The sequence below is a fragment of the Pipistrellus kuhlii genome, unplaced genomic scaffold (genome assembly GCF_014108245.1).
Source record: "Pipistrellus kuhlii isolate mPipKuh1 unplaced genomic scaffold, mPipKuh1.p scaffold_m20_p_8, whole genome shotgun sequence".
Classification (NCBI taxonomy): Eukaryota; Metazoa; Chordata; class Mammalia; order Chiroptera; family Vespertilionidae; genus Pipistrellus; species Pipistrellus kuhlii.
The window spans coordinates 9391448-9463536 of NW_023425584.1; positions in this window are offsets into that span (position 1 = coordinate 9391448).

Consider the following 72089-nt stretch of genomic DNA (forward strand, 5'->3'; position numbering starts at 1 on the left):
TTTCCTGTCATGGATTTGTAGCAATTTGTAGCCATCTGGTAAGAATTTCATAGTAGCACTAAAATGTTTATGAAATGTTCTACCTTATTGTGTTTTAAACATTCCAGTAATTAGATTTGTCTGATTCATGGTACATGGCTTCTCTGTTCACATTGGTAACCATGCCTCTAACCTCTTACCACTAAAAAGTGTTAAAATAGAGTCTCCAATTTATGTGCTACTGACCCTTTATTTAAATGTAATCTGGATCTAATCATTATAAACATGATTTACCAAACCATATGCTAATTCATCTGTTCTTTATTGTATTAATGTGTTCCCTAAAGAACTCTAAAATGAATGTATAGTAGACATGTGTCCTAATAACTGATAGCTAAGATATTCTTGATTTATTTTAGATAAAAATAATAAAGTAAAAATAAATAATGAAGTTATAAAAATAAAACAGAGTATATACTTTATAATGTAATAAAATACCATTTATGACAAAAAATAAAAATCATGATGTATTAAAGAGTAGTCAGGTAATTTAGTATGTTTACAAAAATAGTGAATGTGAAAATAAACATTAAGCAATCATGCTTTTTTATTGCTATATACAATTATGATTTTTTTTAATGCTGGAGAGATTTGAAGAATGAAGCATAAATAATAACATTTACTTAAAGCATTAATAACAGAGTCTAGTGCTGTATATAATCTTGAATAGGTTGACTTGACTGTAATCTATCAATTTAGCTAAATAAAACGCAAATCCTTTAAATTGATTCACTCTAGAACCAGCTTCAGTATAGACTCAAAAATTAGCTTTCAGCCGAGCTGGTGTTGCACAGTGGTTGAGCATCAGCCTAGGAGCCAGGAAGTCAAGGTTCAATTCCTGTTCAGAGCACATGCTTGGGTTACAGCTTAATCCCTAGTTAGGGACATGCAAGAGGTAGCTGATTAATGATTTTCTCTCATCATTGATGTTTCTTTCTCTACCTCTCCCTCTTGTCTAAAAATAATAAAAATATATTTTAAAAACATTTTAATTGACTTTCAGATAGCTTCAAAATTACTCTAGACCCAATGCACTGTTCTAGAAAGTAATTGGTTTTTCACTTATTATCAAATAATTCATGTACCAGGTGGCCTGAATATAGCAGGGTGGGATAAAAATAGATTTACAGTTTCTTGTATGGAAAATAAAACAATAATCTATAATAATAAAAGTTTAATATGCTAATTAAACTGGGTGACCTGCTGGACCACCTTCCAGACTAAGCTGTGGCTGTGAGGGCCAAGGCAGCCAGTGTGGCTGTGAGAGCTGAAACCCTTGCACAAATTTTGTGCATCAGGCCTCTAGTTAATAAATAATAATACAAGCATAAATTCTGTGTTTCACATATACCTATAGGCCTACTTTTGCCCCCACATTGTATTTTCTATGATTCTTCCATGCACTGAAAGCCTTGTTTTTCAGAGAATACTTAGGTAAAACAATGGGTCTCATAAATACATGGTCGTAAAAATAAAGCAAAATCTACCTGACCATCAGAATGTTTTCTTACTAATAATACCTGCGGACCTTGACTCAGAGCTCTGCATGAATTGAAATTATTTTTTAATGGGGACTTTTTTTTCAGAAGGTAATACAAATTATAACACTTCTTAACTTTTTAAATCTGCATTTCCTTTCACTGTGCAGTCTTGGGTTATTAACCTTAAAATGATAGCAGGTGGCCAACATAAGAGAATGAACAGATTCTTCATTTTTCAAGATGCTAACATCCTGCCTACTACAATGGATGACACCACCTATGATGTACTGTATCATCTTATGGCTAGTGATAACCTAATGATATGAAACAGACAAGGACAAAAAGTATGAAACTTTTTATCCATAGCCTAGGTCAGAAGATTTTTGTTTGTTTTAAAAAAATGGTTGAATGAAAAAATTTAAGTGGATTCCATTATAAAGAGGCAATTAATTTCATTGTACTACACATAGTGTTTTATTTTACCATCATTTTACTTGATGTGCATATTCATGAGATACAGTGCACATATGGAGAACAATTACAAGCTAGTTCAAGTAAGCATACTGGAAAGCCAGTTGATAACAAAATACTAGCAAATTTGCAGATTTCCAAACTCTCATCTTACTCAAATTTGACCTAAGGCAAATTATTCCATATGGCACACAACAATGTTCTACAGAGAATATAGATACAGACATGTGAGTATTCTCATTACACAGAGGGATATCAGAAATCATGATCCAGGTATGTCAACAATCATCAGGTTTCTGTATGTATGTTATTTGTTTATATTGAAATGTATGCTTCATCACTTTATATCAGGGTGATATAGAGAATAATATATAGTGGACAATATGTAGTCAAGATTTCCAATTACATTTGTGCACTGTGGTAGGTACTATAGTTTTCACCCTCAAAACGCTTAGCCTTATTCCTCACTTGTATTTTTCTACTACCAAGACTAGGGAGAAAGTATCATTTTCCACCTCTCTTAGGAGTTAAGGGGAGCTATTTGACCTGTTTTATAGCCAATGAGATTTAAATTTACTGGAAAAAAAGGACTGTTCCTGAATAAAAAGGTAAAAATTTCATGGAGTAATCTTTCCACTCTTTTCCTTCTTTACTTAAGGTCATGACATCTTGAAATGAAATAGCTCAAAGTCATTAATCATCTGAGAGATGCTAATCAAAACAACAATGAAGTACCATCTCACACCAATCAGAATGGCTGTCATCAACAAATCAACAAATGACAAGTTCTAGAGAGGATATAGAGGAAAAGGAACCCTCTTGTACTGCTGGTGGAAATGCAGACTTGTGCAGCCACTGTGGAGAACAGTATGGTGCTTCCTCAAAAAATAAAAAGTGGAACTTCCATTTGACCCAGTAATCCCACTTCTAGGAATATATCCCAAGAAAACATAAATAACAATCAGAAAGAATATATGCACTCCTATGTTCATAGCAGCATAATTTACAAGAGCTAAGATTTGAAAACAGCCTACCTGTCCATCAGCAGAGGAGTGGGTTAGAAAACTGTGGTACATTTACACAATGGAATACTACACTGCTGTAAAAAAAGAAGGAATTCTTATCATTTGCAACAGCATGGATGGACCTAGAGGGCATTATGCTAAGCAAAATAAGCCAGTCAGAGAAAGATACTAGTAAATATTACATGATCTCACTCATTTGTGGAATGTAATGAACAAAATAAACTGATGAACAAAAATAGAACCAGAGTCATAGAAGCATCAAGCAGACTTGTCCAACCTATGAGGGAAGGCAGGGTTGAGGAGATAAGAGATCATAACCAATGGACACAAAGGGGGAGTGGTGAGGGCATGTGCTGGGCGAATGGGAGTGGCCAGGGAGAGGTCAAGGGGGGAAAGGAGGCTTATGTAATATTTTAAACAATAAAGAATTTAAATAAAAAAATACACATAAAAACAAAAATGAAGTGTCTTGGATATTTGTTGGGCTCTATGATGTTGATGCAAGTCAAGCTTATTTAGATTTCCTCCTTTTCCCTAACTTTTCTATGCAGATCAAGGGCTATATCCTTAGAGTGCTACAAGTGGAAAGGATTTCTTAGAAAAGCAATACAGATTTTGAGGGGGAATTATACAAAAGAAGAAAGGGTTTTCAGCATTAGCCTCAGCATGCCCTTTGAACACATGAAATTGCATTAGGCCTGAGTTATTTTATTTCATTTTGTCTTGTGTTTTGGCTCTGGTTCATAGAAGGTATGTTTTCCTTTACTATGTTCTCTATGAGTCATTAAAGCACTATGAGTCCCATGATGCAGAGGCTTCAAATACTTCTCCCTATTTGTTCTAGCCTTTACAAGCTTCTAGAGTGTTTTCAGTGTAATAACCCTTGTTTTGTGGTGAAGGCCTGGATGTTGGGTGCAAGATGGAAGGGTCAATGGAGAAAAGGGGGATATATGTAATACATTCAACAATATAGTTGAAAAAGCAAACAAACACCCAGAACTTAAGAGCTCAAGTTCTGGATCATATTGAAACACTTTCCAGTTCATCTTCCTTTCTCACCTGGGAAAAGTCTCATCTGTTTGGGGCTAACAGGAAGTCTAAACATAGAAAACAATGATAGGAAGATTCATATAGTTTATGTGAAAGATGAATTTAGAGCATATATCTTTTAAAAAATAATTAAAGATCGAAACATATGATGTTTTCTCAAAATAAGTAGCAGGCTAAAGGTCACAGTAAAGGCACTATATTTTTTTTATTTTAAAGATAAAAAGTTAACTGATGTTTTTAATAGTCTAACAAATAATGTTAATTACAGTAAGGGAAGGTAATGGTCTCACTCCCATTTTCAGAGACGAATAACCTTAGGCACAGAGAGAAGGAGTTATTTAATCAAAGTCTCCTCATAGTACATCTGAAAGAAGGAAAGAAGATAAAAATTTTAACACAGCCAGAAGGGAGAAAAATAAATATTATGATCAAAGGAGCAACGGAATGACAGTTGCCTGCTTGACGAAAAAATAAAATCCAGAGGACTTGGATTGATATCTCTAGTGTGTTGAAGGAAAATATCTGCCAAACTAACAAATATACTCGGCAAAGTATCCTTCAAGTATGCATGATTGGAAGGAGATGAGGGCTGCTTTAGGTGTTGACAATATTCTTTTTTGACAGGACAGTTGCCACATGGGTATCACTTCAGGATAATGTGTTAGTGTGTACTATGTATGCTTGCTCCTTAGGCAGACTTATCTAGTGTGATGCTTTTAGATATAATTGATATGCCAATGACTTCCAAATTACATCTGGCTTGGATATTTTATGAACGTCAGAACATATATCACACTCCCTATTTTACACCTTCACTTGGGTGTAAATAATAATCTCAAACTTAAAATCCACAAAACTGAGCATCTGGTAACCCTCTCCCCTCCATCAAATTATCATTCCAACAAATAGTAAGTCTATGCTTCCTGGTTTAGAAATGTGGCACCTTCCTTGACTCCCTTCTCATACTCTACATACAATCTGTTAGAAAGTCCATTTAATTTTTTCTTCTAAGTAATCTGACTTCTTACCACTCCTACTGACAATCTCCTGCCCAAGTCATCAAGGTCTCTTTCATCTCAATGACAACTTCTAGAGAGGTTGTTATGGCTTCCTAATTCTCCCTGCTTTTGCCCTTCAACTCCTATAGTACACTCTCAGTAGAATAGCCAAGGTACTTCTGTTAAAACATCAGTCAATTGTTCCAGATGATTCCCAACTCCAGGCGTTACCTTCAAGGCTCCATTGATCCTCCTTTCATTTCCCATTTTCCCTCTGACTTCATATTTTACTTTTCCTTCAGTTCATTATACCCCAGTGATAGCAATCTCTATTCTAATCCTTGATCTTGCTCTTCACATAGGGTCTTTGTACTTTCTGTTCTTCTGTCTGGAATACTTTTCCTCCAGATATCCTCATAGCTAGCTTTTAGTTCATATTCAAACACTCTCAGCATGCTTGGTCTCTCTGTCTCTTCGCATCTCCCACAGATACACAACATCAACATATTATGTCAGCCTTAACTGCATTAGTTTTTTCTCTCTCATCACTTATCTCTACCTCATGTAAAATTATAGCATATTATTTACATTTGATTCTCCACACTAATATATTAAGTCCTATGAGAATAGAGATGTTTGTCCATTTAGTACTGTATCCCCAATGTCCAGAAGACTGCCTACCATCATAGTAGGTGCATTACAAATACTTGTAGAATGAATTTTGAATAAATAAAGAAAAAAGCAACTTCCTTCTATTTATACCTGTTAATATTTTTAAAGTGGTTCAATAATGTGCATACTACCAATTAAAACAAGACAAACTAAATAAAAAAAATAACTTGAAGCATTATCAGAATACTCCTTTGAGTTATTTTGGTAGATTACCTGCCCTTCATAAAGGTAGGTTATCTAAAGAATTAATTATTATATATTTAATACCTTAACATAAATTTAACCACACCTAGGTATAAAAATAACATAGTGATTTAAAATATAGTATATTAATATATTATTTAAGGTATAGTTAGGCCAACAGATAAGGAGACAATTACAATTAAGAGAATTTATTACTCACAGTTCCCTAGAGGAGTGGGCATGCTATGGCTTTGGGGTTAGAGGGGGTAATAGGTAAGCACCAGGGTCCATCATGAGGCAGAGGGAGAATTAGGAACTGTGGGCAAGAACCTTTAGTGTTAGCAGGATTAGAATGGCCTAGTTTGAATAACTAGCTGTCCCTAGTTGTTTGGTACTATACTCTGCAGCAATTAAAGCAAACATATAGTAGCCTGATTATGAGACCCAAATAAAGTAGACTCTGGATTGGTTAGTTTCTATTTCAAAACTCCAACCCCAGAAGTAGGAATTCTGTGGGGGGTTGGAAAGCAAGGGAGACAGGAGGCCAAGGCAAGATGACTCAAGCATATTATTGGGTTGTCCAGATCGAAGCATGACCAGTATGTTCATACAGCATGGATATGATCGCACCAAGTTTACAGAAGCTAAAAACATGATTAATGCCTCACACCATACACTATGTAATCAGCATGTAGGGTCTAGAGTACATGTGCTATCTTCATTTTCATGGAGGGAGGAACTGAGGCTCAGAAAGGTTTTTCCTGTGCCCAGGGTTATAGGCTGGACGTTACTACAAGCATGTCTGCTACCCAAAGCCAAGGATTTATGAGCTTCATCATCAATCTCTTTGGCTAAAAATTGTAATGTAGTATTTTAAAAATAAGTGAATAAAGATTTCCTATTTAGAAACTTGTGTAACTTTAGCAGTTAACCACCCCTGCCTTTAATCATCAAAAAACATGTTTTATACTTTCTGTCTGTTACTCCTTTATGTGGAAAAGTACCTGAATAACATTCAGAAGACTGGAAAAAGATCTATAGTTATATGATAGGACTTATCCCATAGGGAGTTAAATTCACATCCTAATGCACTCCCATGCAGAGAATCAGAGCTAATATTTCAGCTCCCTGGAATCCTGCCTGCTGATATAAGTTATGGCTGTCACTTTACATAGTACCTCCTGGTATCCTTATTATCACACACCAATGCTTTAGTATTCCCTGATATTTTTGTAATTGTTATTGTTAAAATAAATTGGGCATTCAAAGGAAAACATATTGTCTTATTTGATAAACTGTTTCATAATCTCATATCCCTTCTCTCTTGCTCTTTTTTTCCCCATCAGTTGAATCAATATGGGCATTTGAGTTACACAGACTGTGTCAATGTGATTTGGGGATCAGAAGTATCCACATCCTTATCTGTGCATGATATGAAAAATGGATGTTCTCCAAACCAAATGAGAAAGAGAGAGAGAGAGAGAGAAAGAGAGAGAGAGAGAGAGAGAGAGAGAGAGAGAGAGAGAGAGAGAGAGAGAGAGATATCTGACTTTTTCTTCATCTATAATAAACATCCTAAATTCCAAGAGAGAGAGTTTAAGTATTCTGATCTGAACAACTCCAGCAGGTTAAACATCTCCACCAGGTTCAGTATACTGATTGAAATGTCTGGTCGCAATTGCCAGTCCCACCCTGGTGCCTTCTCCAGATGACATAAGGAAACCTCTTTTTCTGACAAGAGATGAAACATTTCTGCCAGCCGAGGTGACATTGTGTTCACTCAATAATGATACAAGGCCCTGAGGTCCTTCAGCAAGAAAGATTACAAAGAAATCCTCATTAGCTAACTGAAGAAGAATGAAGCTCATCCCACAGAGAGAAGAGCAGGCTTGCATGTCACCTAGAACATTTGTTCTTCATTAATTCTGTAAGCCCAGGCTGGCCTATCATCTAAGAGCACTTCAATCCTCTGTCCTTGGTCAGAAACAATGGTGAGGCTGCTTGTTTCCTCTGTAATGCCCTTAACAGGCATTTTATGATTATTTGCTTTCACACCAATGAATTAAAATAATGTTTTAGAATGTAATAGAATTAAGTTTCATAAGAATAATAACTGTTTTGGATTTCTCAGATGAAATAAATGGGGGCTACAGTCATCTATTCTAAAGAGCTCATTATACAAATTCATAACCTACTGCGATTCTTAGTGATGATACTGTGCAAAGTACAGGTTTACTTATGGCCTTGTATTTAAAAAGTGCTTATTTACAGGGAGAGACTTCTAAGTCATTTATTCTACAAAAATTCCTTGATAGCGAAACCTAATTAATTGAATTAGTCATTTAATCTACAAAAATTTCTTTGATAGTGAAACCTAATTAATTGAATTAGTCCATTTGTTATATGGTTGGCATATATTTCCTCCTTGCTACTACTAAAGTACTGAATTTTTCTTATTATTGGATAGTAAACAGCAAGTATGAATTTATACTCTTAAAAACGTTGCAAAAAACAATATATATTCTTTCTCCTGTCAGGCTTATTTGGTAATTTATCTTATGATATGTTATGATACCTATACATCATTTCTATACACTGGGATGATATTATCTCTGACAATTGTACAAAGTTCTTAAGATTTTATTAAGATAGGAAATTTCTTCAATAAAAGTGAAAAGATTATTAAATAGAAGTTTCTCTTCACATAGAAACATCTATTTAATAATTGCTTTTAGCGATTTTCAAGTACTCTTAATTATGGTGCCAGATTGGTCTTGGTGTCTGTTTTTGTGCTGTAACTGTATCAACTTAATGATAAGTGCTGCAAAAGTCATGCTCTTTAAAGGAAAATAACTATGATAATACCGTGTATAATAAGAAATGTGTGTGTTCAAGTAATAAAAAAATTATGTCATTAATCTGCATTAAAAATTTTAAAAGTGAAGACAAGGGACAATTATAATAAAACCTGATATCCAAGTATAGTACTAAGGTCAGCATTTTATCATCTTGTAGAATCATTTAATTATTTCAGCTTTCTTTCTTCTATTTTTTAGAGAAACACAATAGGGCCAATAGATAGATAAGGACATAAACATATCAGCTTTAGGGATTAAATTATGTCAACTTTTCTGAATAAAATACTTGACAGCAATATCTCCAAATGGGTCTTTAAAAATGTATGTGAATATTAAATTGTACTACATTAATTTAAGATGGTGAAACATAAAAATTATGTGAAACTAATTGCATGTACAAAACCCAAAATAGTGTGAACTATGTCAGTTATCACTTAATTTTAAATTGTAAAATGTGTTGTTACTAATAGAAATCTCTCAATTGTCAACATCTATCTGTTTTCATGCAAGATGTGAATAATAAAATTCCCCCCGGAGCAGCATATTCCCATTAAAAATATAAGTAAAAAGTCAGTACCTAGGATTAAAGATAGATAATACTTACCTATAGGAAAAAACTCCCTCCTAAACATACAAACATATGTAATTGCTTAATGCTATTATTTTATGACAAGATTGATAATTACATATCAATCATTTCACTGAAGATGAATTTTTATCCTTCTGAAACATTGTCAGTCATTTTCAGGAATGTAACTTTGAACATGTTATCTTTCCCTATATAGTCTATTTGTTTTGTGAACAATATGTTAGGGAAAAATTAACATACCCCTGTTTTTTTAAGCATTTTTCTGAAACAAAGCTACTGAATCCTCTTTCTCACTAGTTCAGCAGAAGGACAAGGCCAAACCCTGGGGCACAGATTCTCACTCATATATCAGGCTGCATGTTTGATGAAAGTCAATGAGAAAGGGTCTATTTGCTGTAGTTTTCTTTTGAATTCCACTTGCCTATGATGCTATTTGCAAGTCAATTGCAAAGCCAGACTCATTTCCCTTTTCTGTGTCATATATTGTGTGATAGATGATAGAGGCAGGCCATATTTATTAAAGCCATTCCTTTGCATTTATACATTTCTTATTTTATGTTGTGTTACTGTTGTTATTTGGAATTTCATTCAAAAACTGATGAGTCTCAACCACCTATGTAATTGCTTAATCCTATTATTTTATGACAAGAATGTAAAGTAATAGGATAATTCAAAACTTTGTAAAGTATATGTCTGTATAACCAATATGCTGTTCACTTGAAACTAATATAAAATATTATTGAATGAAAACTGTAACTGTAAAATAAAATTTAAAAAATTGCACTAGAGCTTTTCTTTATCCTTATTACCACCTAACTAATCATAAAAAGTTAATTTTGTGGCTATTTGACAAATGTTTTAATGAAAATTACATGTTTACATACTCATTACCTTCATAACTAATATTGTTCATTCAAAGGAGTAATATTAATACTATAACAAAATTTAACTTTGTGTTTTGACTTGTGATCTAGCTCAAAAGAGGAGCTATTTTATGCCATTAAATACTGAAAAACACTAATCCAGACTAAATCCATTAGTTCACAAGTACAGGTGGGATAGTGAAACAATAGTACACTCTGGCATGTGCCTATCTGTGCTTCTAGACTTGGCAAGTATGCTGCAAATGCTAATAAACATGAGTTAAGTTTTCTATGGCAAATGTACCACTTCTGAACATAGATACTGAATGGATGATTTTGTTTAGAGAAGATGATTGACACTGCACAATTAAGAAGTATCAATTATGGGGCAAGCACTGTATTAGATTGCTATTGGGATTAATTTATAACAGGTAGGGTCTCTGTCGTTACTAATCAGCAGATTTAGTGAGGATAACATGCAATAGATTAACTGATAATCACCATACTGTATGTTATTGTACTAGTGGCTGCTGGGGGAATAGGGGGTGGGACTAGCTTGGGTGCACAAAGAATGATGATTGGATAGAGAATCAGCAACATATTGTGCACACACAGGATCAGAGAAGGCTTCCTGGAGGAAGTGATTACTAAGCCAAGACCTGAAAGAGGAAAAGGAGGTAAACTTGGAAAAAGACCACACAATGGATGTTCCAGGCATATATGTATGCTCATGGGAACATGTGGACCAGCTTCACGTGATCATCATGAAGTGATGAAAACTGAAAAGTCGTAAGGGACATTTAGTTTTACTGTGATACAGGGCCAATCAGAATAGTTATTAGTAATACTTATGCATTACAAATATTCATCTCTGTCAAAGTTGCAGAGATACAAAAAAGAAACTTTTCATTAAACTAAGTTCTCCAAATAGATTTACAACTGTTAACATGTCTTTGTCTTGTATGAAATTCAGTTCAGATGTAGGAAGCAGGGAAGTCATGGGGACCAGGGCAAAAATCAGAGCTCTTCCTGTCAGTGGAGGGATGGTATGCATCTTTGGGGAGATTACTCCTCCATTCTTTGATAGAGGTAAAGTAGCATTTTAGGGAAGTTGCTATGCAAAGTGATTTTAACTTCCTTTAAAATATCCCTTTGCTTGTGACCTCAACTTTGTTCCTTACATATAAAACACAGTAGCTGAATTTCTGTGATGCTATAAAGACATACTCATAACATCTGTCATGAAATTTAAAATGTAAATCAATGTTTCCTCTAATTTACATGATGTATTTCTTGAATAGTGGACACTTGTGTTTTTTAATCACTATTCTTTAATTCACATGTGTCAAACACAAGGCCCGCAGGCCAAATCCATCCCGCCAGGCCTTGCAATGTGGCCCGCACTGCGCTGTCATCACTGCACTCCGCTGCATTTCCATCACAATGACAGCTCCCCCTTTTTATTGGATTTACTGTGGTAACACTGGTTAACAAAATTATACAGGCTTCAGGTGCACAACACATCACCTGTACACTGTATTGTGTGTTCACCACCTCAAGTCAAGTCTCCCTCCATCACCATTCATTCCCCTTACACCCTCCTCAGCCTCCTCTTCTCCTTCTCCGTATCATCGTTCTTTCCATGCCCGTTTCTTATTCCCTTGATTGTATCCTTCTTTGCCAACATCTAACAGCCAGTGGAAATTGATCAAATGAAAAGAGAAAGACTTTCCTTGGAGATAAAGTTTCAGATTTATTTCATTTCAAAGTTCAAAATGTCTTCAATTTTTGAAGTGCAAATTAACGGCTGTTTCAAACTTTTAGCGTGTTATCATCTCCTGAAACTTTCACAAACTTGAAAGACAATGTCTATTGGCAAAGCTATGCAAGTTATCTGTTATTATGTGTTATCTTCCTATATAAATATCCAGTTATTTTAAGTTAATGAATTAATGAGCTGCTCCTTGAAATATGATAATTAACCACAATTTGACTGATAGAAGATACAAATTCTCTGGTGGGAAAATGAGAAGCTTTCAAGAATTTTAATCCCTTTTGCAAAGCATATTTGAGGCAAATATCACTACCCTGTACACTTTCCCTTGTTAGAGAAAACTGTTTTCATTTCCATCAATCTCAGTCTATTTATTTAGAAATTACTGTGTTATTAGAGATGCTGTCTGGTCTCTTGTGTTTAATTTTCGCTCGGCATCACATTTAGAAATCCTAGCTGCTGACAAAGTGCTGTGTGGCTCCATTTCTGCATTTTCCGATGCAAGAAAATGAATCTTGCTGTGAAAAATGAAGATTAATGGGCTTCATAATGATTCTCCCCTGCTAATTCCAATCTGAATAAGGAAGAGAGAAAGTGTATGTGTGTCTGTGTCTGTGTGTGCATGGTGCATGGTGCAGGTGATGTGAAGAGAGTGAGACTCAGAAACACACACACACACACACACACACACACACACACACACACAACCAGTATGGATTCCTTTGGATAAAAATAACCCACGAGGGTCTGATAGTTCCTCAAAAATTAAATATGGAATTCCCATATGCTCCAGCAATGCTGCTTCTGAGTAAACAAATAAAAACAATTGAAAGCAGGGACTAAAACAAATATTTACATGTGGTTCACAGCAGCATTATTCAGAATAGCATCCAAGCATCCATCAACAGATAAATGGACAAACAAATGTAATATATGTGCAATGGAATATTTGCACCTTTGAAAGATAGGGGATTCTAACAAATGCTACCATGTGGATTAGCCATGAAAAATATTATGCTAGGTGAAATAAGCCAGCCACAAAGCAAGTATTATATAGTTCTACTTATATGAAACACCTAAAGTAGTTCAAAATAAGAGAAAGAATGGTGGTTGCCAGGACTGGGAGCCGGGGGTGAGGTAGGGGGTGAGGGTAGGAATATGAAGTTACTGTTAACTCGTGGTAACAGAGTTACTTTTAGGAGATAGAAGAGTTATGGAGATGGACAGTGATGATTATTGCAAAGAAATGTAAATGTACTTAACCTCACAGAACTGTACACAAAAAATGTTATGTATATTTTACCACAATAAACAAACAAATAAAAAATAAGACATGAGCCTTATTATCAGCCCATGAAACAAGTAACTACGGCAAGTACAGTTATCCCTTCAACAACACAAGTTTGAACTGTGCATGTCTTCTTATATGAAGGATTTTTTAATAAATAGTGTAAATGTATTTTCTGTTCCTTATGACTTTTTATTTCTATAGCTTACTTTATTATAAGAATACACTATATACTACATATGACATACAAAATGTGTGTCGAGTAACTATTTATGTTATAGGTAAGGCTTCCGGTAAATAGTAGGTGATTAATAGTTAAATTTGAGGGAGTAAAAAGTTATACACAGATTTTACTGTGTAGGGGATCAGTGCCCCTAATCCCTACATTGTGTTAGGGTCACCTGTATGCCATTTCAAAATATAAGGAGGCGTCATTCCAAACGTGTTGCCCTCTTTTTAAAAATATTGCTAGTTCCTCAGAGGCTTCCAAACAGATCTTAGTCATCAAAGGATTTGACCCACTCTCTCAGTGAATACGGACTCTGGACACCCCCAACCCCTCATATACATTAGCTGTCCCAAGACTGGACAGCCCTGATCCTTCAACTGAAAGCAATGTCACAGGCTGCTGGTTTCTCTGAAAACAAACTGATGACAATTTAAGGCTTTGGAAAGGAAAGAATTTGTTAAGTGACAGGTGTAGCCCAAAGAGTTGATGAATAGGATGTGGTTTGTGAACTTGTAGATTTTCAATCACTTTCATTCCTTCATTGTTAACTACAGCAAACTTCAATACTCAGTTTCTTTTGCAAATGTCAACCTCAACTGGACCCCCTGGGGTGTCCTGAAAGCAAGGCTTCTATGAATGGTGGCAATTCACCAGATCCAGGTCAAGTACTTGTCTCTTTAGTTATGCACAGGGCATTTGTTATGAATCCACAAATATCTGTGCTCAATTTTCTAATTAATTTAATTAAAACATTAATCTAATTAATCTGGGCATCAGATTCACACCAGAGTATTTGAGGGAAATCCTGATGCTTCTGGACTTCTGCTTTTTAAAGTATAAAAATTTAATAAAATGTAGAAGACATAGCAACTTTGTGACTATCAAAATGTGTGGCATTTTAATTTTGTCTATATATTGATAAGATCACTGCATATTCCTAATCATTATATACTGAATGAATATTAAATGATTATAATTAAGCATAATTTCTAAGGAGCATCCATTGTATCAAGCAGCATGCTTCTAAACTCTATTCTCTTAAATATTAAGAATGCCCACTTCTCAACAAAACTGGTTTGGCTCAGTGGATAGAGTGTCAGCCTGCGGACTCAAGGGTCCTAGGTTTGATTCTGGTCAAGGGCATGTACCTTGGTTGCAGGCACATCCCCAATAGGGGGTGTGCAGAAGTCAGCTGATCAATGTCTCTCTCTCTCTCATCGATGTTTCTAACTCTCTATCCCGCTCTCCTTACTCTCTGTAAAAATATCAATTTTATATATATATATATATATATATATATATATATATATATATATATGTATATAAAATATATATATATATATGCCCACTTCTCAAATAGGAATAAGAATGCTCACAAGCAAGTTGCCAAAAGTCAAATTTCCTTTCCGCTTCTTTCACTTTGCAGAAATTTTTACACGCCATTACTCTCTACTTAACAATGTGACATCTCAGGCAAGCTTAGCTCTGACTGAGGATGGTGGGCATTGATCCAGTGGCTTCTGCCTCCTTAGTGACTCAAACTCAACAGAGCCCCTCTTTTCCTACTCTCTTTTCAATTTACTTTAATACTCTCCAGAAATTTCCAGTGCCTTTCTTTGTCAGAAATCTTATAAATTTCAACGTGTGCGGTAATGGACAGGAATTACTTAAAAAGGGTGACATTCTCAATTAACTAGAACTCTAGGGGCGTGGATCCTATTTGATTGTATTTCATTGGAGCAAGGTAGTTTTATTTACTGTTGTTTTAGAAAGTGTAGGATGTTTATAACGCTATCTGATGTTTTATTGAATACATGAGATGTGCCAGGCACTGAGCTAAGCATTTGATAAGCCTTTCAAGCACAGCACCCAATATAGTTTTACAAGTCACGCAGGCAAACGCTATTAAGCTAAGTAGAATAACATTAAGAAAAAGTGAGTCCCTTTTTAATGCTCTTTCAATCCTGATTAAATTGAGATGAAAGTAATAATTTGGTGTTACTCTGCCTGTAAGGCCCCTCTTATTACTGGTAAGCTTCCTCTTCAACACAGATAAAGAACCTTAGGGACAGCCCATGACGATGTTTAGTTGGATTACAAAAATACTGTGCTGTATTTGCTTTGACTGTATTTGTGAATACCAATATAGGTATTCAATCAATACTGGAGACAGCAAGTCTCCTATGTAAATAAATGAGTTAGAGACAAAGTAGTTAATGTAAACAGAAATAATTAAAGAATAATTCTGGCGTATTCAGGTTTGATGAAATCAAGTGATATAAGGATGACTAGAGTAAGTGAAACATTTTATTAGAAAATAGGGTGCATATGCCGAAACCGGTTTGGCTCAGTGGTAGAGCGTCGGTCTGCGGACTGAAAGGTCCCAGGTTCGATTCCGGTCAAGGGCATGTACCTTGGTTGCGGGCACAACCCCAGTTGGGGGTGTGCAAGAGGCAGCTAGTCGATGTTTCTTTCTCATTGACATTTCTAGCTCTTTATCTCTCTCCCTTCCTCTCTGCAAAATATCAATAAAATATATATATATATATATAAAAGAAAATAGGGTGCATAAAGATCTAAGATCATCAGGGTTGATTAAAATCTTTTTCAAAAATGAAGTGGGCATTTATTTGTGTATTAAATCATATTACTGAGGACACCATTTACGTGGGCACTGTGTCCAATGCTGAGTATGGGGAATATGATATTTGTAATCTCTGACTCAGTGAAGCTTATCATTTGTCAGGGAAGAAGAACATTAACAATCAAGCATAATATTTTTTTCTATTTATAAAAACATTAATAAACAAATGAAAAAACTAAAAACAGTTCATATGGCCTGGAGTACTCAGGAAATACACAAACAAAAACATGGATTGTCTTAAGAAGAACATAAAATTCAATAAAAACAATAGCAGCCAAGTATTTATTTGGTTATTAATTTAATCAATAAGGTTCATTTCCTACTTGACTTTCAGACCTCTCTGAGTCAGCTCCATCATCATTAGAGTTGTTCTTTTTTTAAAATTTTAACACATTTTTTATTGTTTGATGAGAGAGAGAAAGAGAGAGAGAGAGAGAGAGAGAGAGAGAGAGAGAGAGAGAGAGAGAGATACTCCACTTATTTATGCATTCATTGGTTGACTCTTTTATATGCCCTGACCAGGATCAAATCCACAACCTTGGAAGATGTCCTATATGGAAGATGTCCTATATGGAAGATGCTCTAACCAACTGAGCTGTCCAGCCAGGGCACATTAGGGTTGATTTTAGGATTAAAGAAAGTGGGGCTTGTACAATGCTTAGCCCACTGCCTGGCATATCTCATACATTAAATACATAATTATTTTATTCATGTGAATCTATAATTTGACAGTGACTGTCAGGTCATTGGTATCAAAGTTACTGGGTTTCTGTATAGTAAAGAAAAAATGGAAGACAATCCCAAGTAGAAGAAGGATCTATGAGACCAGTAAAGCCACAGTGACTTATAAGGCACAATTGGGACATGAGAGATAAATGGTGGGATATTAAATTAGAATGGTAAAATAGAAACTATGTGTAGTTAAATAAGGAATTTTAACTTGATTCTACATTTCAGTATTTTTATGCTTTTTTTACAAACTCCCCAAAATTAGCATTATTATTACTACCATACAACATAAAATATTACAGATTTCAATCAAGAATTAAAAATAAAAAATTTTTACTTGATATATGTTCTTTAATATTTGTGATAAGACAAATATTGAATAAGAGAGTTCAATGACCTAGTTTCATATTTTGGGTTTGCCCGAAACACTGGGTCACTAACCTATCATACACTGATGATAGCATGGAGAATCTCTGCTTAGAGTTTCCATTGTGGCTGATGTTTGCGTACTGCCAAAAGTTCTTTCAGCTTTGCTACCAACAAAGCCAATGACTAGAGTTATCAGGAAATGTGTTATGGCTCATCATTTCCAATTGTTATTAATTCAGTTCTACATACAAAACTCTAATATGCAAATAGACCAAACTGCAGAACAACCGGTCACTATTACATGTGCTGACTACCAGGACAAGCGTGCAGAACATGGTGGGTGTTGGCCACCGTGGGATGGTGGAGCCGGTGATCAGGAGTGCCAGACCAAGATTAAGAGTTGCCTATTAGTAATTAAGTTTTAGGAGTGTCAAAAATTCACATGCAGAGGTTGGTGCCCTCACCCCTAAACCCCTAAGTTGTTTAAGGGTCAAATGTATATGTAAGAACAATATACTAGTACCAATTGTTTATTCCCCTCTCTCACAAGATATGACACCTTATTTTATATATTAAAAATATTAACTATGCAATTTCTGTCTTATGACATTTAAAAAATGGGGAAGAAAATAAGTAACATCCCCCTTCCCCTCCCTCCCCCAGTATAATGATCTTCTAAGTGTGACAATTTATTTGAAATACGGTAAGAATAGTTTTTTTAACTACAAAAAGAAATATTACATTTTAAATTGAATTGGTTATAGCAGTCAAAACTTAATGTGCCAAAGGGAGTTTATAATAGTATTATACCACCTTCCTATTTAATGAAATTTTAATTTTCTACTTAAGCCATGTTGCTATTATTATAAAATTTTATACAGTAGAGCTTTACAATTATCTAATTTCAGAAAACCTGAATTCCATTTTCTCTTTTGTTTAAATCATTTTTAAATGCACACTAGGAGTATCGCTTATAATGTTTTCCAATTGTTAGGGTTATTGTTGGGAATGTTAAACTGTCTTTGTACCTAAAAATATTTGATCCCAGAAGAAAAGTGGAGAAGCACATAATACAGACAGTTTTAAGGATGGCCATTGTATGTATTTTCAGTGACTGATTTTTCTAATAATTTCCTTTGTCTTATAATTTATCTTTTTCATCCCTTGATTTACTTTTCTGTCTCTCAGTTTTTTATCTCCTTCATGGGGAGTCCAGGTTCAGTTTATTCTTAAATCCAGTGTATACTAGAACTTTGGTGAAAAGATGGGAGGTGGGCTAATGATGAAGCTTTGATGAAAGCCGCTGCCTGACAAATAAATCTTTCTTTTCCCTGTCTCTCCATAACATTTGTGCACCTTTTCTAGTCATTAAGTGCAAGAGTTTTACAAACCAATTCATATTTTGGTTTGCTAGTTAGGTGATCTTGTGACAATCATTTAATATTCTTTCAGAGCTTCTTTATCTAAATGTAGAGAACAAAATCCATATTGCCACTACCTCACATAATTATGGTGTGGATTAGATCACACAGACTGACGGTACTCAAAACTGAAGTTTTCCTTTTAAAAAGAAACATATCTCATCTGGCTGGTGTGGCTCAATAACTGAGTGTCAATCTACCCATGAACCAGAAGGTCTCGGTTCGAATCACAATCAAGGCACATGGCTGGGTCAGGGCTCAATCCTGCTATCAGTGATTCTCTCTCATCACTGGTGTTTCTATCTTTCTCTATCTCTCCCTTCTGTCTGTTTTTTTTTTTAAGAAACATATCTAGTATTTACTAAACATAGTATTTATTAATTTGATAGTTTAAGTTTATATTTAATATGAGGCTATGTATGTATAGGACAATTGTCCATTTATGTCATCAAAGCATTTACAAAGTAAATACAAACAAAGTAATATCAATGTTACTTAAATCAATGACACTAATTTCTTATTACAGATAATGTTATTTTTTCTATAACTCAATCACCACTTAGAATGTGACCTTACAGATGACTGTAATGACCCTTTTGAGTTCAGTTCACTGATGTCCCTGGATGTAGCCAGAAGGTCTGTTTCCTTCATGATTTTTTATATACTATTTACTGTACAGCATATGGCTTTGACTTTCCATGAGCAGCATTGTGTTACTATAGTTTAAGTCCATTTCTGCGCTTTTCATCAATGTCTGGAAGAAATACATTAGTGTGCCTCCATAATCATAAACAAAAGCAAGCTCAGATTTTTAAATGATGAATTAGAAGAATTATTGTTGAGAAGATAGTAAAATCACATTATGATCCAATGTCTGTATTGACAGGGTGGCATTTGAGAACTTGCTCACATTTCAGACAGGATAACATAAGGTGGTCCTTAGGGGGTGACTGGTGAGGAGTGGCAGTGGATGGAGCAGGGCACTGTGGGCTGAGGAACAGGCTGAAATGACTGAGAATGTCTGTGACAGTGACACTGAGCATGTGTTGGGGCCATTGCTGGAATCATTCATCCCCAAGAGGTTTTGATTCCAGACGAGAGGAGAAACATGGAGATAAGCAAGCCTTTCTTAGCCTAGAAAGTGAAGCAGAAGGCAGGAGTGGGTTGCCCTGCTTCCTACAAATGTAAACATGGAATTAACTGCACATAGATGTCAGTCACTGGACCAAATCAGTGCCCAGCCAGAGCTGGTGTCTGTGTCCTGCCACTCTCTGGATGTGCTGTGGCACTATTGGCTGGGGGGTGGGGAGAGAGTATCCAAAGCCATGCCCCAAAGCACACTAGTCTAGGAAGGTAAGGGCAGAGGGGCAGGAAGCCAGTAGCTGGAAGTAGCTGAACCTCAGCAGTGAGTCCCTGTGATCCCGTGGCGTTTCAGCCAGGCCAGACGGGGCCTGGTGAGTCCTTTTCCTCCTAGAGCTGTTCTTCCCAGGATGGCAGCATCGGCTGTTCCTGCCCCCGACCCCAATTTATTTATTTATTTATTTATTTATTTATTTATTTATTTTATTTAAAACATATATTTTGATTTTTTTTTACAAAGAGGAAGGGAAAAGGATAGAGAATTAGAAACATCGATGAGAGAGAAGCATTGATCAGCTGCCACCTGCACACATCTCACTGGGGATGTGCCCGCAACCAAGGTGCATGCCCTTGATGGAAATTGAACCAGGACCCTGCAGTTTCTAGGCCGATGCTCTATCCACTTAGCCAAATCGGTAGGTCAGGCTCCAATTTATTTTTTATTGGAAAACAAGCTGTGGGCCTGCGGTGCCTGGGATCTCTGGGCCATAGCATATACCTCCAAGCCTAACTGAGTCCCCTCCCCATCCTCCTGGGTTGAGCATCTGGATCCTAGTGGTCATTATGGTCATTATACCCTTAAGGCTTTTATCATATAGGATAGAAAAGAAACTATAAAGATAAAACTGGCCTTACAAACTGGACATACATTTTTAAGGGCGATAAATAAAATGGGATGATTAGGACTATCTCCTCTGGGCTTCTGGAATTAAAGTTCAAAATCAGACAATGGCAAGAGGTCAGATTCCCTGGGGCTATGGGGATTAAAATTGCTTCCATAAAATAGAAATATAGAGCTATACCTAAAGTTTAAAACAGAAAATGGGGCCGAAACCGGTTTGGCTCAGTGGATAGAGCATTGGCCTGCGGACTAAAAGGTCCCAGGTTTGATTCCGGTCAAGGGCATGCACCTTGGTTGCGGGCACATCCTCAGTATGGGTTGTGTAAGAGGCAGCTGATCAATGTATCTTCTCTCTCATCGATGTTTCTAGCTTTTTATCCCTCTCTCTTCCTCTCTGTAAAAACTCAATAAAATATATTTTTAAAAAACAGAAAATGGGTGTTGGGACTTCTATCCCTTATTAAAGGATCCTAAAAAATCTGTTACACTTATGTGGAGTGGTGATATGAAAGCAGGGGGACACATCTTCATGAAGGAAATAAATCAAGTTCCCTATTTGCTTGTTGGCTTTTTATGTTACTTGCCTCCAAGTCAGAGCACCCAGCTGTTAATATAAGGCCTGGGACCTGAATAAGCACTGGAGGGCAAATGGAGGCAACCACCCAACTGATTAATATAAAATGAAAAACATACAGAAGAAAAACAGGAGGAAAAAAACAAAGAACTTCCCACTCAAAACAAGCCTGGCAGCCAAAGATACAAAACAGATGAAGAAACATAATACACAAGAAAAATAGTTCTCAACATCAACAATGAAATACACCAAATGAAACACTTATATTAATCAGACTGTAAGACACATTAATAACAGTTTATATTCCTCTAAGACACAATGGCAATTATATCTAATTTTTGAAAATGAAAGTAACAATAAAGCAAGTACTTAGGAAATAAGCCCATAAGAAATCTTAATAAAGAAGTATTTATCATTAAAATAACATTTTAAAATACTCAATAAAAAGACCAACCCCTAGATATATCTAACATAGTTGGGAAGCGACTCACTGAATCTGAAAAAGAAACTGAGGAATTTACTTGGAACACAGCCTTAAAACACAGTAGACAAATATTATTTAAAAATTACAATATATAAAATAGAGTCTCCAGCATATATAATACGTAAGTGTCTTAGTAGAATAAAATAGAGAAAATGGGCTAGAAGCCATGTTTGGGGGGGAAATGGTGATAATTTCCAGAATTAAGGAATGGTGAAGACTCCATTAAGAAAATTATTTGTCGAAACCGGTTTGGCTCAGTGTATAGAGCGTCGGCCTGCGGACTGAAATGTCCCAGGTTCAATTCCAGTCAAGGGCGCATGTACCTTGGTTGTGGGCACATCCCCAGCAGGGGTTGTGCAAGAGGCAGCTGATGGATGTTTCTCTCTCATCGATGTTTCTAACTCTCTATCCCTCTCTCTTCCTATCTGTAAAAAAATCAATAAAATATATTTGAAAAAGAAAAAAGAAAATTATCTAATGTGACCCCCGAGAAGGAATTTATTGATTGAGGTGGACTCAGACTCCCAATGGTTAAAAAGCCTAGATTTGAATTCAGAGTCAAATGTCCATTCATGGACACGGGCCTCTTCTCTTTTGACCAGCAAGAACACAGCTGACCTCTCCATTTCCCATACCTGGACCGGCCTGTTTATGCTGTCTGAGTCAACCCTGCAGGGAAGATTTTTGTTCCCTCACTGACATGCTATTGCCCAGTCAATAGACTGTGACCTGCTGACCTGCCCTGACCAATGAAACTGTACAAAGTGTGTCTTTCTTTGCATTTATAGCAACCAATCCAACCTGTGCAATATGGAAAACACATTTACATGAAATAGGCTGATGTGGGAACTATGGATAGGAAGTTTTCTATAAAATACCAGCCCCTCCATTGTCTCCACAAAGCACAATTTCAGTTTCTACAGCAGGCTGCATCTTCCTGGTTTGCAAACTGTTATCTGAATAAAGTCTCTCCTTTTCCGCTCCAGTGCCTTTGTTGCATTTTGTTTACAATGGCATGGATCTTCAGATTCAGAAGGCACTCCGAGTACTGAACAGGATAAACAACTAAAAATGCCCACCTAAACATGATAAAGAAACTGCACATGTCTCTGATAAACTGAAAATCTTAAAAACCAGAGAAAGATGACATTTAACTGGGAAAGAAAAAGAATTGAGCCAAAGGACAATTTCCTTATCAATAGAAATAAATGAAAGAAATGCCTTCACAATATTTACAAAAAAATAACTGTTAGCCTACCCTAAACTATTCATACAAAGATTAGAAGTGTTCATCACACAGATTCCCAATAATGAAATTATTAAAGCATGCATTAAAATTAAAAGTACAACCAGAGGGAAGGCATTTGGTAAAAGGATAATGGTGAACACTGACATTTCTAGAATATGTGGATAACTAATGACTTTTATATGTGATATACAGACTTGGAAAATCCAATAACAAACAAATTGAGGCAGAGAGCTCATTCCATTTTTTTGACAGGGATGATCATCAAATGATGTTACTTTGTGTTTACGCAGAATCCATCAATCTCTTTTATCTATTAAGATTAGTCCTATCTTTATTAAAAGAAATTGAAGAAAATGTAAAGAAATGTACACAGCAATCTTTAAAATTCCACCTTGTTACATTTGTTCCTGTTTCTACCATTCAAGGCACCTCTGGAACATAATTTGTCATGATAAGTGTTATACTCACTATTGTCTCATTTAAATTTTTCCATTTTGTTCACAAAAATACAACAGATTATGCCAATTTTCTTTGACAAACTGGATTTGAGAAATAGCATGTCTGCCTAGTAATCTATCTTGGTTCAGAGATATTGAGGGGGAAAAAATTTTTTTATGCTGTCCTAAATATAACACAGCCCTCAGCTCCCTAAGACATTAGCCTCACTGGATGATTTTTTTTGGAACCAAAAGATACCTTCCTGAGAAGAAAGAACTGAATTCTTCGCCTTTATTACACTAGCTCATTTTTAAAGCAGATTCACCCTTACTGTTTAGTTCTATTTTTTACATTTAAAAGAGAAAATGATTCAGCCTTTTACAGGAAAGAACATTAATCAATATCATTTAATATATCATGCTGCATTAAATACCTCCTATATCCAAATACATGGTTTTAATTTTTCTAATTAGTAGGGTATTTTCCCCCCACTGGAATCTGGTTTGTTGTTCTGTTCCCTATGCTGAAAAGACATCTGGATTAAGATCATGGGAGAGAACATACATAAGCTATTGATTTTCAAAGGAAGAATCTTGGGCCCAGAGCCCGTGATTTTAGACTTATTTCTACTTGTGTATATGGAGGACTAAATATTTTTTTATTGACTGATATTTACTCCTATTTCATTTTCAATATTATTTTTATCACATCATTTTTTGAGTATTATAATCCTATGAAACCTTGTAATTCATAGTCCCAGGAAAGAACATTCTCATATGTATAACCTACAGCAAACCTATCAGTAACTTACAGATAAAAATAAGTATATTACAGTCATATATGTATGTATGTAATTTTGAATAATACTTATTACATATATACAGTATATTACATATATTAGAAGGAAAATGTAACTTTGACTTTGCAAAACTTCAACATTTACCCCTTTACCAAAGTTCTTTAATGCATTTCAACATCATTCAACTTCTAAATGAAACATTTTTCAGAACATACTTATAACAGGATACACTAAAATAATTCAAAACATCCTTAGGTCAACATTAATGAAATAAAGAAAATAGGTAGAGTGCTGAAAATGCATTAAGTAAGGGGGCAGAATCTCTCATTAAAGATCATTTTATATTTTAATGTGAAGACAAAGGAAAGAAACTAAATGAATGGCAGGAAAGTAACAAGTTTCTGTCTTAACCTTGAAACTTGTGGGAATGTGGAGTGCCAGATTTGTGCCATATGTTACAGCTTCTGACAGTGTTATGTGTCTTTACCACAACACCATCTGTGCTGCTATACCTGAATGGGGACAGTGGCTAGAAATGGAGAAAAATAATGAACTCTTGCAATATAATTTTTCCCCTGAGTTCACACAGCTGGTGATAGAAGCTTTAGTTCAATCTGAAAAGCACTACTTAAATCTTGAATGACAGCACATCAGAATATATTTAACCTCTTTCTATGGGACTATTTATTACCTACAAGTGTGAAAATTAAAATTTCCATTTAAAATTTTTTAAAAATAAGCACTGATATCATATCTTCAGTTTTACCTTTCTTGATTTTTGTGATAACTCTTAGAGTTGCAAAAGCAAGAGATTATCCTATCTAATAAAAGAGTAATATGCAAATCAACAATCACTCCTCTGTACCCAAAAGCCATGCTCACCAGCCAATCAGGAGCAAGTATGCAAATTAACCCAACCAAGGTGGCTGCAGCCACAGGGCAAGCAGGGGACTTAGGTTTTTCTAGCAATGGAGGAAGCCAAGCTTTCCACACACCCTGGCCAGCCCAGGCCTCCATTTAAGGCTACAAAGTTTCAATTATAGAAGATAAATAAATCCCAACAAATATGGCGACAGCCATGGAGCTCAAAAGTGCAGGAGGCTTGAGTTGCCCTAGGCTATGGAGGAAGTCAAGCTTCCACATCCCTATCAGGTCTAGTAATAATTAATGTCGTTTTTAAACATTCGTTTAAAATCTTGCTTGGCGTTGACTTGTATTGACATAACCTTCAAACACGTGGTATCTACAGAACGTGTGAAGTGCAATTAACAAGTTTTGCTTGAAAAAGTTTGTGTTTGGTTTGGTTTTTGTTGCAAAACTAGGGCTAAGAAGATGGCAGATGAAGAGCATATTCGGCACTGTATGCTTTACGAGTTCCAATTAGGAAGAAAAGCAAGTGAGGCTGCAAAAAACATCTGTAGTGCTCTTAGTCAAGATGCAGTTAGCGCCAGAAAATGCCAGCGTTGGTTTGAGAAATTTCGCGAGGGAAATTTTTCGTTAGATGACAAGAGTGGTCGAGGCCGTGTGTCCAATTTTGATCAAGAAGCTCTTCAAGCTCTTTTGGTGCAAAATCCTCAAATTACCCAACAAGAGCTTGCGACAACTTTAAATTGTTCACAAAAAACAATTTCCAATCAATTGCGTGCACTTGGCAAAGTCCAAAAGTTTGGAAAATGGGTTCCTCATGAGTTGACCGACAACAACCGTAATCAAAGAGTCACAATTTGCAGTTCGCTCCTCTCTCGTCAAAACCGTTTGCCGTTTTTAGAGCAAATTGTTACCGGAGATGAACAATGGGTGCTGTATGTTAATTTGAAAAGGCGGCCTCAATGGTTGGACAAAAATGAGGCTCTGCAGCCCACGCCAAAACCTGACTTGCATGCGAAAAAAGTGATGTTGTGTGTTTGGTGGAATTTTAAAGGAATTCTTCATTATGAACTTTTACCATCTAACCAAACCATTACAAGTGCAGTGTGTAGTGCCCAATTGGAAAGGTTAGCCCAAGCTTTAAGAGAAAAAGAACCCGCGCTGATTAATCGGAAGGGCGTAATTCTTCACCACGATAACGCACGGCTGCATACTGCAAGAATCACTGCTGAAAAACTGTGCCAGTTGGAATGGGAAGTTCTCCCTCAACCTGCATATTCTCCTGATATTGTCCCTTCTGATTACCATTTGTTTCGTTCTTTGCAAAACTTTCTTCTTGGAAAAATTTTAATAATGAAGAATGCCTCAAAAATGCATTGACCGAATTTTTTGCATCAAAATCACAAGAATTTTACAACAGAGGGATTAAAATGCTTCCTGAGCATTGGGCACAAGTAGTAGAAAACAACGGCAACTATATTGTTGATTAAATTTTGTTGTATTGTTTAAATAAATTCGATTTAAAAAAAGTATTAGAAAACGACATTAATTATTACTAGACTTAATATATTGTATACATTGGCTACAAAGTATCAATTATAGAAGATAAATAAATCCAACAAAGGAAATAAGGAGGAAATAAAAGTTTATAAATGATCAGTTGGTAGGAAAAAGTGTTACATAAAAGAGAGAGAAAAATTGTGTGAGAGGGAGAAGCCAATAAGAAGTCAAACACAATTATGTGTGAAGGGGATAAGATTTTTAAAAAAGTTAATGAGGGCAACCAGGCTGGCAGGGGAGAGCAGTTAGGGCACATGTGTCAAACACAAGGCCCGCGGGCCAAATTCGTCCCGCCAGGCCTTGCAATGTGGCCCGCACTGCGCTGTCATCACTGCACTCCGCTGCGTTTCCATCACAATGACAGTTTATGACTGTTCAGTAAACCATTCGGCCCGCGATTTAGGCTGGATTTTAGATTTTGGCCCCTTCTCTGATTGAGTTCGACACCCCTAAGTTAGGGGTTACCAGGCTGGCAGGGGAGGGCAGTTGGGGGATCAGGCAGCAGGCAGAGTGGTTATGGCAGGTAGGCAGATAAGCAATTAGGCACCAGTGGTCCCAAATTGTGAGAAGGATGTCAAACTGCCAGTTCAGGCCAGATGCCACAGTGTTCATTTTGCAGGGATTGGCCTAAATTGGCAGTTGGACATCACCCAAGGGCTCTCGGATTAGAGAAGGTACAGGTCTGGCTGAGGAATGCCACCCCCCCCCCCCCACACACACACACCAGTGCATGAATTTCATGCACAGGTCCTCTAGTTTAAAATAAAAGTCAGTAATAATCTTTTAGATTTTTAAATGAAAGATTTTTGGTATGATTACATAAAAGCTTCTTCAGAAATATTAAAATTCATTTTGTTAAATTCATAATAGGATGCTATCCTCATAAAGTCCTTCTATGTGACATGTACATAAATCAGATATAGTAAAAAAATAATTCAGAATCCTTCTAAAGTCAAGAATCTATCCATTAATAATAGCTTTTATTGAAGCTATTTCATGCCCATGTGTACATAAACACTTAAAGATTCTATTACATACTTATTATGTACTAACAAATGAATACATGGTTTCTGTAGGCAAGCCTTTTCTGAACTAAGCAATTTCTGCTTAGTTAAATCTTTCCCTCCCTGTGACTGTGAATGCCACTGGCTTTTGCTAGAAAACAGTATTAAACTGAATAGGTATATGCATTTGATGTAATTTCTATCCTTGTAAAAAGCAGTTATTGCACATCTGAAATTGCTGCTTTTCCTCACTATCATTTTATGGTATGCTGTATAATTAAGTTACTACAAGACACAGACATTTCCATTTCCTATCTATGGCTTATTTTTTACTCCATGTGATAAATTAACAGGCTGCAAAATATAACTTTAAATCCCAGCTATTTTTAGTGAATGTTTTCTCCTCTAGGGTTTTATTAATGTTAAGGAGTATGGCACCTACATGTTATATCGGCCTTCATACTATTTATGGAGTGTGCCCACATTTTTTTTCTAAGTTAATTTTGGTGGTAAGAATTGTAATAATAGTGATAATAATAATAAAGCATATAGGTAAAGCCCCAAGATAAGTCATGACATTATGTCATTCTTCTGTTGTAAAATAGAAGGTGATATTAAGTATATCCTCCTTTATTCTAGCTTTTTATTTTGAATCGTCACCTAAGGTTACTCTTTCCATTGATTTTTAGAGAGTGGGAAGGAGGAAGGGAAGGGACACAGAGAGAGAGAGAGAAACATGGATGTGAGAGAAACACACCAATTGGTTGCCTCCTGCAGGGCCCCAACTGGGGCAAGGAATCGAACCTACAACCTCGGTACATGCCCTCTACTGTGAATTGAACCCATGGCTCTTCTGTTCACAGTTCTACACTCTAACCACTGAGCACACTGACCATGGCTATTCTAGCTTTTTAATCTAAATTGATTTCTTTTATTCCACCTGACCCTGCAAATTTTTATCACAGGTTCTCCATAATCATAATATTATGGCAATCTATGTTAATTATAATTTTAACTATATTTCAATACTATTTTTTTCTGATGATTTTATTAAATTGGTGGAATTTTGTAAAATATTTATGTAAATTGCTTCTTTAAAAATAGTTTAAAAAATAGAAACAGAAAAGACCAACATTGCAATATTTAGTTTACTATCAATATTATGATTATGGAGAACCTGTGATAAAAATTTGCAGGGTCAGGTGGAATAAAAGAAATCAATTTAGATTAAAAAGCTAGAATAGCCATGGTCAGTGTGCTCAGTGGTTAGAGTGTAGAACTGTGAACAGAAGAGCCATGGGTTCAATTCACAGTAGAGGGCATGTACCGAGGTTGTAGGTTCGATTCCTTGCCCCAGTTGGGGCCCTGCAGGAGACAACCAATTGGTGTGTTTCTCTCACATCCATGTTTCTCTCTCTCTCTGTGTCCCTTCCCTCCCTCCTTCCCACTCTCTAAAAATCAATGGAAAGAGTAACCTTAGGTGACGATTCAAAATAAAAAGCTAGAATAAAGGAGGATATACTTAATATCACCTTCTATTATATTTTACAACAGAAGAATGACATAATGTCATGACTTATCTTGGGGCTTTACCTATATGCTTTATTATTATTATCACTATTATTACAATTCTTACCACCAAAATTAACTTAGAAAAAAAATGTGGGCACACTTCATAAATAGTATGAAGGCCAGATATTTTTTAAGATGATAATTTTTAAAATCTGTATTATTAAACCAGAATATAAAATAATTTAAAAACATTTATTTTAGAGAAATAAAGTTAAAAGGAAATGTATATGAGTATACAAACACTCATATAAAAATATAAATTATACCCTTATATACAAGTATCAGTAAGATTTGTACCATAGGATATTTAATTAATAAAACACAAATACAAATTAAAGCTCACTCCAGGAATTAAGGCCATTCACTCTGTTAACAGATTAAAGGAAAATAAAAACCATACAATCATCTCACTAAATGCAGAAAAAAACACATTTAATAATGAACAGCTAGTCTTGATTTCTTTTAAGTAGAAAGTTTAGAAGAAATATTTATTAACTTGTCAAATATCCTCTTATCAGATAACTAAAATATTTATAACTTGTCAAAGATCCTCTTATCAGATTCCCTAGGGCCTTGCTATTAAAATTATTATGCTTATAAGGATGTTTGCTATCAGTTAAATGTACTTAGTTTTTCTAATGTATTACAACTTTTAATATAATTAAAATAAGTATTAGAAAGAAAAAATATTAATTCCTAACATTATTATCTACTCAAATTTGAGAGAATGAGAACAAAAATAAAAAATAATAAATATCAGAAGGTTTACTAGGAACAAGATGAATGTAGGCAATATATTTTATCTCATTATTTACTAAATGAGATATATTTTATCTCATTATTTACTAAATGAGCAAAAAGAATGGAAAACATATTCTATAAGAAAATAAACCATTTTGTATAACATGCCATGGAATATTATGGAGCCTTTAAAAGAGAAAAAAATAAATATTTATGTACACAAATAGACCTTTGCCCATTTATATGTGTAAGCCTATATTTATATATGTAACCGGGTAAGTCTATATGTGAATATAAATGCATATATTTTTATGTATTTATGTATGTGTTTATGCTTTGCTTTGGGTATGTTTTCACTTCTTTGAGTAAAATGGATTTGAGTACCATGTTGGCCCAGATCTTTATAATATACTAGAGGCCCAGTGCACAAAATTCATGCACTAGGAATGGTACCTCAGCCTGGCCTGCGCCTTCTCGCAGTCCAAGAGCCCTCACCAGCCGTGAGCCTGGCTCTGCCTGAGTGGTGCTCCCCCTATGGGAGTGCACTTACCACCAGAGGGAAGCTCCTGCATTCAGTATCTTCCCCCTGGTGGTCAGTGGGTGTCATAACGATCAGTTGTTCCACTGTTAAGTTGATTTGTATATTAGCCTTTTATTATATAGAATGGCACCCAGGAAAGGTGTAGGCACCCATTTCCTCAAGCTAAATTTCAAGGTTCCCTAGGCTTTCTGAACATGACCCATTTTCTAGTAAAGCCTCCATAAAGTCATCCAGACCAGGAGAAACTATTGCTTAGGCACACAGAAGTGAGTATTTTCTCTCTTGCCTGCCAGAGGTCAGAGTGTTACTGCTACTATTTACCCCCTCCCATCTGAATAATTAACTCCTCCCATGGAATAGTGCAATGTAAACTCAGTGCAAAGCCTGCACGAACTCTCTTTTTCCATTCCAACATTATTATTTCTAACTAAAATTAAAGCTCACTATTGAGGCATATCATTCATTAAACAAATGATGTATGTTAATTCACTGATAATTTCACCATTATCTTAGTTTTTAAACTTTCAACTTAGCAGAAATGCTGCTCTATCCTCAGTTCAGTCCTGACCATTTGTTTGTACTGGGGAAGCACTTAAATACTAGATTACATTGTATTAAATGTATGTCTGTCTCTTCCTCAAGTTGTAAAGTTAATTTGACTTCTGACTTTGCTTGGCCCCTAGTCAATGCCTGAGGCACAGCAGGCAATATCCTGCTATTTTTAAATACGCAATACTTAAACAGATAGTATATTGTATACATTCTTCATGTTCTCTTCAAATACTGATATAAGGGAGTCAAGTTATCACATTCTTAAGATTCTTCATTCATTATTAAATGTAAGTCAAGTTGTCACATTTACTGGTAGGTTATCAGAAAACTGGCAACACTATAATGAACTTTAATGGCATCACATTTAGTATGGTACTAATATGAAAGCTCATTCTTCACTAAAATAAATCTCAATTATCTAGCCTTTCACCTACATATTCCTCAGGGCTCCACAAACCATTTCATATGATGGCAGCAAAATTGTCACTAATGCACTTAGCTAAAAGGGTCCTAGAGAATAAGCCAAACACATGTATCCTTTTCCATATGTATTCAGAATCTAATATCTTCCCTGCTGTTCCATAGGTTGAGGCTCAAAAATTAAGCCATGCCAGCTGAGCTCTGCTTCCTTCCTTTGCTTCCTTCCTTTTCTTACTCATTTTTTTCTTAAGACTGTATTGACCATCTCTCTCTCTCTCTCTCTCTCTCTCTCTCTCTCTCTCTCTCTCTCTCTCTCTCTCTCTCTCTCTCTCTTTTTCTTCTCCCTCCCTCACACACCTTTCTTGCTTTCTACATCCATAGAATTTTTGCCTGTGGAACTCTTTGTAACACCACTAATACATCCATTTTCCTAGTCTCTCAGACCATTCTTAATTTCTATATTCACTCTTGATTTTTATGCTCACCATTCTTATTTTTACTTCTCATAATGTATAGCTTGTCATAGTCTGTTAATTTGTTCACTGATTGTATTGTAAAATCTCAGGGTAAGGTATAAATTTCAATTTATAATTTGTATCTCCCATAGTAACTATCACCTTCCTCCATACATTCTCATTACATATTTTAGGGAATTTTTGTATGGCTTCAAAAAAGTGAATACACTGTTACAGAAGCAACTGCTTAGTCTGGCTTTATGCTTCAAGACTAATTTTTCAATTAAACAGATATTTACTGAGCACCTACTGCATCCCAGGCATTAATACTTGAACAGAAACTACTGCAGTGAATAAGACAAATGCAGTTCCTGAACTTGTTATGCCCAGATTTCAAGAACCGCAAAGACCACCAGGGAGCTGAGTCCAATGCAAGAGCAAAAGAACCTTTATTCAAGCTCGAGCCTCGTGTCTCCACCTCTACTGACGCAGCAGCAGGATGCAGAGAACCCCGTGCTCTGAAAGTATTGTCTTTTATAGGGTTTAGGGTTGGATGGTGGGGTGATGCTCAGACCGCTGAGTTGGCTGGTTCTGATTGGTGGGGTGAGGGCCAGGGTCCAGTTACACTGGGTTACTTCCCTTTGCATTTCTATTGGCTGATTTAAGGGAGGGTTGGGTAATTGACACATTTTGTGGTTTTTCTCAGAAAGGGATCATGTCAGAGACATAGCTACACAAGATGGAGGACACAATCCAAAATGGAGTCAGTCTTGCTCTGTCCTTGAAAGAAGCCTACGTGCTGGGAAGGGGCCATGAGACCATATCTCAAGGCCTGGCCTGGGATCAGCACTGATAACTCTATCTGGGGCACAGTGCACGGCCTGTCTGGAAGTATGCTCAAAAATTCTCACTCTCCAACAAACAGGTAACTTACAGTGTCACAGAAAACCTGAATAATAAACAACAATAAAAATGTTAGCAAAGTGTTTGAAAAGATTCTTTCATGGCATTTAGAAAATAAAGCCTACTACAAGGTACTTATCTATCAAAATGCATCAATTAGCAACAAACTTGAATCCAAAAAGTAGACTATAAATTTCACTTGTGATTCACAGTGATCTTATTCAACATCCCCATAAATATCTCCATTTGACTTTGTTAAATGAGAATGGTCATTTTCATAATTGGCTAATTCCATGATATTGATAGTGGTTAATGTGTTGTTTTAACTCATTTAGGAGATTTTAAATTTCAAGTGGAAGTGCTTTGTTACACAGATGTTCTTTTGTTAGTCCCTGAATTATTCCAAGAAATACAATAATACATATCTAATGTATTCATAAAAATGAGGAAAAGAGGTGTTTTTTTTCTTCTTATTTTATTTTTTAAAATATTGCTCCAAAAACTGATTATTACCACCAAAACCGGTTTGGTTCAGTGGATAGAGCATTAGACTGCAGACTGAAAGGTCCCAGGTTCAATTCTGGTGAAGGGCATATACATTGGTTGCAGGCACATCCCCGGAAGGGGGTGTGCAGGAGGCAGCAGATCGATGTCTCTCATCTATGTTTCTAGCTCTCTATCCCTCTCCCTTCCTCTCTGTAAAAAATCAATAAAAAATATCTTTTTATAAACTGATTACCACTGGTAAATAAGAAAATTATTTTATTTTGCTAATTTTCTTAAAGTATTGATCTTTAGGAGGGAAGGGAGACTTCTATATCCTATAATCTGAAGAGATATTCATACTGAAAGCATGCATATTTACATCCATGTATTACTTCCCATATATCTTGGTCAATAATTACTTTGGAATATTGTCTACAATTTCACAAAATAAAATGCCAACATCAAATATAAACTGTGGTATTCATTTCAAATAAGTGACATTTCTAATGCAAGATTTTGAATCTCACTTTAAGAGAACTTTGCATCTTCTCTAAAGCTCCTTTTGTTATTATTAAATTTAAAAATTGTTCCTGAAGTCTTTCTTACATGCATTTAGGCAAATATTAAAAAAAAAAAAAAGAAAGCAATACATTCACAAGGCACTGATTAGATTCAGAATAAATTTAATTGCGTGACTCTCTCAGCTAGTTTCTAATATTTGTTTTTTTTTCCTTCCCTGTGAGGCATTAGTAGGAAGTTAATTATGCCCCTTCTCGATCATTAAAGGTAGTTGAGCGGACATAGGATCATAATCAGGCCTAGAAGAAAAATGCTACTGCATTTCTTTGTTAGTGACTTGCTGCTCAGTGAGCTATGGAGACTTGTTGAACTTTTACTATGTTCCGTAGGGTTGCAAAGGAGATAATGATAAGAGGCAAGCATATTGTTGAGATTTACTTCCAATATACCCTATGATTCTTAAGAATAAAAAGTGCCAAAACCGGTTTGGCTCAGTGGTAGAGTGTCAGTCTGCGGACTGAAAGGTCCCAGGTTCTATTCCGATCAAGGGCATGTACCTTGGTTGCGGGCACATCCCGGTAGGGGGTGTGCAAGAGGCAGCTGGTCAATGTTTCTCTCTCATCGTCATTTCTAGCTCTCTATCTCTCTCCCTTCCTCTCTCTTAAAAATCAATAAAATATATATATATTTTTAAAAGGATAAAAAGTATAGTATACTAGAGAACTAGAAAATCAAACATTCTGATTATCTGACATACATAAACATCATCTTTGGAATATTTTATGCCATAAAAAAGGAAATTATGGGATGTAGGTGTCTTTGTTTTATGCCACTTGAAACAAAAGAAAAAAATGGCAGAATAATTAGGCTAACAGAAGTGGCTTCCTTTATTTCTAGTACACTTTTGAATGTAAACTGCCTTGCTGCATTTCCCTATTACATAGCAATTAAAATACAAGTTTCCCATGCAAATGAAAAGAGAATGATTTAGTGAGAATTTAATTTGTAGTTTGTGATTATCCTATTGACTAGACTCAACATCTTGTGCACAATCATCCCAGTAGTAACCTGAAAAGATGACTTCAGAAAAATCACTTTTCAATGGTTAGCCATCATGCATATAATTTTGGAGCACCTGTGACCTCCTTAGTCACTGAAAATATGGATACAAATAATCCCTATTTGAAGATGGGGACCTGTGATTTGGATCTGGAATGGTCAGTAAGATTTTACCAAGTGGAGAGCACACTAAGGTAGAAAGATACTCTTGTATAATAGCTAGATGAGGGGAAAAGAAAAATAGACCACTGAAAAATAGCAATTGGATTGTATTGGTTTATAATTTGTAACATGTAATCAGAAGATAAATCAGTAAAGGTAACATTACCCATATCTTATCGGAGTTTCAAAAAATATCTCTGAATGCTTCTTTATATGACTATTCACTCTAACATGAAAAATACATTTAAAAATTAGCTGTTTGGTGTGACCCAAATGTTTAAAAAATCCTTAGCTTTTGAAAATAACACCTTATTTTTAATATCCTTCGGTGTATGTTTTGTTTTAATAGCACTGGAAATTTCAGAGAACTGGAAAATTTAAAATGCTAACATGATGATCATTGCAAATTAACTCAATAAAGGAACCCATTAATCTGTTCTTGGGTTGTTGCCATTGCATGAATGGTCTATTTTTGTGTTTTTATTAATACTGTTGACTCGCTAGAACAGGTGACATTTTTATCCCCTTAGGCTGTCCATTAGCCAAATGAAGGACCATCTGGAAAGGGATTCTGTTCTTTGAAAAATGTGACAGGGCTGATGGCTTTTTAACTGCTAGTCATCTATGATTGCTGGTAAACACTGGAAATTAGTGTTGATCCCTCAGAATTAAGAAGTTAGTCGAGTACTTAGAGATAAAGCAGGGGGAACACCTTTTAGCCAGATGTCCTCATCAATCCAGATTTCTTAAAAAAATATATAAAAAAAAAAACCTGCCTTAGGTTTACTTTTTTAGAAATTATCTATCAATAGTAGTGTGGAACAATAATTATTCTCGATGATTGTAATTTAATGGAAGATATAAAGTATCTTTTGGCAGCAGTATACAAGGGAAATACCTTGCAAAATTCTAACCTGGATAACCAATACTGAGGGAATAAAAAAAGTATATTTATGTTATAGTTTGTTGGCAATTTCCCTGAAGTGCTATTTTGTAATATTGGTGCTCAGATGAACAGAAGGAGATGGTTTTGATGGCTGGTTCCCTACAGCAGTTCATTCAGTCTCTTCATAATCACAATTAAAGGGGCTCTAATAGCATCATGTTAGAGGGATTTTAGTGGTCATTCCAATCAACACCTTAATTTTTCATAAGAAGGTTCTGCATTCCAGAGGGAGTAGGTAACTTGCACAAGTTTAGTGACCAGAATGGCAATTTCTCCTGAAGGAGAATCTACAAAAAGCAAATATTTCTATACAATGGTTCTCCTATTAATTCTTGAACTGGAAGCTACAGGAATCAGTGTTCAGTTTTGTTTTGTTTTAGTTACTCCATAAAACCATGAATGCATATCAATTCAACCCTTCTATGTAGCTTAAAAAATTAAATAATATGGGAGATGGCCAAAAAAAGGTGAAGGGATGAGAAAGTATAAATTGGCAACTACGAAACAGTCACAGGAATGTATAGTACAGCACAGGGAGCATAGTGAATAATATTGTAATAACTGTGTACTAGTATGGTGCCAGGTATGTACTAGACCTATTGAGGTGATCACTTTATAAGGTATATGAAAGTCTAGATGCTGTGTTGTATAGCTCACAACTAATATAATATTGGATGTCAACTGTAATTGAAAAAATAAATTTAAAAAAATATGAAGTAATAAATATTGGGCATAAATGTACTTTTAAAAAAAGAAGTTTAAAGTTAAGCACATTCATTTAAACATATTCATTTTCATACTTAATAAGAATAGAACCACTATCATATCATAGTACAAAATGGTTTTTTTTTTCTTGGAAAGAATATTTGCTTAAAATCTAACTGCCTAATGAACCTTTTGTTGAATTTTTTTTCCTTCAATGTCATTGCACCAATAAATTGACTCCTATTTACTATTATGAATTACAATCTCCTGTATATTAATCCTATCCCTAGTGCTTTAAAAAAAAGAAAGGAATAAAAAGAAGTAAGATTTTCTCCAGAATGTATTGAGGGCCGATCAATCTTGCAGGACTAGCACTGGAGGCAGTGAAAGGTACTCACCTTCCAACTCGGGCACCTCCACTGTGGCTCAGACGGGTCTAAGAGCAGATCTGAAATCACCTTCCTTCCTAACTCCTGCCAAAGACTTCCCTTGCAGGGAGAAGGACAAAAATCCTGACAATGCCAACTGAAGCCCTGTCTGGTCTTTCCTTTTTTAAAATCTCATGTCCTACCAGGCCACCCCTCTGCCTGTACTGTTAGTCATTTCAGGCCCCAAACACAGTAGTATCTTTATGTGCTAAGCCCCTCTAACTGAGGTGTTCTTCCCTCCTTTATTTACCTGGTCTCCTCAAACTGCAGCATGCTTGTCCACATAGAAATCTTTTCTAAGCTCCATGTGCATCAAACTGTCCTTAACATAAGCTCTCCCAGAACCATGCGTGTATCTCCTCTTCATAGCACTTACTACAGTCACAATCTTGTATTAATGCATGCAATGATTGGATAGTGGTTTTTGTTTTTGTTTTTTGCTCTCTGGGATACAATGTAAGCTCCCAGAGGACAGAGACCATGCTGATTCCTGTCCATCCTTGTAGAGCTAGTTCATTAAATGACTTACTTTAATGGAGCTATGTTTATATTCTTATTTTGTAAATTAGGAAACTGAAAGTTAACATGTGTGCACTGCATGTAGTCAAAGGGAATGTCCATTGACTTTATGCTTTAATTTTAAATCTATTTGTGCAAGAAATACTCTCCTATTTCAAACGAGGTTTTCATTAATATTAAGTTGATTTTTACATTTCCTCTGCTCCTCTCTCATAACTATAAAATACTTAGAAGATATCATTTAATATTTCTAACCTTAAAACTTTTTATTCTTACTCTCAGCAAATAAAGGAAAAGCTTACTTTCACCCTTTTTTGTTCATAGTTCCTGTTTGTCTAAACACAGAAAAATGTGATTCAAACAGTACAGAAGTTATGGCTGAGCATGGGATATAGGTTTATAAATTATTAAATAATTTGTTCAAAATCTAACTTTAAACACTCACGTCAGTGATTGCCAGTTTAAAGAGTAATTACCTATAATTTTGCCATGTTTCCACTGTCTGAAAATGTTCTGCCTACCCTGCTAACTTTTGTTTTATGTCTACCTCTGGGTAGAGAGACCAGACAAGACTAAACACATTATACTCATGTGTTCTGAAAAGAGTCTTATTGATGTTGAAGCTTTTTAAGGAGTTCAGGAAAATGAAAGTGATGGGCTTTGTCATGCCACCAGAAACAAAGTGGTTTTAGTTCTTCAAGAACTGCTTAGAACAACATGGCAAGAGGCACAATCAAATTATTTTGTCTGCTTGTCTAACATGAAGGCAACCTTATCAACTGACACCCTGCAGCTCTGAGATAAGACTCCGGAGAAAGGCCTGGGAAGATTGTGTTTATCTTACAGGAGACAATTATTAGGTAATTTGGACATTTCATATTTAATAAAAACTATTTAAATCAGAAACCATCAGACCTGCACTGATGTGACTTACTTTACTAGTAAATTGTACTCTGGGTCTGTCTCCAAAACGTGATTGAATCCTTTTCATTTTTAAGAAGTACCCTTTAAAATGAAGGAAGCGTGTTAAATGCTTGGAATTACTTTTAAATTAAACCATACAGCTGACATGAATAAAAAGGGGACCTCCTAAAGTGCTCTATAATGATAGGAGCAGAAACCAACTAGCACAACGCTTGACTTTTATTTTCCATAGTAGGTTTGATCTGTGCTGCAGTGGAAATACTGAAAATTGTTTCTGGTCCTGGCTGATATCACAAATCATAACTTGCATAAACTATAGGAGTAATCAAAGATCCATTTGCAAGGTGATTCATATGTGCATGGAATGTTATGAACAGGAAATGTTCACTGTTTTATAAGCAGGCCCACCAACATTTTTCATTCATCTCCCACTTCATTAAAGCTGGGGAAGGAGGAAAAGATGGGATCAAGTGAGAAAAAAATAATGAGGTTAGAAAGCAAGGCAGGCTCACTTTTTAAAAGTCAAAAATTTACTTGCTATATATATGCAATTTCCAAGTGAACTGTATTTCATAAAGTAATCATAGAAATGGCACTTTTTTTCACAGCAAAGGGCTTTCTGAATCTTTAAATCAAAATGCAAAATGCACAACTTTGAACTCCTATGCGGAATAAATCATAATAATTAAGATCTCATTTTTCAATAAATCACATCATACAGGTAGGTGTAGGAGCCAATGAAAACTGTTTTCACTCTTTCTAATAATATAGACTTCCTTAATCTGTAATTTAGCTATGCACTCAGATGAAGTGGATGTGTGTATCTGTGTGTGCACATATTGAACTCCAAGACACACATAAGGATAAAATAGTTTATCTGGCTAGAAGAGCTATTTTCCCAACACTATCTGTTTTTATGCAAGAGTCCTAAAAGTTTAGTAAAGATTAAATTTCATTTCAGGAGTGTCCCATGAGAATTTTTTGAGATAGCATTCTAACTAAACTTGTGAGAGCAAGTACAGCCAGTAGGAAAAAATGCATAAAATTCAGCTTCAGCCTTTGACATAGCTATGTATTGGTACAGGTTTTGTTTGTTTTGGAGGTATACTCTTGCTTAAGTTGCTTAAATTCCATTTCTATTATTTTCCATCATTTTATCTTCCCTCCTACTGAGAAGAAACCAAAGTAGGAGGGTGAAGCAGAATTATAAAGTCATTATGAAAACTAGAATCCTTTTAATAATGAAAAGAGCCATATGAAATAAGCACTTTATATCAGATAGATGATAGATAGATAAACAGACAGACAGACATGTCAGCTAGGAAACCAAGAATGAGAAGAGGCAAGTGGATTAGGGAGTGATGAATTATTGATACTTTCTCCTTTAAGATATTTTAAAACATTAAATGTGTTTTTATTGATTATAGAGAGAGAGCATAGGAGAGGAAGAGAGAGCTACAGAAACATCAATGAAATAGAAACATCAACATGGATTGTCTGCCTCCTGCATGTCCCCTCTTGGTGATCAAGCTTGCAACCCAGGCTTGTGCCCTGACTAGGAATCTAACCGTGACCTCTTGGTGCATGGTCAATGCTCAACCACAGAGCCACAGCAGCAAGATACCGCCTTTAAGATTTTTAACTCTTGCAAATATATACTGATTGATTCATCTTAAATATTTTGATAGCTTTTTATCATTTTCATTGCACTTTTCAATTGCTATTATAGAAAAGTAAATTGGTACCATCATTTTGGAAAACAATTTGGTTACACTGTCACAGTATAAAATTAGAATGTTTTGTTCTAGTAATTTCAGTGCAAACCCTATGAATACATTTCCAAAGTGTCACCAAATTTTATATAAAACTATACTAGTGGCCACCTCATTTAATTAAAAAAACTGAGTATAACCAAAATTCTCATATATGCAGAAGTGATTAAATAAATTGTGCTACATTCATATGAAAAATGATACAATTTTGTTTTCAAAAAGTAAACATATCTCTATGCACTGATATGGAAAGCACCCCAAGAGATATACAAGTGGGAAAAATCAAGGTACAAGGATACTATGTAGAGTTTAATCAATTTCTTGTAAATAAAACATGAACATATATTAAAAAAGATACATACACAGAGAAACAGATATATGATAATAAGGGATATTATCTTCCACCTTGAGGGCTTCACAATAATAGGTAATTATTAATGTTGGAGGGCTTCAAAAAGTATCAGATATTTTCTGGATTTTTTAAACACTTTTTTTATAAAATGTAACATGGATACAAAAAAGTACATAAAGTTTAAATGCAAGGTCTAATGAACATTATAAAATAAATAATGTCCTCATATGATTTTACTTGTATGTGAAATCTAAAGAACAAAATAAATGTACAAACAAAATTGAAACTGACTCAGAGATACAGAGAACAGAATGATGGGTGTTTGGGTGAAAAGGTGAAGGTATTGAGTAGTATAGATTAGTAATTACAAAATAGTCATGGGATGTAAAGTACATCATTGAGAATAGAATCAATAATACTATAATAACTATGGAATCTGCCAGGTGGATATTGGAAATATCAGGGAGCACTTTGCAAAATAGATCATTATCTAATCACTGTGCTATGATTTGAAACTAATATAAAATATTGGATGTAAACTGTAATCCTATATAATAAAGAGGCAATATGCATACTGACCATCACTCCAACACACAAGATGGCCACTCCCATGTGGACACAAGATACCCACCACAAGATGGCTGGCAGGGGAGGGCAGTTGTGGGCGACCAGGCTGGCAATAGAGGGCAATTAGGGGCAATCAGGCTGGCAGGGGAGTGGTTAGGCAGGGGGTGATCAGACAGGCAGGCAGGTGAGTGGTTGGCAGCCAGGAGTCCTGGATTGTGAGAGGGATCCCAGATTGAAGAGGGTGCAGGCTGGGCTGAGAGATATGCCACCCCCCATGTACAAATTTCATGTTGAAAAATAATATTTTTAAAAAGAAGATGCTAGCAACTTGGAATTTCCCACCTCACTTTTCTTTATTCAAACCTGTGCTTTCCCCACTATATGTAACTGCTAGCCTGATTTCCATAACAATCCCTTTGTACCTCTTTACACTTTTGCCAACTGTGAAATATATTATTTGCCTTATTTTATCTAATGTCATGTTTTTAATACTAATCTATATTGTTTGCTTTAATATACTGTTCTTCTCTCTCAAAACTGCCATGGTTATTTGGGGTCTTTTGTAGTTCCCATATAAATTTTTGGGATATTAGTTCTAGTTCCATGACATATGCTATTGGTATCATGATAAAAATTGCATTGAAACTATAAATTGTTTTGGGTAGTTGATGATCATTTATTTTTTATGGTAGCTGTCTTTCCTGCTTCCAAGAATTTTCTCCTTGGTATTAACCTAAATTTTCTTCCATTAAATTTTCTTACATATTGGATGTAAATTTTTAAAAATCTACTACAATGATTTTAAAATCTGAATTGAGTTGCACAGAAATTCAGACTTTAAAAGAGATTAAATTATTATCTATTTTAGCCTATTCTCAGAGGAGGACCTACACATTTTGAGAATAAAACTGTCCAACCAGAATAAGGCCATGTTGATATATAAATAATTTCTTACTTGTTAAACATCCTTTGTAAACTTCATTACATACTTCAAACCACAAAAATGTCTATATGTAAATGATTCTCTGAGTAGGGTGCTTACAAGATAAAAATTAACTTTTAACACAGCTTAAAATGAGTAAGGTATTATTGTAACTAGACTCCAAAAAGAAAATGACACAAGAATAGGTTGCCTAATTTTGCTCTTAACTTCTTCTTGGGTTTGTAAGCTTATTTACTACTTTTGACTATGATAATAAAATATTTTTAGAATATCCAAATATTTAATTACCCTTAATAGATATAAAAAAAAACACAGTGATTTCATCTAACCAAATATATTTTTTTCTTTTTTTAAAAATATATTTTATGGATTTTTTACATAGAGGAAGGGAGAGAGATAGAGAGCCAGAAACACTGATGAGAGAGAAACATCGACCAGCGCCTCCTGCACACACACCCCCACCCCAGGGGATGTGCCCCCAACCAACATGCCCTTGACCGGAATCGAACCCGGGACCTTTTAGTCCACAGATCGACGCTTTACCACTGAGGCAAACCAGTTTCAGCCCAAATATATATTTTTTAAAAGGAGTCCAGCCCTTGCCAGTGTGACTCAGTGGTTGAGCATCAGCCCATGAACCAGGAGGTCACAGTTTTGTTCCTGGACAGGGCACATGCCTGAGTTGTGGCTCAATCACCAGTGGGGGGCGTCCAGGAGGCAGCCAATCAATAATTCTCCTTCATCACTGATGTTTCTATCTCACTATCCTTCTTCCTTCCTCTCTGGAATCAATACAAATATATTTTTCAAAGGTAAAAAAGGATTCCATGAGATCACATACCAAGATATTTGGTGATCAATGTTATACTAGCTTATAAGAGCCTACAAACAGAATATATTTGCTGAAAGGTCTAATTAAAAGAATGTAAAAAATAGTCTTGGGTCAAAATTAACATTTAATATTTTAATGAGATTTTTTTTCACTCAATCAATATGTGTTGATTGATTAAGTCTTTTCCTTGCTAGACTTAAAAGGAAAGTCAAGATTGATCTTGTCATGTGTTTTGCAGGCCTCACATTGCTTCCCTTTTACTTTGATTTCTATCCCTAAAATGACTAGCAATGCATGAAAGTAGCATGGGACCTCTGTGTAGATAAATGGAAATGCTGTGCCTGCATATTATGAGAAGTAAGATTCCAGGCTAGTGAATTAAGGTATGTCTGGTACCATTTCTATCATTGTACCTAAAAAATTATAACATGTAATGCTAACTTGTGCTTGAAATTTGTTCACTTTTATGTTTGGGATGCATGTGGATCTATGTATGTAAGGATACAGGGTATGTGTGTGTGTGTGTGTGTGTGTGTTCTCAGTAAGCAAGTTCAATTCTTGATGGTTGTATGTGATGGCTACTTTGAATCCCAAAGTTCTTTCTAATGCCCTTTGCCTTATTATAACCAACATTTTGTGATATCCTTTCTCCATTGCCTTTGCAAATTTCTTTCTGAACTTGATTGTGAAGAGAAGCTTCTTTCATCTTGTCACCTTTCACAATATGATTGCTCTATTCCCCACTGTTAACTGTCTTGGAAAAACACCCTCAAACACTAACTTCTAATTTCTCCTTCCCCATGTCCCAGTCAGGGGGTGCTTTATGTCTCATTCTTGTAAAGTTAAAAAAATGACAATGTAATTCCTCTGCATTCAGCAAATCATTTCAACCAAAATAACTGCTTTGGATCATACTAAATATACAGTTGGCTAAAATTTGCATAATTTCTAACTGAAAATTATTAATGAACAATACTTTTATTTTTACTTATTTGGCAAGCATTTATTAATCCTAACAATGTACAAGGTACAGTGTTAAATGCCAAAAACATAATAACATGTAATAAGGAAGACATGACATTTATATCTTAAGTAAATTCAGGCCACCCACTTTGAGTTTATAAAACATGCTCCCCACTAGTGAGGATGGTTTTCTGAAAAGCCACCCTCTTTTCTGTAGCCAGTGTTTCATGTTCAATCAATATCTGAGAAAGATATTTGGAGAAATTATGTGCAATTGACTTACATATTATAATTAAAAATATTTTTCAACATAATTGAGATTTTTTGAAGTATACTCATTTAATTCAAATTAAAATACTTTAAAATAGCAACATGTGAAGTTATAAAATGAAATTTATAAAATAAATAAATAAATGTGAAGTTAGTATAATGAAAAATCATTTTCTTTTGGAAAGTTTTCCAATACTGAAATTTCTAACTGTGTAGTGTGTGATTATTTTTACCCTTATTCCTATTTTGCTTGAGGAAAAGGTTTTGTGCCTGTCACATGAGTAAAATTTGAAGACTTTGATACTATGTATAAAAGTTTGTAGTGTGACATTATACCTTTTATGCTTAAGTTCAAATGAATAGGCAAAAAAATTAAGTTGTCATTTGAATTAATTGCAAATGCTTCTAACTTCCTGTCTAGTTCTGCAAAGGTCAGCTCTCTCAGAAAAGGGTTTGGTGTAAGTGAAACTTGTTAGCACCAATGTCATCAACTAAATTTTCACAAGCCAGAATTAGCTAAAACTAAAACAAAAAAAGTAAAAAATTATAACACCACTTTTACTAATAGCAAATGTTACCTGACCTTCCTCTTAGATGTTCATTAAGTAGAAAAATTAGAACTACTTCATATTCATCTAATATATAAATTTTAGGTGTCTAGGTAAATGTGATTATCTTTAAGTAATGATAAAATATTTTATTTTTCAAAACCAAATTTTAACATTCTACCAATTCTGAGTTTTTATGCATCTCATGGTGGGGTTCATCATATTAGTAAAGATTCATATAATTCACAGATGTGTGCACCAGATTCTATCCTTCTGAAGCCGCCTCACTCATGAGAGCTTTCCTCCTGCCTTGCTAAGAATTTATCATTCTATTTTTTTTTTAATCATCTTGTCAGCTAGGGCTAGAAAGAAGTCCTGACAGTATACAAGTTTTATATGCTTTCAATTATTCAGCCCTCTGTCATCTTCTATGAAGTCTAGACAACTCAGATCAGATGAATTGCAATAATCAGAACCAGCAAGTAAGCCCACTCCTGTGACAGACACCGAGTAGAAAAGGGTGTTAGGAGCATGCTCCTTGTAACAGGAGCGCCACACTAATTTATAATCTTAGGCTATTTTGTTTTCAAAGTGAGTAGTTGTACCAAGACCTGAGGTAACAAATTCTACTAATTACCTTGGCACACCCACTACATCATGGTAACAGTGGGGTTGGAAGCCCAGGGATATTTCTAGCAATCTTATACATAATTAAGTGACAAATACATTTTCGGATTCTATAACACCAATGGAATAACACATGAAGCAGGGCTTTGGTGATGCCATTGTTCGGGGGAAGGAAGAGCTTCCTCCTGCCTTTCTGGCTGTTTTCTCTTTTCTGTAAAAATGGAACTGCTTCTGCCAAGGGGACACAGTGGTCATTATCCAAGGCTCTAGTCTAACCCATTTTTGTTTTGCCTTTTATTCTTGCTCCCTAAGAATTTCATTCACACCCACGCCTTTAGTTATTAATATTTTCTACCCTCATTTTCCCAGAGCTTTAGATATCCAATTACTTGAAGTCTTTTTTAAATAACAAAATTGTATCTCATGTCCAATATTTCCAAAACTATACCCAACTGAGCGTAGAGACTCCAAAAGATAGTAAGATCATTAACAAATGTTTTGTTTTTAAGTATGAAATAAGCTTTCCTCTTATCTTTCTCTAATTAACTCCTACATATTTTAATCTCATCAGCTTTTATATATTCACAAGATGGAATTCTCTTGAATTTGTTGGACTCTGAACTTTCCGCTTCACATGCTCTATTAATAATATAATTTAAATCAAATAGCCACAAATTAAAATATATAACAATGGCCTTGCCCTAGACAGTGTGCTCAGTTGTTTGGACATTGACCCATGCTCTGAAAGGTTGCCAGTTGGAATCCAATCAGGGTACATTCCTGGGTTTCAGGCTTGGGCTGTGCAGGAGGCAGCCCATCCATGTTATTCTCTCCAATTAATGTTTCTCTCTCCACCTCTTCCTCTCTGTTGCTTTCTCTCTCTCTCTCTCTCAAACACAATAAAATATTTAAAAAATAAAAATTTTAAAACTAATATTCTAGTAAAACTGCAAAGCTTAAAAATAGATTTTAAAATAGTTTTAGAGCATCTGGCAAAAAAAAAAAAGAGTAAATAAAGTTTAAATTATTGCAGTGACAGTTTTTATGACAAAAAAAAAATAAAAATGGTGCTATATGTCAAAGATGGCCCAGGAAAGAAAATAGGAACAAAGGGTTTTATATCCAGCAAAACTCACTTTGAAGTATAAAATTCAAAGCTAACTTGTTATCATCATGCAAAAACTCAGGGAACTTTGGTTCAATGGCTGTGTTCGTATACGTTTACTAAAGAATAGTCTTAAAACAACCATCATGACTAGAAAAACATCAACATGAAGACTCTAGTGAGTAACTATTTAATAGTTACTTCGGTAGCAAAAACCAAGTGAGAATTTAGTTTGAGTGACTATTATATACAATGGTCATATGCTCTAAAAATGTAGATGGGGAAAAAGAATATGCATAAAATATAGAAACCATTCTCATTCATCTTATTAGTGGTTATATTAATATTGTAATATCAGTATTGTAATTCCAATGGTGGTTTCTTTAAGAGAAAAATAAATAGGATAACAAGAGAAAGAAGGTAAAATTAGAAAAATTTTAAATTCTAATTTTTAAATAATAAGCAAGATTAAATGTTAGCATCTACATATGTAACTTTTGGGATAATCATATAATAAATACATGGAAGTAATTACCATGAAAGTCAGCATAGCAAATGCTTTTGCAGAAGAGACACAAGGAGAGGCTTCAGAGGGGGTTGGCAACATTCTGTTTTTTGACCCAAGTGTTTGCCTTATAATCAATTTATATAACCACTTTAATACTAGTGTTATAACTACTTCGATTTTGTAAAAATTAAATGCAAAAAGAGATACTTGAAATCTGGAACTTGCACTTTAATTATACATACATATATACATACATATATATATATATATATATATATATATATATATATATATATATATATACACACACACATATATATATATGGCTAATATACAAAGTGTCCGCTCGGGATTTCCACCAGGACACCAGAGTTCTATTGCTCGCTATGAAATGCACTGACCACCAGGGGGTGGCACTGAAAGAAGGCCCCAGCTGGTAGCCAAAAGGTACTGACTGGCCCTGATAGCTAGCCAGGTCTAAGGACCCTACCCATACATGAATTTCGTGCACTGGGCCTCTAATATAGACTATAATATTCACTTTTAATTTTCAACTATGTTCAAATATAATTTATAAAGAAAATACCCTAAACATACAAGAAAATTTCATCCAGACATAAGATTTTTTTGTCTTCCTTTTTAAGACTTGAAGTAACATTGTACAATGACTGTGTCCTCTTGAATCTATTTGTCCTGGGCCGCCCTGGGCCATTTCTCTTACTGTGCAATGTAGTTGGCATGAAACACAGGCTACTGCTATGACAATTATCTTCAAGTGAGACTGAAGAAGTAAAGATTTAATGAATATCAGTTTAAAAGGTTAATGAGATGCTGCTTTGATTATAGTGGGCTGTTTCCTAAATCACCAAGATCACAGCATTTTATTTGTAGTAAATTATTTGGATAGGTACGATCCAGTTCATTAGATGATTGCAATTGTTTATTTGTCTCTTATGTAGGATTAACCTTCTTCCAACTTAATTCTCAGAGTTGGGATGTTTTCCCATTGGATGAAATATTTTCCTTCTTTTTTAATAAAAGGAGAAAAGAATGTAATTGCCAAAATGTGTAATCGCCAAGGCTTGCATTTTTTTCTTTATTGATTAAGGAATTACATACCAGTCCTTACCCCTCCATTGCCACCCCCACTCACCCATCCCTGCTGCTAGAGCCTGCACCCCCCTGGTGTCTGTGTCTATTGGTTAGGCTTATATGCATGCATACAAGTCCTTTGGTTGATCTTTTCTTCTTCCCCCACCTTCCCCTGCCTTCCCTCTGAGATTTGACGGTCTGATCAATGATTCTCTGTCTCTGGATCTGTTTTTGTTCATCTGCTTATGTTGTCATTATACTTCACAAATGAGTTAGATCATGTGATATTTATCTTTCTCCAAATGACTTACTTCACTTAGCATAATGCTCTCCAGGCCAATCCATGCTGTTCTAGAGAAGATGCAGAGAAAAAGGAACCTTCTGTATTGCTGGTGGGAATGCAGACTGATACAGCCACTGTGGAAAACAGTATGATGCTTCCTCAAAAAAATTTTAAAAATGGAACTCCCGTTTGACCCAGTAATCCCACTTCTAGGACTATATCCCAAGAAACCAGAAACACCAATCAAAAAGGATGTATGCAACCCTATGTTCATAGCAGCACAATTTACAATAGCTAAGATTTGGAAACAGTCTAAGTGCCCATCAGCAGATGAGTGGATTAAAAAACCTGGTACATTTACACAATGAATATTACACTGCTATAAAAATGAAGGAAGGCTTGTATTTTTAACTATCTGAAGTACAAACACATTCCTGAATTTTCTGGAGAGTGAGCAATGTCTTTCTTGGTCACTAATTCCATCTCTCAACTCATTATTGGCTTCAATGACAGCTTCACCCATTTGAAATTTTTCTTTGTATCCTCAGAGAACATAGCTGCACAGAGCTTCACAATTCAGATGATTTCAAGCTCTAAGCTTCCTTTTTTACATTATATCTTTCAACTTTTGCTTCTAAAAATGTTACAGTATTGATTGGTAATGGTTTTTAGAATTGATTTCTAAACTAAGGCCAAAACCACCGTGCATGTATTTATATGGTCTAAGTTCAGGTTTGTATTTATCACAGGAATGACATAGGTTTGGTCATCCAAGATAGAAATGAATGTTGTGTTGCTCTGCTCTGTCTTTCTGGCAAATGGATGGCTTTCCCCTGCAAAAGAGGCTGTGTCCAACTGGGAGAGGGGAGGGGGATTTCTGTTTTTTGTTGCACCATTTCTAGTTTGTCTTGACAAAGTTGTATTCTACAAAAATTCAAAATTAAAAAGTGAAAGCTTTGAACAGTGTGTCCTCTCTCTGCACCCTGAGCCTTTCCCATTTCTTTAAACTACTCTGACCTCCAATATGACTAATTAAGGTATCTGCTCCAAAAGGGCAGCTGTGTTTCATCACGTAAGACTGATCGTCCAGGAATTTATGGGGAAAACTCATGCATCTCAATTACTGTGTAACTTGCATGAATTTAGTATTCATCAAAACAAATCACACTCAGACCTCTCAACTGACCCTCATTATGTGGGCATCCCTCGTTTTTCAAAGCCATCTATCTCCTTCCCATACCCAACTTGCCATCTGGTCAGTTTATTGATGGAGATGGTTATGTTTATATGAAATTCAATTGACATTTAACGGAAGCCAATTGTTTAACATGCCTTCAATTAGAATTAAAATTAGATAGGACTCAGATGTGGGAAATTAAAAAAAAACTGCCTTAGCTCTCAATGGTTAAAAAATAAAGAGCAATATCTCAATTATGGGAGTATTAAATTATCCCCACATGCATAACCAGAATGTAGTAAATTTGAATTTTCCCCTTCCCTGCTAGAATTCAAGATCATGAATCACTTTGGATAATTGAGGCAAGTAATGTAATATTAACTCAAGCCAATATCATGCAATTACCAACACAGAAACAGAAGCCAATGCCAGACCCTACCAAAGAGCTTTGGTCACTAAACATAATAACAATATAATGAATGTTGGTTAAATCCTCCTATATAATAAAAGCCTAGTATGTTAAGTGCCCAGTTGACTGGTCTGCCATCCAACCAAACAAAACATAATATGCTAATGATATGCTAAGGCTGCTCAACCACTTGCTATGATGTGCACTAGCCACCAAGCGGCAGTCAATGTGTTGACCAGTGCTATTATGTGTACTGACCACCAGGGGGCAGACAGTTGACCTGCAGTGACCACCAAGGGGCAGACACTCCAAATGGTAGGTTAGCTTGCTGCTGGGGTCCAGCTGATCAGGACTGAGTGAATGGGCAGGGCATGCCCTGGAATCTTCCCAGGTTTCTCCCCAGCTGGCCAACCTCCCACATCTCTCTCCATCCCCAATCGTGCACTTGTGGGATTTCTCTGCCTGGCCTATCCCCTCTTGCAATCCAGAACCCCTTGGGAGATATTGGAGAGCTAATTTTGGCCTGATCCAACAGGCCAGGATGAGGGACCCCACTGGTGCACAAATCTGTGCACTGGGCCTCTAGTCAATAATAGATTATATGGAACATGACAATATTTTTCTTGGGGGGAAAAAAAAACTATATAGGCCTTCTGAGACTCAAGTTAACATTTTTTTAATAATATGTGTTTGATAAAAAATAATTTTATGTTCTTTGCTTTTTACAGATATGGGGGGTGGGAAGACGTGGAGTTTTGGTAGGCAGACAGTATTGCATAGTAATTAGTTCTTTGGCTTTGGAATTCAAAGAACTCAGGTAAAATAACTTATCTATTATCTATTAACCTCAATGTCTCTAAATCCTAGTTTCTTCACCTATATTATGGACATAATATTTATTGGGTAAATTCATGTAAAGCTACTTAATTTATTGCCTGGTACAGAGTAAATATGGGGAGAGAAGAGTAGCAAAAAAAAAAATCACAGAACATTTGCTTTGCTTATTGTTAAAATAAAAAGTTTTGTTGACAGGAGGTAGAGGCTTGAAGCTAAATGCTTTAGTGTCATGTAGCAATTGTTACATAATGAAAACAATCCTGTATTCCAGGTTGAGTATGCCATTTTCTTTTTTCAGCATGTGAACACTAGAAAACAAATATTTATATGTCACCATTAGCATGAAAACACTGAGTTATATTTATGAAAGAATTCAATATGGCTTATTTTACTTGGGAATATATTAATATTCCGTAATAGACATGGCATCTTTATTCTCAAGTTTTCACCTTTAAAACCTGTAGTTCTATCTTTGCCCACCTTATTTCTTTAAATTGACTTCATATGGTTTCAGTGCATTGTTTTTCCTCCTTTTATTCCACTTACATTAAAGTTCATTTCATGAATTCACTTCAAGATATTTTCTTAAAAGCACTGATAAAAGTGTCTACACTTGACTTTTCTATTTGATTAATAGAAAATAATCATCTCTCTCTCGTGTGGTTTGGTTAATTAACTGTTATAGGCAGCACAAATAATTTCTACAGTAGTGTACTTATTGTTTTAAGAATTATGTGAAAATTAGTCTCTTACTACATGATTAGATTTTCAGATCTGGTAATGAACAAAAACACTCTTTCTGTGCCATCTTTTAATGTGTTTTTAATCATCGGCAAAATAACAAAGAATTGTCTTTTAAAATAATTAAGACTACATATCGAGTCTCCATAGGGTGTCAACAATAAAGGGGTTAATGAAGCATCTAGTCATCATGGAAACAATCAAAATGTCTTGCTTTAAACAACCAAAAGCAATTTCTTCAATCTAAATTCTGCATCTGTGCTGGAATAATTTCCATAGCATCAGAACATTTTTCATCCTGCAGAGATTACAAGACGAAAAAGAGGAAAGCTTACAAATGATGGCAACCTCCTATGTAAGTGGAGCCAAATATTTAAATGAAAAATCTGTCAAAATAGCCGAGCTATTATAGTTTCACAAACCATGCTAAACATCATGGCATGACCTCAGTCATGGCACCATTTAGAACCATGAAAGAATGCTACAATGACAGATTTCCATTTACACATTGCACGTTGCTTCTCAGCATATTAATAAAACCTCCGTTATGTGCTAAAGCAACACACGCTTTCTTTTTTCCATTCTTTATACTACAAGATCAATTCAAAGCTCAAATCAAATACCAATTCACTGCATCTCTGGGAACATCTCACTCATAGCCATAATTGGAAATAACGTATACCTTATATCAAATGAAATAAATGTGCATTTAAGCAACCAGAAGATAGAAATGGCAAGAATAAAAATCATGATGGCACATAAACTCTTCTATGGATTCACTTAACTATTCAGTATGTTCCATTCATCCAGAAGTTACATACAAAAGTACAGTACTTTGGAGGCTATATTCAAGCACTTATTATTGAGCATATTTCAACCAACTATCAGTAGGCACGAGGCTCAGAGAGATCAGAAATCACAGCAAACATTTGCTATTAGATCCTGAATGTATTTACTAGCAAATTATATTAGCATAATAGTGCTCAATGTGTATCTTCTAAATTAATGAATGCATAAAGAATGTCCCCGATACTCAGTTTTCCTATCTATTAAATGGGAGAATTAACACATATGCTATTGTATGAATTTGTGGAGGTATCCAAACTTCAAATAAAATAATGGGCACATAATAGATGTCCATTAATTGGTAACTGTTCATGTTCACTTAAAAGGTCTTGCAATAAAAATATTAATTGGTTTCTCAAGAAAAGAGAATTTATTCTGGACCATGGACAAGAAATCATACACTTGCCATAAATATTATTTTGATGTGTAAATTTACTTTGTGTATTGAACACCATTAAAATTTTTTTTTTTTTAAAGATCTAATAACAATGACTAAATATAAACGTTGTTTCTGGCATTTCTGGTTGTATATACTGAAGAACTTCAGACTGTTTAATAACTTCTAAAGAGGCTTTCTTATGCTCTCCATAGCATATAAGATGTACTTCATCTCTAGTCTCATTTATTTTGAATAAGGGTTGGTATAATTTTCACTTATTATCAGGAGAGGACTAGAGAAGAATTAAACATGGAGATCAAAGCTTTTCCTATTTAATGTGATTATAATCAACAAGGGAAACCAATTCACATACCCAAATGATTGTTTTTCCCATATAAGTGAGTTGTTTTGGCTGAGTATGTTGTGTAAATGTTCTATTTCATAGACTTAGTACCAGTCAGCTTGGATTTATAACTGGGAATGGAATCAGATTTTTCACAAAGGCTGTTTTCATAGAGCCAAGACTGAAATGAGGAGGGGCTAAGTCCTTGCAAATGACTAGAGATTCAGAATAATTATTAAAATAAAAGTGTTTCTAACCATGTAGGAAATGCATAGCACATACAGTTCAAAATTAAGTCTAGGTCATATTCTTTCTAGCTGATACTAATCTTTAGTTTTGACAATACTCAGAACTCATGAAGATCATTGATATTGTGTAGACTGTACCAAATTAACTCATTTCAAAGAAGTGAAAACCAAAGAATTATTACATGAATATATAGTCAGCCCTCCATTGAGTCAACTAAGCTCAGATTGACAAAATATTTTTTTTTAAATGTTGCCTGCTGGCATGGCTCAGTGATTGAGCATAGATCTATGAATCAGGAGCTTATAGTTCAATTCCCATTCAGGGCACAGTCCCGGGTTGCAAACTCAATCCTCATTGTGGGGCCTGCAGGAGTTAGCCAATCAATGATTCTCTCCCATTACTGATGTTTCTGTCTCTCCCTCTCCCTTCCTTTCTGAAGTCAAAGAAAATATAAAAATGTTATGTAGTTGCTGCTGTGTAATATGTAGTTAGGTCTATGATGGTTGTATCTTTAACGAACATGTACAGACTTTTTTTCTTGTCATTTCATATACAATATAACAACTATTTACATAGCATATACATTATATCACGTGTTATGAGTAATCTAGAAATGACATAAGGTATATGAGAAGATGTGTCTAAATAATACACAATTACTATGCCACTTTATATTGAGGAACTTAAGGATCCATGGACCTTGGAGTTCCATAGGAGTACTGGAACCAATCCACTTAGGATAATGAGGAAGGACTGCATTGTTTCCATAAACGACCAAAAAATATCTTGGCTTAGATTTGCAATTGGGGTAATATAATTTATGTTTATGGCTATAAACCATGTTTCTGGCTATAAAACATGGTCCCATATTTTAATGTTCTTGATGTAAAAATATACAGCTCTAGTGCATCACCTCTCTCCCCTCAAATCAATTATCAGTTCAACAATAGGGCAAAACAGAAAAAATAAGGTATATTGTAATTTTTTAAATATAAATTATGCACTAGGTATTAAATTTATAATACATGTAATATAAATATATTTATATATTATGTATTATATTCATGTATATTCTATAATATAAATATAATTGCTTATATGTACAATATACATTTATATATAGATGCATATTATATGTAACTTGAAAATTATTTGAGAAATCATTTTTCAGTAGTGCTGAGATCTAGATAACATAATACTTCGATATAATATTTTGATTAAAGAAACAGTGTTGACAATCACCTCTGAGGTTTAGATTTTCTATCACTGCTCACATTTATATACTCAGAGTTGGTATTCAACTTGTTCATAGCAGTAGATTCTCATCAACAATGTTTAAAGAATTTAATTATTTTATTTCATTCCTATTATATACTTTATTTTAATAGGCGAGTTGTTATTTTATTAAACTATTCTTAAAGCTCACTACAAATACAAAATAGAAATATTAATAATAAAACAAGTTATTAAATAAAAGCCAAAAATACAGCTCCAATGATTCACATTTCACAAGTTTTAGAACAATTAAACTAATTGTTTTCAATAGAATTTAGGATTAAAATATTACTTCTTTACATTCAATTATTTGCATATTTAAACCACTTTACATAATTCCTAATACATTTTTTAAAATGCATTGTATTATATTTTCATATTTCCAACATAATTAGATATTTCTGATCTCTTTTGGTCTTCTTGGGGTTTATTTGTACTTTGCTAAGTTATAAATTCTAAAGATAATTTACTGCATAGGTAACTGTAAATGATGAATATTAACTGGCATGCTATTACAGGCAATTCACCAAAGAGTATTTTAAAAATTTCTGTTATGATTTTAAAATCACAATATATAATTACAATATTTACAGGTGTTAATCAGTAATTAGAGCATATATAAGATTTAGCGACGACTATTCTATTGAATTGGAAATGTACTGTAATTATCAGTTTTGAATATGCACTTTTATAAAATTCTCTTTATTTGTGCCTGTTCTCAAATATATGTGTGTGCACATACACACATATTTCTGATTTGTAAACAATAAAATGGTTTAAAAGAGAGATATTCTCTAAATGTGAGCCATTGGTGTTATTATTTAAAACTTATTCATCACAGCTAAGTTACAGCACTCCTATTACTAACATTGCCCATCTTTGCTCGAGGATGATGATGTTCCAGATGATGATGGATGGAAATATCACATTTTCCAGCATCTGGTTTGTTATTATAAAAATCAATTTTAAAAATTTTCTTTGAAATTGACAGTCTATGTGAAATGTTAACTGGACAATACAAATTTAATTCACATTTCTATTTTTGTTATTGTTCATTATCAGGTCACGTAACACACACACACACACACACACACACACACACACACACACAACCAAAGAAAAATAGCAAAAAGAACCAAGGCCTAAAATCTGAAATGAATGGATAGAATAACCAAAAGCTATATCTTTAGAATATTTTCTATTATAACATCTAAATGTAAGAACAGAAATTAGTGGATTATAAACCATTGATTCAAATATAATCTGTTGATTATAGTTCTTCACTTTTAAATTTTCTATTAAAGAGATTCATTTCTGACAAAATTAAAATTCGACATGTTAGCATTAGAATATAACTTAGAAATAATCTTTCATGATTTTCAACTAGCTATTCATTTCAAAACAATGATAAAGTGAGGAACAGCACCATAAGTACCTTTGCTTTTTGAAAAAGCAAGTAAAGGCTGGGCGAAACTGGTCACCATATTTTCTACATGTGAAACAGTGGTCCACTTATAACAACATCGCTCATGAGTATTCACGAGACTTCCGAATGTGGAGCCAAAAGCATGTGCTGTAGAATGGTCCTTTCATGCCTTTGATGTACAAAGCAAATCAGCCTGAAATCACTAGAGGATTGCCATGACAGGGGTTGGGCAAATCTCAGCATGATCAAAGCATTCCAAACCAATGACATTTGAAAGGAAATTAAAACCTTCTCCAGTGAGATTTAGCCATTTTCTAAACAGAAAAAATGCAAAAACGCTAAGATGGATTGATATGTTAAGTGTAGCGGCATTCGCCAAACTATCACGATGGGGCTTCATTTATTACACAGTGTGCACCATGTCTATTTGCATACCATGGAATTGTCTAAGGAAAAGCTTTCATTCCTGTTTGCTGGTCCTCATAATATAGTCCGGAATGAGAAATTACCCTCTGAAAATACTGTTTATTTTGTTTGCTCTATCACAGGTAAAAGGGGTCATTATACAACTTTAAGGTTAGAGTTATAGAGAACTGATCTTTCATTTCTACTGATGCTAAAGCCTGATAACAAGCAAATGTAACTCTCTAATGAGAATGGCTATAATGCAATGCAAGGCCTTAGCATGTTGTACTGATTCATATGACAGTTATTACTTATCTGTATGAATAACTAAAGTATGTTGTCATTACTGACATGATCACTAGTTAAAAGTCAGCTTGTAAATTCAAAGCTAGCATTTGCTTTGCAAAGTACAACTTCAAGTACTCTGTAATGTTCTAAAATACCATTTATTCTGAGAGAAACTAAGCACTGGAATATTCTTAGCACAGAACCATGTTGATTGTTTTAGAAACATTAAATGGTACAAGGAGTATTATATAAGATGGCTCGGAGACTATTTGATTTTGCATATTCTAGAATAATGATGTAATATAATAAGCTTATTCTAATTTAGTTTTGCAGATGGAATTCACTGAAAGCAAGGAGATTTTGTATAGAGCACATACTGTATACGACAATTCTGTTTTTATATATTTAAAAAGTTATGTGCCTCTTAAGTTAAGCAGTTACATCTTCATTCTGTTCATTATGGTTATAGTGTTTGTTAAATATATTGTACAGGCCCAGCCAGCATCGCTCAGGAGATAGCAGTGGTCGGGGCACATGGCTGGGTTGTGGGCTCTATCCCCACTGTAGGACGAGCAAGAGGCAGTCAATCAATGAGTCTCTCTCATCATTGATGTTTCCATCTTTTTCTTTCTCTATCTTCCCCTCTGAAATCAATAAAATAATTAAAATATTCACTAGGAAAAACATTAGGGCATTCTAAAATGAACAATGTATTGTCCACAACTCAAAGAACTTATATTAAAGTGGGGACGACAGGCATACACGATCAGAGCTCCATGCTATGGTAGGACAGAAGACCTTACAGAGTTATGTGGCTTGTCTATATTATTTTATTAGTACTGGGAGGCCTAACAGTGGAAAATAGTGATCAGTACCCAAAGCATGACAAGCTTCCCACCTTGCCCCAGATAGTTTTATTCTAAAACACTACAACAGATGAAAATACACACACACACACACACACACACACACACACACTTTTTTAAGCATGGCAAAAGCTTGGAATACTGCGATATGGTTTGTATAGAGGTGATAAGTGAAAATATTTGAGTATTACTTAAAAAAAATCATTGCAACTCCTTACTAATCTTGAACATTCTTAACATGGGAACTGTAATAGATACCCCTTTGGCATAGTGCTTGTAGACATTATTCCATAAATGCTGCTGGAAATAACACATTTTATGGAATTATTTATAATTTTGTATAATTATGAAATCTGCAATCAGATCATTCTTCAAAAACACTAGACCATAATTGCCTTTTTAATCTATATTTTAAAAAATATGGATAGCAACTTTTCTCATGACTTCTTGTTTTACTTTTAAAGAAATGAATAGAAATGTTTCCTGCTGTTAAAATTACTTTTGTTTTTAGATGTTGTTGACAGCCAGCGATACTTCTATAACAAAACTCCTGTCTAACCCAAGTCATGGTTAATGTCTTCACTGGTACATAAACATTTATTTTCCCTTTATTCAGATTACTCTATAATTGAACACAATTATGTTTTTAGCCACGAAGGAAAAAAATCAATAAATGCAGTGCAATCTGGACAAAATTAGAGTTTATGAACATGCAGGTACCATATCTAATTTTGTGGGTATTTGTCTAGCATTACCTCATGAATGAATCAATTTAATAAATAAAGGCAATTTGAAGTCAGGCTTGAATAAAATTACTTTGACCATGTAATATGGGGTCTTAAATTTCTCTAATTCCATGATTTTTGACCCCTTTCATCTCATGCCACTAATGACTAAAATTCTGCAACACACCAAAAAGATATATTTTTGCCAATCTGACAAAAATAGGAATACTTTGATTCATTCACACTGGATGGCTATTTTTATGTTCACTGTTGCCATTTTTTATTTGACAATCTAAGGGAAAAGAGGTCAGTGCCCCTAAATAGTCAGGTATTGCATGTTTTAAAAATGCTTGCAGCACACTGTTTTAAAAGTAACTGCTCTAATTTGAATATCATTTCAGAAATACATTTAAGAAAATAGTCCTATTTTTATAACTCTTGTAATCTAGCATCTTTAATTGTATATTATGTAAATTATATATGGCTAAAGTTACCAGAGAAGACCATTAAAAGCCTGAGTGGCTCACTTACCTGTATCTTTAGCACTTAAAACCTTTTTTGCAAATAATATTATCTTTCAAGTTGTAGTATAATTTTTCTTTCCAGCTATTTTCATACCTACTCTCTCTTTTTTTTCTTTGTATATTCTTGGAAGAGAGATGGGTCACAGGAATATGACCTATATTTCATTATAGAGAAGACTGACCTCCAGCGAGATTAAATGACATTTGAAGGTCCCACATCAAGTCACCAAAGAGCCATACAATATTTCAGTCCTACAAGTGAAAACCTCACCAGCTCCACAGAATCAATGTAAATTTAATAGGACGTTTGATAGAGCCTTTGAGTCTCTCCAACATATTTCATGGATCCATCCACTTCACTTGTATTGTCACCTTGATTAATGCTCTACATATGTCAATGGTTTCAAAATTGCTCTTCCGTCTTCCATTCTTTTACTCTTCTGATCTACCATCCAAAATAAGCTAAGTGACTTTCTCATAGGCACACAAACTGGAGAAAAACCATCTCTTCTATTTGTTTTCAAAATGAAAACATAAACCCCTCAAAAGTAGATATTATGATGACTCCCTGCAGTTTCTAACAAAGTGTCTTACATATAGCGGGTGCATCATAAACGCCTTAATTAAATGCCATCAGAAGGCCTTGGTTAAATCACATATTTTATTAGATCAACCCCAGTGGAATAGTGGTGGTCATGGTACCAGTAAATATTAAAATATCTAGCTGGTACATACTGACTTAATTTTAGAGCTGCCATCTTAAACTTGCAGGGAGAGGGGCCAGCTCCCTATTGCAATTCTATTTATGTAGTTTGCTACGATAAAGAGGAAAACCACTTTGAGTGGAGACAGTGCGAATAGACAAAAGTAAAAGCAAGCTTTTAGCTTTAACCTTAATTGATGCTCTAAGGCCAAAAAACCCCTTCAGCATTAAGGCTCCTCAGCTAGATAAACCACTGTGTCACAGAGGGCCCCCCAAACTGTATTCCTTCTGATCTCTCTCCACAGCAACCAGCTGCCGCCTGGCAGTTCAAGAAGACAGTGCTTAAAAGGACTTGCAAGTTTGAAGAAAAAAAAAGTTGGAGAAATTGATTGGTATTTAGAGTTTAGTGGTCTCCTATGGGCTTTCCTGGGTTTCTGTGACTGATTTTGATGAAGTGCTTTTATTTGTCTCTCTACCCAGAGACTGCAGATGAATTTGCAATAGAGCAGCATGCCTCCTGTTTAGCTTTGTCAGGCACCACTTAGACATGTTATAATTTATTTTCCAGGAAAAATATTTCTCATGAGGGCTTCTGGCTAACACAGTTATAAAGCAGCTGGCTACTGCTCAGCCTGTTGTCTGCTGGCAGCTGGGCTTCCCTGTAAAGGCTGAAAAGAAGCAACTGGAGAGGAAAGTTGTGGAAGATGGGGGCAGAGACCACACGCCCCGATGCAGCCGGAATCTTCTCCTTCTGGCTGCTTCTTGGTGATTACAACTGGGAAACATCCTATTAACTCTTACAGGGCGCGCGCGCGCATGTGTGTGTGTGTGTGTGTGTGTGTGTGTGTGTGTGTGTGTGTGGAGTCCCTCTTAAACAGGCATTGGCTTGTTCGAGTTATTGCACAGACTTAAAATTGCCATAGAAAATTTATTCACTCACCCAGCTACTTTTTCCCTAACATACAGCATTCTACATAGAGCTTCAGATAATTATTTTGTTTATTTTAAAGACATATTTTTAAAAACATTTGACACTGAATTCACACACTTTGTGAGAAAATGTTCACATGAAAGGTCAGAGGGACTGAGATTAACTGACATCAATGTTCCTTGTTATACCCTCACTCTAGGGCATGTGCTGCAAACTTGCCAAAATATTTCACTTGTTTTGATTTGTGACTAGTCATATACCATGTATCATCAAGTTTCAGTCACCAACAATTGTAATAGAACATTTCATTGTACGACCAAAAAAAAAAAAAAAGAAAAAGTCTGAAAAATAAATAACATTGTTTTTCTTAATTGAAAGAACTCTTTAGTTTTATCTATACTTAGATTTTTATCACAGCATTCTTTTATATAAAAATGAAAATTTAAGGTAAATAATTGTTTTTAAAAATTCTTAAACTTCTTCAGCCTGTTTTCAATGGTTCAGAATCATTCCTCAACTCAGCATTATCAGTGCCTGAGTTTGTCCACATATTCTGTGTGAACAAAGTAACCATAATGAAATATTTTTGTAAGAATCTCCCCTTCCCTCTCCTCAGGATTGCCTCCAGTAAACTTTTTTTTTTCAAATTTGCTGACACCCATTATAAAAATTTGATGCTTCTCTTTTCTTACTTGTATCTAAAGGTGTCAATAGAAAATTCTCAATCAACAACTAGGTCTCATATTCTTTCTTCATTTGATCTTCAAATAATTTATTCACTAAAATACCAACACAATTATCCAGTTAAGTCTCCAGGGGGGGAAAAAAAAGTCCATGAATGTATAAGCAATACATTATAATCTGATTTTAAGAGGCCATAGATTGTAAGAAGTATCGTTATTTTCAAGATGTCAAAATGTAGAAAATAGGCACTATAGTTTGAAAAAATATATATAGAGTATGAATAGATTAAACGTACATATGTGAGCTACAAATGTAGAGGGATTTAAAAAGGAAGTATCCTACACTTATTTTGAGTTGATTACTATCAGAATCACCCAGGGTCCTAAAAATGTCATGGAACAGGGGAGTGCTTCACTTCCCCCAGTTGCTCATGGAAGTGGGTGGGGTTCCAGGGGTACCACTGGAATAAGAATTTCCAGAGGCCCCCACAGCAGAAAGAGGCATAGTAGAAAGTTTTATTTCTATGGAATTACACCCCCGAATTTCCAAAGTTCCATTTTCCATAGTACAGTCATAGAAGTATAGCTGGGGCTTCAGTACAGCTAAAATCAGAGCCAGTGTCCAGAGTTTCCATTCCATGTTGGAGCAGTATCCAGTCTAGGATCAAGCTAGCTTAGCTTGTGTTTCTCTGCTGCAGTCCATTAGTCCAAAATGTGTGGGGTCCACAGGGCTGTGGGCCAAAGAGGCGAATGCAAGAAAGTAGGAACCAAAGAGCTCCCCAGGCCAAGAGTCAAGGGGGGAGAAGCAACAATAGACTGAACTACTTTGTTTAGGGGATGAAGTATTCCCAAATTTTCATGGACTTTCAGTGGCCTCACCTATCCTAGCCAACCATGTCTGTCCCCAGATTTGACTGACAGGCAAGTACCTTCCCTATTTAACTCCAACTTTACTGGGCATGCAGATGAGTCTCCTTCCCCAGAATTTTGCAGGGAGTAGGCTGGTGGTTCCATGGGGAGTGAAAAGCTGCAGCTTCCTGGTGAAGCTGCCCACAGGACATGTCTATAATGTCTGGGTTCCCCCTTTACTTCTTTCCTATTATTTCCCTCATTGATTTCTAGAGAGAGTGGAAGGGAGGAGGAAAGGCAGAGAGAGAAAAGAAACATCGATATGAGAGAGACACATCAAGTGGTTGCCTCTCACATGCTTGTCCTTGACTAGGAATCAAACACTTAGGTCCTTGGGCCAACGCTCTCATCACTGAACCAAACAGACTAGGGCCTCCTTTCCTATAATTAACTAATTACAATGGTTCAAAAGCATGGGCAATCTAATCTCCTAGGAAGTAAGGCCAGAATGTCAGCATTTAAAAAAAAAAAAAAAAACAGTCCAGGGATTCTGATATAATCAGGTTGGGGAACACTTTTGAGAAAAGCTTGGGATTCGCTGCCTGTGTCTTGCTGACCATTACACAGTTAAGATAAGATGATCAGATATCCAGCTCTTCCTGGGACCATCCTGGTCTATGCCTCTTGTCCAACTTTGATTATAATAGCATATGCTTTCACTGTTAAAAGTGTCCCATTTGGGGACATTATACAATATATAAGGTCATCCTCATTTTATGTAAATGGGTAAAATGTATAAACAACCATAGAATAATCCATTTATATAGTCTTGCCCTCAATGGTAAACAGACTCTGTTCTTAAAATAAATAGCTATTGAAAACCAACTGGGGAGTTCATGCTCAGGCCACCTGATGAGAATCCACTGTGCCAAGAATTTGTCTTCCAGGAAAAAAAATTATAAAGAGAAATATGCTGTGCTTTTAGAAGTCTCTAAGATCCAAACAAACCCTTAATAAGTACTATCACTAACTCTCGCTTTATAACATTTGCTGGAGTGTGTGTGATTTTTGATGGTGTACCTTTCACTGTTCTTATGGTTACTTTTCAGATGCTATAATCTCATCACCAAAAGCAAGGTCTTATTAAGGTGTACCCATCAGTACATTATGAACAATTTAAGGAGTTCCTTTTACTGTTCTCACATTTATTGTTCAGAGGCTAAAATCCCACCACCAAAAGCAGCAAGTTCTCATCCAGGTGTGTCCATCATGTAAATGGAAGTTTCTAGATGCTATGTTTATTAGGTATCATCTTTTGTATGGAACTTAGGATGAAGCCCTAAAAGTGACTCTCTTCCCTAATGTCAGTTTAACATTTAAATGGCCCAAGAGTAAATTTTCACCTGAAAGACAGCATCAGTTCGTGCCATGGAAATGAAGAAACAATTTAGGAAAGGAGCCATTCATACAGAGGGGACATGAGTTCTTATAAGTATATATAGCTAAATATTTGGAAGTTTCAAAAAATGAGTGGTTTAGTTCAGAGCTATCGGGAGGATAGAATACAAAATTTCTCTGCTGGTGAACTATTAGTTGATTAAACAAAGTCCATAAATAAATTGTTATTTAATGCTAACATATTATTTAAGCTCTATTTAAAAAACAACAACAACAAAACCTATTTTGGAAACACAGGAAATACCCAGGAAGAGGGCCTTCACCAGAATACAATGCTGGCACATTGACCTTAGATTTTTCCAGCTTCCAGAACTGTAAGAAATAAATTTCTGGGGTTCATAAGCATAGCAGCCAGAACAGACTAAGGCACCACAGATTGTGCAAATAAAATATTAGAGAATGTATTCTAAAAACTAAAAAGAAATAGGTTTTGCTGATGTTGGAAATATGGAGTGACTCTGGTCCCTTACTGGATCTATCAGCAGACCATCATGTGTTATGTGTTGTAAGGAAGAATGGCTGAAACACTCTCACTTCTCTGTTCACATTCAGCATAGTGAAACAGAAGATGAGATGAGCTATGCAGGGTGGACTTATGAATTATACTCTGAAGTTAAAAACGAACTAATATCCCTAAACTGATTATGTGATTTAAAAATATTGTGCATAAAAACCATAAATTTAAGGTAACATTCATAATTGCAGACCCAGTCGGCACTAAGAGCATAGCCAAGCTAACATTTTCTACATTCTTCATTACACACAAATTTTTCCTTAACCACAGTACCATGTTCAAAAATTAATCATATCTAATAAGAAATAGATAAAATGTTTGGAATTATCTAGGGGTCATCTGAAATGCAGGTAAAATGTGCTTTATGTATAGATATATTGCTTTGTGATATGAGTAATAATGCTGAAATAAAGCCATCACAATTAGCAAGATATTTTTAAAGTAAGAATTTAGGTTCTCTTTTGAAGTGTTTTCCTTATATACACCCTTGAGGAAGAACTAATTCTTTCTGACACAGTAAAAATGACTGAGACAGTGTGTGGAAAACAATTTGTTAACAGATTAAAATACATTATTTTGTTTGCAAATAGTGTTGTCAGATGCATTGAAAATATTGCTAAAACAGTGAAGAAATACTTATTAGAACAAATTAAGTCAGTTCTGTTATACAGTTGAATAAATAAGATATATTTTCCCCAACCGATCTTAGCTTATATATGCATTAGCTAGATGGCATTTCAAATGTAAAAATAAATAAGGGAGCTACTAAAGAAACCAGTATATCTAAAAATTCTCAACAGTAGTAAGTGAAGAGAGAAAAAAAACTTTAAGTGGGGAATTTTTTTAAAACATATGAACAGCCATTATTGGAAAAATTATCAGACTAGAATGAGAGAGGGAGAGATTATAGAATAGGGCAGAAAAGTTATTACTACACTTGGAAGTTCATATGAGTCATCATGGGAGAGCTATTACAACAAATTAGATGAAACCAGAATTATATAGGTATTACCTACAATTCAATCAGGATAACGTAATAATAAATGCAGAGATATATTTTAAATGCCAGAAAGGCCATATGAATCCTTTATATAATATTAGGTTCACACTGCAGAATTAAGTAAATTAATTAATCTATAATAATAAAAGCATAATACGCTAATTAGACCAGACATCTTTCTGCTGGGGGCCAAGGTAGAGGTATGTGGCCCCCAGGGTCGGCGAAGGCTGAGGCAGAGGCAGCCACTATGGTGGCAGAAGCCAAGGCAACTGCTACAGTGGCGGGGGCCAAGCTCCTTGGACAAATTTCGTGCATTGTGCCTCTAGTAGATAGATAAGATAAATAAATAAATAAATAAATAAATAAATAAATAAATAAGGAGTAGTAAATCTTAATTACTCATCTCATTTTTAAAAGGCACCTATAATGAGTGACATCAGCAGCATGGAGGCATGAAAAGACATCCATACTTCCCTTGAGGTTATAACAAGCTAGGTTCAACAAAGGATTTCCTTGCTCAGGACACAAACATGTCTGAGAGACCTGTGCATTGAGATATCTAATTTTGCACCTTTTGGAATCTTTAATCTACAGAGAAGCCTACAAAATCTTTCTGAAGCTATACTTCTTCATATCTTCCCTTGATTAAAATCTTCTCGTCTTCCAATTATACTTGGTTTAAAAGGCCATACACAATGTGTTTCCATCTCACTCATATCCCAACATTAACATTACCTGTGTATATCTAACCTTTACTTGATAAATTTGGTAAAAGAGAGCCTAGTTGTTCAATTAGAAATTTCACTCATCTGTCCATTTATTCTATCCATTTTTGTTAGACATCTTCTGCTTATGCCAGGTCTTTTGCTCTCAAATCTTTCAGTCTTTGATAAAATGAAAAGAAAACACAAGGTTACTACATGCTGTAGGCCTTCCTATCTGTGACACTAAGAAAAGTCCATGGATATATCAAAGAGGACATCAACCAAAACAGGCTTGGGTTGATGAAGAAGGACAATCCTGAGAAGGTTTTCTGATAGAGACAACGAGGCAGTGTTTAGCAATAAAAAAAGAGAAAAAGAACCTTGTGCATGATAAGAGGGCATCACAGTTGAGTTGGAAAGACAGCCTCAGGTCTAGGACACTCAAATACTCTTGAGGCTAAGATGGACAGAAGCCTAGCAAAGTAAATAGAAACCATGTCATTAAGGATTTTGACATCTAGCTTCCATGCTTGGTGCAATAGACAAGTTAGCATCATTATGATGAAGCATTTTTTCATAACTGAAGATAAATTTTTACATTGATTACTTCATTCTGGACCTTAATATATCCCTGTGGAAAATGTGAGGGTTAGACTTCAGTGGTTATTTTTCCTTTTATTTTTTAGGAAAATATTTTTGCACATGGGAATACAATTGACAAAATTGGAACTGGTATGGTTGAAGCAAGCATGAGAAATCTACACCATTCCTCTCCATCATAACCACTAGAATAGCCATGAAGAACATCCTTATCTTCTCCATATCCAAGAAAAACATTTTTCAATCAATTGGACTAGATTCTTTTGAATCTTTAATATATTTTAAATTTTATCATACTAGGATTCTATTTATCTCACTTTGCTCTCTATTAGATATGCAATGGTGCCCTAGCCAGTTTTTCCCAGTGGATAGAACATTGGCCTGCAGACTGAAGAATCCCCGGTTCAGTTCAGTTCAAGGGAATATACCTGGGTTGCAGGCTTAATCCCTGGTTCTAGTCAGGGCATGTACTGGAGGCAACTAATCATTGGATCTCTTTCACATCGATGTTTATCTCTCTGTGTCTCTCTCCCTCTCTTCCACTCTCTCTAAAAATCAATGGAAAAATATCCTCCAGTGAGGATTAACAACAAACTATGCTATGGTGTTCTCATAACTTCATCAATAGAACAAACTTTACAAGTTGCCTAAATAATTAGGAAACAAAATTGGTTAAATGCTAGCACCAAACACTGTGACAGGAGAACATTAGAACTATTTTCATTGTTCTTTGCTACACAAAACCACTCTAAAATTTAGAAGCTAAAACAATTAGCTATTTGTCTCAATTGTTGGCTGGAATATTAATCTGCACTACTAGGGCTACCTGGTCTGACTCAGTTGGCTGGATTTAGGTGGGTTCAGCAAGCCTAGGAGACCAAGAGGCCTCACTCACATCCCTGACAGATAGTACAGTTTTGACTGTCATGGGAGGACCTCAATTCTCCACCTGCCCCTCCTCCTCCTGGCTTCTTTACAAGGCAGTCCCAGAGCCACATGCCAAGGTCTCTTAAAACCTAGCCTCATTAGTCAAACAGCATCATTTATACCAGGGAGGTTGAAGCAAGTTACAAGATCATCCCAGAATCCACATTTTTATGGAAAGAGCAGCAAAGCATTCTTATATGTCAATTAGTAGCCCTGCACACAAATCCGGCACCAGTAGCTCTCTGTGGGGCCTGGCCGCTCCTCATCCACTGCCCCAAGGCTCTCCATGGCCAGAGGCCTATCCACGATCAGGCACGGAACACCTGCCTCGTCACTGGGGTGATGACACAAGCCTTGCTCTCCCTGTCCCTCTTCCCCTGGCTGCTCCAAGCCCACTGCCCAGAGGCCCTCCACGGCATTCCACCAGACCACACTCAAGCTGCCTGCTCTCAGCAGCCGCCTCCCCCTACCTTCGCCCGGGACTGGAGGACTCTAGCAGGACTGAGAGGTCTGGGCACCGCCACCTTGCGGCCATGGGTGCTGCCATCATTGTGATGGAGTGACAGTTAATTTGCATATTACCTTTTTATTAGATCCTTTCCAAAGTGATCACCCCTACTTTCCTCTCAAGATAATACTGAAACCTCAAAGTTTGAAAATTTAGGTAGCCTATCATAAACTAGCTTTGATTTGTATATTGGAACATAGTGAACAACTGCTTTTATTTGCAGAAATGTGCTTATTGAAAAAACTCAAGGGAATCTTCTGAATTGAGGAAAAACATTTACATTGGAACAAATTACATTTTACTGAAAACGTAATTGTTACACTGAGAGCTGTACACTGTTGTAATTGCATACTCCTAATTACACACAGTGCATTATTTTAAAAGGAATGGCATTGTTTATTTGTGATATTCTTTGCTTATTTACACTTGCATATTTGAGCAAGGAGTGAGTAATTTCTACCACGTGGCAGAGATTGTTATCTGTTCATAAACACAAAATTAATTCGGTAGTGGGAAGCAGCTCTCAAACAGGAAGAGAAATTTCTCCTGAGGCAAGACATTCTACAGTTGTTTCTAAATTTCTATATCATTAACAAAGCACTTACCATCTGCAATGATTGACCCATCAGAGCTGTTCCTCAGAGATAATTTTGGTGACATTAGAAATTTAAATATCCAAAAGTCACATTTGTCACAAATGAATTAGACCATTCTTATAAATAGAAGTAATGATCAAGATAGAAGGTTCTATGAGATGCTGCTTAACTTGGGTAACCTTTACCATTCTAACTTCCCTTGGGCACTTGTCAGAGCCTCTCAGTACTGCCCGGATGGTAACCTTATTCTCTCTGTCTCATGATTTTTGATTTTGTAAATACTACTTGAACCTCAAAGCCAGTAACCCAGTCAAAGCTCTTACTAAAGTATATAGTTAAGTGTATAATTCTTTCTGAATTATAATCACATTTCTTGATTGATGGGTCACAGAATAAAAAGGAGGAAGACTCAATAGACATCCTTTAAAAGTTCAAATGGAAATATTTTCACCTCCTACATTTCTCATTCCTTGATAATAATTAGTATTCATAAGGTAAAGTGTTCTGTTTCACAAAGCAGAATCAGAACTGAGTATAATGGCTACTTTAAGTAACCTGATTATTTTCTTAATATCATGAACATTAGTAGCATAATTAATTGATATGGTTTTCAGAAAAAGCAACAAAAAAAATCAGACCATTTCTAATTAATAATAGCTCTTCATTGTCACTATTAGTTCTTTTAAAGACCTGTTGTGTAGTATGAGGTGGTCCTTTTTTCCTTGGGAGCAATGCAAACACATTTTTATGGCTTAATATGCAAATGCATTCAATTCTTAAGAAACTAAAAGTTCAAAGTGGCCAGGACCACAAGCATAGGAATGTTGAAATTCAGTGACCAGTAGGGAATAGTTACTTACTACTTAGTTCACTAAAATTATTCCTTTACCTTAACACATGAAAGAGTCCAATATTTCATCCTGTTTCAGAGGAGATTACCCCTGCAGACCAGTAATAAAGTGTCCCTGCAAGTCCAGTCTGTGCACCTAGCAGAGAGACTTCTAAGTGTGTAAGCTTGTGACTGATCTTTTTTATTTGATGTATTTGAAGTTCATTACTGTAGTAACAAGAACTTAAAAACATAAGAAGTAGGCTTACACACGTCTGAAGAATCTCATAGTAACTTTGTATGTGTATCCAAAGGATTAAAGTAGAGTAGCCATACATCTTAGGCTAAATGAAAAGGATATTTTTCAATCAGGTGGCTTCACTGTATTATATTACTATCATTAAAAGATCTTTCTCACTTTCATTTGCTTAGATTCCATTTTTTGAAACCATGAAGCTGGGAGTCATTTTTTCTTTAAACATTAAAACAAAACTTACCAAAGCCTTTATAAAGATGGCAAAGGTTTAAAAAAAAAAAAAAAAAAAAAAAAGAACCTTCAAATAAAATTCCTATGTTTGCTTTTTTGGGAATACAAAGTTTTCAAGAGTTTTTCAGGATGTGATATTTTCTTCAGTGGGGTTAACCAACAAAAAATAATAATAAATATTCTATCGTATCACATTGGTGAAGCCAAATAAAGGGGCCTTGTTATCCCAGCATAGCTTCAACCAATGGAGACTTCAACTGTGTTCTCCAACAAGGGCAGGATTCACTTAGACACCTTAGCAAAGCAGTATAAAAACATTTATGTCAATTGTATATCATGCCTCTGCATGTTAATCAGGCTGCATTGAATTACTACATTTTAAAATACACTGCAGAAAGGAAGTACCTACCTCATTTTTTTAAAGGATAAACTGAACGAGAAAATCAGTTCATTTGAATTCTGCTTTTGCTTTCCCCCTTCTTCTTAGCAGCCAAGGATCACATGTTATTTTCTCCTGTGTGCATTTCAATTCAAAAGGAAGTGGATGGAGTCTCTGTTCCCCATTTTCTTGGGAAATGAAATCAAAGACCTTTGCATTGTCTGGCTTCCAAGACTCAGACACCTAGAGAGTGAGGTCACATCCCTTCACTTTGAGGAAGCTCCAAAATCCTTACACTATTTCAATGGCCACTCTTTCTCTGCCTCTTGTACAAAAATAAAGAGCCCATCATCTTCACTTGATAAGAAAAAAGTTATTTAGTCTAACTAAAGACAATTTACATCATAGCCTTAGCAGGTGCAAATGTCTTTTGTGATTTAAACAGAATACTTTTTCTCTGTATTCCTCTTACAGAGGATATTATAGAAATATCCTCTATAACCTGATGGCACATTTATTTAGAATCTTTGGCTGCAGAAGAAAAAATATTGAGAAATATGTAAGAAATGTATTTTCTATTTACTTAAAATTTGATTATTATGAAAAATCAATCTATGCTTATTAAATATAGACGTTTGGCAAAGTAGAAAGTGCATTTTAGAACATGACAATCACCTAGCTTAGCATGCTGAGAAAAAAATATGTCATTTGGCATATTTTATCCCAGTCTTTTTTCTATCCATATATTTACATGATTATTTTTAAAACAAGAATAATTTTGGTTACATAGAGTACAGTGGAGAAGAAATCTTAATATGCTAAGTAGTTTACATCAGCACACCTGGCCAAAGAAAAAGGAGTGTGGAAATTAAAATTTAGAGTACAATTTAAGAATCTCCAAAAACTATGTGTCACCTCCCTGATCTCCTCCTGACACCCTTAAGGAGAGGGCAAGCTCTTGCAACCACTTTTATCTCTGATGCACATTTTTATATGTTGTCAAGACGGAAAGAGAAAAAGGAGAAACAAAGGATTTAGCTGATCCCCACTCTGAGCCCTCAGTGGGATCTGGGAAGGTTTGTATTCCATGTCCAGTCCATGCACATTCACTCACGGTTGGCTCTTTCCCAGCTCACTTTTCAGAGAAGGGAGAAGTGCCTCAGAATAAAAATAAAGATAACTGGCCAAGGTTATATGAAAATGGCTTTACAAATCCACATGAAATGCCCTGAAAGAGAATGCAATATGTGATCTGCTTTTGAACGACCTGATGGGATGGGGAATGGTGGTTTATTCTAAGGTATTTTTAAATAATTCTTCAGCATTTTTATGAAAAAGACAGAGGAGGGAGAAGGAGCTAATAAAAATATGGCTGTCAGGACCTACTGGTTCATTGCCTATTAGGATAGAACCCACTGGCTTATCTCACAAGGCAACTGCCAATTCTGCTCTTATGTTATTAATTTAAATTGAGTCCTAACTGTAATAGATGTGATTTTAAAAAATATAGAATTAGACATTGTCCCTGTTCATTCATTCTGCTTCCTGGTGACTAGCTCTCTGCCCATCTTTCATATTCCCAGCTTGCTAGGTGAACAGAGACAGAGGCAAAAATGTTTCATGATGTTGATCATTATCATTACTTCCAATTAATACTTTTAATGCACATGGGATGCACGGTGCCATGCTGGGACCCTGAGATGCATGATAGAAATTAATTAAAGGCCTTTAAGGGACATCAGCTATAAAGGGCAAGTGACATCTCAAGCGATAAAAGACATCATAAATAAATGATTATAAAAATGTTTGCTCAAGTGAGGCCATTTTTATAATTTTACTTAAACTGTGGAAAATGATTTAAAAAATAGAAAAGGATACGTTAGAAATCACTATTTACAAAATCAAAGTAGATAAGGACGTGTCAGTTAAGAATGTTTACATCTTGAGTTATAAAATCCAGCTAAAATTGACTTAAAGAAAAACAAAGAGAAATTCACT